Source organism: Anoplolepis gracilipes, chromosome 1, assembly GCF_047496725.1.
Source record: "Anoplolepis gracilipes chromosome 1, ASM4749672v1, whole genome shotgun sequence".
Classification (NCBI taxonomy): domain Eukaryota; kingdom Metazoa; phylum Arthropoda; class Insecta; order Hymenoptera; family Formicidae; genus Anoplolepis; species Anoplolepis gracilipes.
In genome coordinates this window covers 4755277-4827365 of record NC_132970.1, presented here as the reverse complement: position 1 = coordinate 4827365, position 72089 = coordinate 4755277, and the positions used below count along the sequence as shown (strand labels likewise).

General features: G+C 33.5%; 2 protein-coding genes across 2 annotated transcripts; both read left to right on the top strand.

The window, feature by feature from the left end:
* The first annotated feature begins 46371 nt into the window (after positions 1-46371).
* Positions 46372-49817, top strand: LOC140667681 (uncharacterized). The gene is made up of 3 exons (XM_072895830.1): positions 46372-47150; positions 48559-48840; positions 49311-49817. Exons 1-3 carry the CDS (start codon positions 46502-46504, stop codon positions 49751-49753), a joined length of 1374 nt encoding a protein of 457 aa, XP_072751931.1. The 5' UTR covers positions 46372-46501; the 3' UTR covers positions 49754-49817.
* A 5544-nt stretch (positions 49818-55361) lies between these two features.
* Positions 55362-63801, top strand: LOC140664637 (fatty acyl-CoA reductase 1). Its single transcript, XM_072889915.1, has 4 exons — positions 55362-55580; positions 57499-57972; positions 61178-61405; positions 63458-63801. Exons 1-4 carry the CDS (start codon positions 55396-55398, stop codon positions 63774-63776), a joined length of 1206 nt encoding a protein of 401 aa, XP_072746016.1. The 5' UTR covers positions 55362-55395; the 3' UTR covers positions 63777-63801.
* The last annotated feature ends 8288 nt before the right edge of the window (positions 63802-72089 follow it).

The following is a 72089-nucleotide window of genomic DNA, read 5'->3' as shown; positions in this document are numbered from 1 at the left end:
TAAAGTAATCTTTATTTTCTTTGCTGGAAATTTCTTTTTCTCTCGGGTTATTCTTGGAATACTAAATTTTCTGTATAAATAACGTGAGAGAAGATTATACGAATTGATACCTCGAAGTTTAGAAAGATATTATAACATATTTTATTTCAGGAATTCGCAAACAGTTTTGGTTGATTTACATGAACGTATGATTTATTTATCATTTATATCTTTCTCGCGTGCGGGCAAGCAGGTTAAATTTTATATCGTCTAAGTTTATGAATTCGAATTTCCGATCTTTTCCGAGTTTATTAAACCAAACAGTATATCGGTGACACTTTATTTGGAGAAATTTTCAAAACGCAATTTTTATGCTGGACTATTTTTCATTTTAGAGATAATTGAGAAAATTGTAGTATTTTGCGCCGCGCGTAGATACAATTTTCGATTCTTTATTCAGGTTTCTATCACCGATGTGAAGAGTCTTCTTCACTCTATGTTTATTATACATCTCATCTATAAATTTTATCTTTACATACCCTCGCAATTTCTTACAAATATTTATATATTTATGTACATATTAAGTATTTATCAGAGAAAATTTATTATAAGAAATATTTGTTATTAAAGATGTAATTTTTTATCGATGACAAATTATATACGATATTGCATAAAAAATTAGTTTTAAAATTACGATACTTTGATACAGTAAAGATTAATTACGTTCTCTAAATAAATAATTATGCGCGTCAGAATAAAATATCATCCTTCTCGTACCAGAAAAAGAAAAAGAGAGAGAGAGAGAGAGAGAGAAAAATTTTCTCCAATTTGAACAAGAATGAAACCGGTGTTCAATATCGGTTCTTCGTAACGGTGATCCGAGATTCAATGCGCCCGATTTTCGATGGATGCAGCCGTCGCAATACCGAGATTCGTAGCTCGTCTCTGACAATCGATCGATTTGCATCGCACTTTTCGAGTCGTTTTGCTCCGCTATCGAGCTGGGGCTCTCTTACGTTTGGCGATGCCGCTGTTAGGAATAGAGGTTTCAGAAGCAGCGGAACCGTTTTATACGCACATCGAAAACCGAATCACCATCCGCCCTCGCAATTCTGCTGCTCTCTTCGCTCTACTACGAGTATCAGTCGTCGGAACCAGCCGCGTCTAAGCTCTTGTACTGCTCTCTCGCCTAAGCCATTCTCTATCTACGTTTCTCCATACGAACGCGACCGTCATTCTAAAATGAAACTTCAACCCCGTGCAACGAACTTCCGTAATTCGCTCTCTTGCCGTATTCCTCTTGGGTACGTACCGTGTCAACGAGGAGTCGCTTGTCAGAAAGAGACGGAAAGTCACGAGTGCGATGCCGTCGGTATTCATGATTTAATTTCGACATACCGATGCCTGCGATACTCTCAAGACGAAAATACGATTGTGCGCATAAATGTACGTGAATTAATAAGAAGAAAACTTCTGTTTAAATTCAATTCTTCTCTCTCTTTCTATGTATAGATATAACGCTTTTAATCAAATTTATTTACTTTTTTACTTTCTTGTGCTGTACTTTCTTCTTTCTGCCTGACTAATATTTCCATGTTCGTTCGTAAAAGTCCAGTTTATTTTTTCACATCGCCTTCGTGTCTACAATACTGCTCTTGCTTTTTTGGTCGCGTTCTCACCGAGAGATAAGATTTCTGCCTTCGCGCGCAACAGAAGAGACGAGAAAGATGGCGAACTGAATCTGCAGAGAGTTCCGCGTTAGGTGAAAGAGGACCGAATACACGGGTATAACGTGAGAAAAAGGTGATGCCGAAGATACGGTGGTGGTAATATCGCCGGCGGTGGTTTAAGGGTGTGGTACTCGGCGGAGTAATAGAGGGGTCACGCGCGAGAGGAAAGCGCACCATTGCACCGACGGCGTTGCAACGACGAGGCCGCACAGGGACGCGGGTATAATGCATACTAGGTACATGGCGTAAAATTTAATTCAATGAATTAATTATAAACTATAGCGGAGACGCGTCTCGCGATCCAACCCTGGCAATTACCATGAATATAAAGCGCTCCTCCCGTGCTCTCGCGAGAGACAACGCGCGCCTCGCTCTCTTTCTCTCGGCGACCGATAACATCGGTAAATTCATTCGGACGGAGGGGATGACGTTGCGCATTCGTATAATTCGCGAAGGGATGCGAACGCAGCGCGGGTAGAAGTTTCGCGTACTTGTGGTTTGCGTTTCCGGCCTCCAAAGATCCTTGACACGCGAATAGATGTTGCACCGACTCGTCTGGCTGCGGAATTCGTTTGATGCAGTTCGAAATTTCAGGCAATACGAACTGACGCATTGATATGAATTCGAGTGGAATAATTGAGCGCTAAATAAATGGGTAATATAACTGTCTATTAAATTTTGGTGAAGAATACCATTCTACAAGTGATAATTGCTACTATATGCAATTCGTATAAATAATCTATAAATGTTCATCTAATTATTTTTGCTTTATAATCATCATGAAATTTAGAAAGTTTAAAAATCAGTTTTTACGACAGTTTATAAATTAGTTTTTAATCTTTATTATATATCGTTTTATAGTGCTATCACAGACGCAAATATATTCATATTCTGTGAGAAAAATATATCCGATACGGATCGTAAATCGTGGTGAGTTTTGACGTCGACGATTATTTACAGTTCAACCAAATGCATGCGCCGTCGTTGAATTATATTTGTTGTTGGCTGAACGATAAGTGCGGTGCATGCATTTCAAATGCACCGTTCCATTTTTCTCTAATTATCTTTCTGTGTTATCAAGTAATATCCAACTGCGCAAATTATATCACATTATATTATCTATATAATATGTATAATGAAATATAATAATAAAATCTTTTTAAATACTTGTGTTATTAAGATTATGTAATTTACAATTTACGTGTTTAAAAGTGTACATCCATTATATATTTACGTGTTTAAAAGTGTAGGTCCATTATTGAAATTATGGAACAAATATCGGACGGTAGATTGAGAAAACAGTTCTCTTGTATGTAAAATGGCTCGAGTGGTCGCATAATTGGAGATGAAGAGTCTCTATCTGGGAAAGTAAATCGCGAATGCACATGCGTGCGCGCAAGTCAACGCACGTATACGCGTTGAAATCCAGTTAGCGTATACCTATACAGGTGCGACAATATCTCCCGAGGATATCCTATATATATTTATGCATATAGCTATATGTATATATTTGCACGAATGCTTTGTATATTCAGCTCGTGCGTACATAGGTATGTAATATTCGTACATGAATATTACATATACTACGTATATACGTCACTGCACGCGTACATACGCATAAACTAGTTATATATCTAAAATATACGTATATTTGTATATATTTCTCGCGTGCATGCACAAAGTTTACATACAATCGGCGTGCGTCGGTATGCGCAGCGTTCACGCGAGTGCGCATCGTTTGCACACGCGAACACGTTTGTCGGAGTTGGTCACACGGTGGAGTTTCACAGGCGGATATCCACGTATAATTGCATCTTTCCAACGCTACGTGCATGCCACGTTCTGAAAACCGCGTAAATCCGGTCCGGCAATTCCAATGCGCGACATACGCTCGATGCTATCTTTAATTGAAGAGCTGCATTCTAACTGTAGCTACGTTGCAACTGTGTTGCTTCCAGCAAGTAATCTTTCCACCTGTATCTGTATTCTAATTTTTTGCGACGCTTATGTTTGGAAATCTAGGAATGATGATAGATTAATAAGAAGTAAACTTTTTTTTTATATAAATTAATAATAATTTAATTTAAGGTGTAATATAGAATTTATATAAGAGAAGATGAGTACCGTATCAATTCTGATAGAAGATGATTTGTTGTAAGTTATATAACGTATTAGAGGAATAGTTATTTATATAACTATTATAATATTTTTTCATAAGAATTAACACAAGAAAAAGGGGAGGAAGAGGAGGGAAAGAGAGAGAGAGAGAGAGAGAGAGAGAGAGAGAGAGAGAGAGAGAGAGAGAGAGAGAGAGAGAGAGAGAGAGAGAGAGAGAGAGAGTCTTGAAGTTTATTATGTAATATGTAAAGAGAAAAAGTCAAATATAATTTTATTCTAATTAAACTCTTGCATTTGGCTTTGTAAGTAACTTTTAATACTATTACGCAAGTTTAAATACGCGGCCAAAGTTCATTGATAATGTAATAGTGATTGCATTAATTTAAGAAAAAAGTACGGTTTACAGCGAGCGAGTATCGTGTGCGTAGCAAATTTTATGCTAGACATGACCAGCAATCAGCTTCAAAGAATCAACCGAGCTGTCATGTGGTTACGTGTCGTTCGTACCATCTTCCTCCTGTATAAACGTGCAATTTAAAGGAACGCTTGCGTTTATGCGACACTTTGAGAAAGAACCGTTGAACACAAGCTACCCTCATATACGTTAGACTTTGTACTTGTAAAGGAAGCAAATTTCAACATAAAATTGCCCTCAACATGTCCCGCTGCTCGTTACTAAAGTGCTTTGGGCTGTTCGCGTCGGGTACAGTAATTTTTCAGGAATTTAATTGGCGTAATCGTAGTTCATAAATCACAATTTTTACTACAAGAAAAAGCGAGAGAGAAATAGAAAGAGAGGGAGAGAGAAAGAGAGAAAGCTCGAACTTCTTTTAGCGAAACTGTTATCTAATTTTCATTGAACATCTCGTGTTAACAGAATGTTATTGCGCACAAGTTATATTATATCCATTTATTCTCTTTTTCTTCGTAAATCTGCCGTCCGCAGTTTAGAATACAATACGACCAAGTTATTACGAGTAAATTGTTACCGAGGTTTCGACCAGAAGAGAGTTGCAGTTATCACGCAATTAAATTCTCATTGCAGTTTGCAATTCGTGATAAATTATAATATCGAGCACAATGATCGTTAAAAGGCAATCATAAAAACGAGAAAACTATTACATAAATTTAGACTAGAAAGTGGAATGTTAAACGATTCTGAAGACTTCAAGTCAATTTCTCATATTTGTATTCATAATTGTTTGTAGAAAACATTAGAAATGAGATTGCATGAGAGATAATAAACTGTAAATATGTATATGTATACTTTATATATATGGAGTGTGTTTTGAAGAAACGTGCTTCAGGATCGACCGGTCTCATAAAAATCGCAATATATGTACATTTATTACATATCAGGACATATACATATATGTATACGTATACATGACAAATGATATTCTTGCATTATCGTTATTATCGCATAATATAGCTTAATGAAAAATCCACAATGCTTACACGTTCTGTACGTAGGACATAATAGATCAATAAATTTAAGATAAGATAAAAGAGTGTTATTTCTAGAAGATACTACAACGTATTGTTAAGAATTAACAGACTTAAAGTGCACAGTAGCATATTTAATGAGATCCCGCATTAGCTATCTCTGATTTTATCTCTGATTTTACTCTGATTTTCTCTCACATAGATTATCTTTGACCATCGTATCTTCTTTCAACGATGGTTATTATGGGAACAACGAAGAAAAACTGTATTTAAAAGAATGTCACTAGTTCATCGTTTTTGAATGGAAATCAAAATAAACCGCTGATGACGCGTTCACTTCCCTAGATTGCGATGCGATATAGATATTACCGATTCAATAATCACACATATGTACTGAATACACCCACAATCGTGTAAAAATATTTTTCTAAATTATCGATCTCGTACATTCCGAATGGTTAACTTTGGTTTTTTTCTTTTCAAAACTTATATCGCGCATTTCCTCAAACATGGCTTTTCTTAGCTAGCTACTTGTCCTAGCGACAAGTTAAATAAAAGTGTACTCGGTCGGAGGCAACGCGTATACCTGATGCCACAAACGACATCTGCGTCCCATCGTCTCCACTGTTGCCTTCGGCGATATTGGGGAATCACAGGGGATCCCGCAGCATTTCGTGATATTTATAATTTCCAACGCGCGGGTTAATTTTGCCTGGTCACGTAGGCAATGCCCATTGGCTGACGTTCCCAGATTAAATCTGGGCGTAGAACGCGGGAATATGGCATAATTGATAGTGGAGAAGTGTAATTCCGTATCTTCCAATTTGGTATGTTTCTAGAGGTATGCGCTTTTTATTTCAGGAACGATGAGTTGGCTAGAATATTATGCCGATTTCAAATTCGCCGTATTTGATAGTATCAGATGCGATTAGAAAATTAAATATACAGTAATTAATATTTTCTGTGCAAGATATTTACATTTACAAAGGAAAACATTTAATGCGAAGGGAAAGCAAGAGAGAGAGAGAGATGTTGTCATAGCAACCTAGGGATTGCATTGCGGAAATATTCAAAAGACCCTATTCAAATTTCTCTTTTGAACTTTTACGTTGTTTTGATAACGTATCGATTTGTTGCCTTCATAATTACATTAATCTATATCAAATTTACTTTGCTGCATTGCTCTATAAAGTTTTATTATTAGATATTTTAAAGTGAATAAGAATACACGCCTATTTAGATATCGAAATGTTAATAATTTACAATATTGATCTTATTAAAACATTTGTTGTACTATGTCGCTAAATTATATTGAATTATAAAATAGCCACATGCGATGCTCAGTATGCTTGGTGTTCAAACTAATTTTTATCCTATTTTTCCGTTATTCCACGTTGTTCCAATAATCTGATTATTATATCTTTATAATTGGTTTAACGATCGCGGGCTGATAGCGATGAGATCCACAACGCGGTCATGCAAATATAATTAATTATTGCACTTGCAGCACGAGAAATTGAAGTAAATTTTGTTAACAATATTGTTAATGGGGACACGGTTGTTGTACACTCTGATATTTTGCTACCATAATTATTATTAATATTACCATTATTGTTCGTAATTTTTCGCGCGACGAATTCGCGGGTACATTTCGTTGTCTGCGCGAACCGTGATATCGATCCTGTCGATTTAACGAGTCTTCATTAGTCGGATTTTCAGACAACAAAGCGGCCGTCTCGTGAGCGGCACGTGATCAGATTGACAAGCGCGCGGGTTGCCCGGAGCTATGGAATTTCTTGCAACGCGAAATTTCAGAGCATCCCGGTAACGAACTGCCATTATCAAAATTGTTTCTATCGAATCAGCCCGTGGACGATAATAGTAATTAAGTTGGTAGGCGCGTGCCGAAAATAGGATGTTGGTGAAGTTTGTGGCACGCGCGAGTGATCGACTCTAATACGTAAATTTCAGTGATGCTAATCAATACAGTAGCGACCATTAACTAATGATTAAAGAATGAGAGTTGTGACGAAAAAATAAATCGATTCTTTGGATATTTCACAACTTTGTAACATTAATGAGTATCTAATTGTCTGAATAAAATTCTTTAATATCTGAGTTAGATAATTTTCTTTTATATTGCAAAATTTAACCAATTTTTTATGTTCACAAATTAACTTACACGCAAGCGATACTGTTTGGTATAAATAATCCAGCTATAAAAAATCCTATTAACAAATATTTTTTATCGATAACTTCATCGAAAATATGCCATAACAGCCATCTTTATTTTCGTATTCTAGTGGATGCTGGTAAATAGACACTGCTCGCTCATATGGAAAATGCAAAACACGCATTTTCCATATCTGCGAAAATTTTTCATATAGTTTATATTATTTTGTGGATAGAACTAATCCGTTCCATGCGCGCGCCTCGGGTTATATTATATCATCGGACATTATACAGAGTCCCATCCGGATTGTTATGAGTCATCTGTTTGAAAATGCGAGCCTCCAAAATAAAGGGGAAAAATCGCGTATTTGCATCGTAAAAATGTTCAATAACGAGAAATCGGGGAATATTCTAATATTTTCTCCCGCATGCGAACTTTATCCTGAGTTTTTATCTTGAATATTGAGATAGAAAAATTATGAGAAAAAAGAACCCTTAGAAAAATAAGAAACTTATTCAGTTTTGTCAGCCCCGTGAATATAATACATTGGTAGATATAGTCTATCGACTCTCCGAGGATAATAGTTAGCTAACTTATATGTAAGCCATGATTCGCAATGTCGTTGTCAGTACATTTGCTGCATAACATTTCAGTTAACTAGAATGAGTACTGTGCAGATTTCTCTTCGCTTGGGAATATTCAAAAGTTTGCCGATATTACTGCTCATTGTTAGTTGTGACATATCTGCGCAAAATAACTAGATACATTAGTCAGTATTGATATTAATTATTCTGATAAATACAATTCATTAATCTTAGTTTAAGATATTAATTTTTTTTATAGATTTATTGATATTTTATAAATATAAATTTGGATGAACTATTTGCATTTAACAATTGAAGAGAGTTAAACTAATTATTTACACCTGCGCTAATTAATGGTTTTCATAAATGTAACGCGCAAATATTTAGAGAAAAAGCTGTCAAAACTAAAATAATTGTACATTGAAAATCCATAAACGTGAAACAAAGCATTTAATTTTTTGTTTGTGGACAATCTTTAAATCAGCGAGATATATTGACAGCAAATATATAAAATTTTGTTATAGATAAAAGTATGCGTGAAGGATAATAGATTTTCAAATCACAAAATATATTTTTTATACAGATCCTCTCAATAACACTATAGTTATTTTATGTAGATATTCGTATAAATAAGGGAGCTTGATATTATATAAAAAAGATTTACATTTTGCCAACATATTTTTTGTATTTTGCATTTCGACGCAGTAAAAATATTTATTGGTGTTTGTTTGAATATTTATCGGAATATTTACGTATCACGGAAAACGTACAATAGAGCTCAATTTTTCAGAAAAATTATAGATTCGAGAAACATCGAAAAACGTACAATAGTAGTCTACAAACCTCTGGCTATCTATCAAAAATAATTTCCTCCAAAATCTTCGAATTTGGAAGAATTAAAATATTTTATTAACGAATAGAACCTCTCTCTCTCTCTCTCTCTCTCTCTCTCGAAAAAGATTTTTCCCAAATATCGAATGGTACATTTCATGCAACATGCATCTCTGTTACTCACAAATATTTACATATTAAAGTAAAAAGACGTAACTTAAGAATGTAAAAATCCCTATTTTACAAAATAATGTTCTTATCCTGCTTCTTTCCATACTACTTCATGAAAAGTATAGTGAACGCAATTCGAGCTTTTCTCAAAAGCGAAGGATAAACATCACGACTCGCTTTATTCCCACGGGCGGAGACAGTATTTTTCTTGGCCGATTGCACGAATGTTGGCATGATTTCTCTTAGGAGTCTACTAAAAATTAAAGACTTTGTTTTGTGTATTCCTAGAAATAAATGTTTCGGCGATAGAGATAAAAAATCAAATCTTAAACAAATGTTACACTTGTAAAATATTAAATTCAAATTATTATAAAATCCCTATTATAATTTAATTTATTTAATAGGATGTATTGTATAATTTAATAAAATAATTTAATAGGATAATTAATAATAAACAAATTTTTTGGAGTAACAATATTTTTTAGATTTTATTAGATAAACTTTTTTCTAAATATATCGCGTTCATTTTCGATTTGAGAAGGGGTGTGGCTCTCGAGTGAAAAGATATTGTTTAATCGCGTTAAAGCGCAATGACATAATGCGTTATTTTGCAGAAATTTTGCAGCGCCGTGTAATTTCGAACTGATTAGCGATTGCGCGGCGCGTTATCGCCCATTATATATATATATGTGTATACAACAGTGACGCATAGTTGGAGGTTTTCACATTTTTCCAATAGTCCGACTAATGCGCTGTTTCTGCATTCGCGGATACCGTTGTACTGGTGCAAGTGCACACGGGGATGCTCGTGCAAGCTGAAGTGCCAGTGAACGCGCATTCGCAAATTTGCGGTTCTCGCACTCTGGAGTGCGGCAAATACGCGTCATCGAAAGCGTTTCCGCTACAGCGTTATACTCCCTAGTAATTACAGTCATCCATTGACATTGTTATTATTATTGTAATTATTTTTATCGTAAATTGAACGATATAATGATATCGACGTTTACGACACATCAGAATAAGTATCCAAATATTTATACGTACTGCTTATGATTAAATCACCTCTCAAAGTGTTAAGAGACCAATGTCGGATCCTAATAATTGCATTTAGCATTAACCGCAACAGCGTAATGCGCTTGATTATAATCACTATAGCTGCGATGGCCATCGACGATCGATCGCGTCGTTAAATGTTCAGTGGATCACGTCATTAGCGACTGATTTATTAACGGAAAATGCTTGCACGTAGCCACGATTTAACCGCCGTAACAATGGAAATCAGCGTCTAAAATCACGATTCAACACTCTTCTCATTCCCGTCATTGCGTAACAGAAAATTCATTATGCCAGCGAACTGGTAATCGCAAACATTATTTTTCATCCCTCGACGTCGTCGAGCCCGACCGTAAGATTAATGTTCTCTGACGACGGATTCGTCATTACCCAGGCACTGCTCGGCGACGGCCGTGTAATTGGCCGTGTCCGGTCGCCGTCTTCCTTTTGTTTTTTTTACATTTATTACGGCGCCCCTGACCTCCCACTTCTACGGAGAATGGATTAATGCTCTCCCGCCGGGAGAGTGAATCTAATTGAAGAAGATCTGGAAAATTGACATCGCACACCTTTCAACCCCGAGCCGCGCAGTTAACAATCCCGTAATTTCGACCTTTTTTTTCTCAATCAGAATCTTCGAATTCACCAGTCGCAAATTAATTTAAAAAAAAGTGCCGAAGCGTACTTGTCAAAAAAATAAAACTTTTTAAATAAATAAAATTACTTTAATACTTTAATTACTTTAAATAAAATTACTTATTATTTATTATTTTTTAAAATAAAAATTACTATTAAATTAATTTTACAAATAACTACATTTGTTACATGTTGTTTTATTGAAATATCTTTATGTCGCGTCGCATTATAGAATGTTGCTGGTTTACGTCGTAGACATAGTATTACGATCGATATAAAAGTAAGAGCGAGCTGTTCATCGCGGGTCTCCCGGCATGGCACGCTTGCACCGAACAACGCTTGCCACCTCACGAGCTATATTTTCGTTTGCATAATGACGCGCAAAAAAAGCTATTCATTTTCACGCGAATCCGCGTCGAGAATTAATCGTCCGAAGACGCGATCGACTGTTTCGAGAAACGTAATGCGGGAAAAGAGGAAGGGGATAGTTAACGAGCGAATTAATTGCCAAGAAAAATACTGCCGTGCGGTACGGTTCGCTTCGTAAATTAATGCGAAGTGTTATTAATGGTTTGTTCACGGAGCATGATCGCTCGTGCGGGAAAAATAACTGCATCATAATGAACGGAATAGAAATGCTCTTTCGGCGCAGCGCGTCAAACTACCGCAGGATATCGTATACATGTAACAAATTTTACAACTAATTGACAGCAAACCGTTAAGGCATCAAGTCTAATATGTAAATATATAGATAGTTTTGATCCAGATATATAACAAAATACAGAAATAAGAAGACATAAGGCAGTATTCAGACGAGAGTTGCTATACAAAAACATATCTAATAAACAGCTGATAAGAGTTTTAAAAAAATTCATTGATTTTATTAGACCTTCTAAAAAACTCTTATTAAACTATTGTTGGGTATAAATTGCTTTCCAACTGAGATTTATCATCAGCCCACGCGAGTGATGTTCCTGCATGAAAGGTAGTAACGAGGAGAGAAAGGCACTCTCTTCTCCTCGCTCTTACAAAAAAACAGAATATATCTCGTACTGCGTCCTTTTCTACTTCTATTTAAACCTGTTACCGTACGGCGTTTCGCTGATTTCATGTTCGCGCATCCACCAGTTTCAATTTAAAGGCTGAATAATTCCAGACACAAAATCGGAGGAGATTACAATCCTGAGTGAGAAGCTGTCAATACTCGTCAGGATGAATGTCGATTTAGATTTTTCTTATACGGTTTATAATAATGGAGAAACCCTAGCACGTTGAAGGAAGATCGATAGAGAAAAATATACTTTTCTGTCTCAGAGGTAGATTCGTAGGTAACTGTGCGATTTGATCTTATTTTATTTTATTTAAAAAATGAAAAAAATCTGAAAACAAAAAAACCGTCGACCTGACTGGCAAGGAATATTTATTTGAATATTAATAAAATATTACATTACGTTATTTTATTTTATTTCTTTATAAAAGTTTCTTTGATACATCTACTTAATTTTTTTGTAATTAAGCTATAATAATAATAGAACTGATATAATAATAATAATATGAAAAATATAATAATAAAACTAATAAATAAAATAAAAATGAGACATGTAGGAAAATAAAAAATCAGAAATAATTAATAATTAATTAATGGGGAACACATGTGACAAATCTATTCTATTGAATTAGATTAGCCTATTCTCTTCTTGTTCTTATCTGTTCTTAGAAAAATAACATAGAATTAGGATTCTATTGAAACAGAATATATCCATTTTTCTCTTGATAAATTCCCCTTTAAACTTATTTGTAATTGACATATAGGCAAGATCTTCTCAATATTATAAACTCTATGGTCCTTCTCTTCTTGTTATCACGTAAGATAGACTTTCATTTTTACTTTTGATTAACGAATTAAAGATAATGTATATACTATTCTTCAAAATTCACATTTTTTTAAACTATTTGTCAAAGGTTATGCGATATCAATCAAAGGTCAAAGCAATAAAGGTTAATAGAAAAAGTTGTATGCAGCAATTATTGCAACTTTATTCAAAGTCACAGTTTCATGGAATAAAAATTATGTCAAACATTTTGATCAGATTTTCATTGTATAAAACTTTAACTTCGTGAATATAATTTTGGCACACGATTAATGTGTATGTACAGGTTCTTATTGGCTTTTATTACTTTGATCATATTTTCTTCTTTAAAAATTATATCTGAATGTATTTGATATATAATGAAAGAGACAATGTTTCTTTGTGCTTTTAACTTGTTTGATGGATCTGTGTCCTCAATTTCATTCTAACGATTGTTTATTTTTACAACATAAAATAAACAATTATTTGAGACGAATGATGGATACCAATCGAGAGTTTTTCATGTGATAAAAAAATTTTTTAGTTGTTTATTTGTAGTTTTCAAAAAAATAACAAAAATATAGAACGAGGAAAATAATATTTTGTGTGTTTTTCTATATTGTTCGCGATGAATTCGTAACAAGATGCATTAAGATCTTTCTGTCTCCACCATCTCTTGAGAAAGTAGATATTATAGAAAATTGATCACGTCTGAGACTCCGAGCCGAAGTTTCCTTACTTAAAGTTTAAGTAGGGTCTAACGCGTAACTTAGTGTTGGATCGAAAACAACGATTGGTCGAATCCAAATTTAAGGCCAATTTTAAATTTAAAGTAACCACTTAAAATTTAAAATTGCATGTTGCTGCAGTTCTCTTTGGGGTTTAGGACACTTGTTCTGACGCATCTTTGATAATTATAATGGACAGTTAATTTGCTAGAAATCTTTTACCGAAACAAACTGATTGATGAATGTTAAACATTTAGATAATAAAATACTATTATAATTTTCTGTAGAATATATATTTACAATAATTATACGAGAATATATAATATATGTATCTTTTATCATTGCTAGATTATGTAGAAACTCTCAAATATACGAGAGGGTAGAGGGGAGGGAACACATACTCTTAACAACTCGATATCTCGAAAATGTCATCAATTTTAAAGATTTATATTATAAATTTATATTATAATTGTATTAGTCTAATGGACCTTTAAATTAAAATGAAACTTGGTTTTCAAGTTGAGTGAATAGAGAAGTCAAGAGAGGAGGGTTAACTTTAAAATTTTAAATAGAAACTTCTATATAAAATTACATTTTTGAATTATATGAAAAAAACTTAATTTTATTCAAAGCATTTTTTGTCAGATAAAAAAATATGACAAATGAAGTTTCGACTTATAACTACTTAAAACGCTCGGGAATCATATGAAATGAAAAACATAATACTTTATATACTCTGATTTATTCAATTTATTAAATATTAAAAAATTCACCATAAATATGGATAAATAAATGTTTACAAGTCCAAGAAGATTTTAGATGGGACATTTTAGAGATATTAATTATTTTGGACGATGCTACAATTTGGATTTATTTGTATGTTACAGATTAACATTACTGACTATCTTGGTACCGCAACATAATTGACGAGCCTGGCAGAGCAACTCTGGAGTGAGTATTATTTAATACTTTTTATTATTAGTTGTTATAATTGCGTAAGTGCATTAATTTGGTTTATTTATATGAACGATTTAACAAACAAAAATAAAAAAAAGGTATTTTATATAAATTTTGTAAAAGTTCCTATTCAATAAGAAATAGTTTTTTCAAAATTTATAAAATTAATCCTTACTGTTATGTAGATCGAATATAAAATTTAATACAATATAATAAATTTTAAATACTAATTATTTTTGGCGCTGTTATTTCTGTAATTGTAAACTTCAATATCATCATCTACATATATTATTGTGCATCGGTCGGTGAGTGATGCACAATAATATCCTTCATTTTATTTTGAGATATTCGGATATATTCGGTTAACGGATTCGTAGATATTGTAGATGTAGAGTGTAAATTGTATGTTATAGATAGATTCGTTATATATAATAGATAAGCTAGAAATAGATAGGCTAGAAAAATTAGACAAATTAGATTGAATAAAATTTAATAGATTCAATATATTAAATCAAATAACTTTTAATATTTTATTTCAATGTACATATATATTGTATAAAAGAGTAAATTAATTAAGAGACCTCAAATTCTAATATATACAAGTAAATTGATAAATTTTATCTAATTTATTTAATAACAAACATATGTTAGTTATTTTATTAATTGTACGAGTAATGAATTATTTTTATAATGCGTGTAGATTTTATCTTACAATTAGTTGTGTTTATATATGTGTGTGTATGTTTATAGCCTATCTATTTCTATATTTTGAGTTATAATTGTTTAGTGAAAGTTGTTCTTACTTTGTTATAACTGATACAAAAAAGCCAAATTGTCTTTTAATAAATTAGATATAAATAATAATAAATAACAAGAATATTTTATTAATTTTATGTTATTGTAAAATGTATATATATATACAGGGTGTCCGGTAATAATCGCCCCACCTCTCTAAGGCTGATAGAGCAAGTTAAACTGAATATAAAAGTCCTCTACCATTTTGCGATTTTCGCAATAATTATTAAAATATTAATTAAAAACGCTCAGCATATACTGAGTACTATATACGGCGCACGCTCATACGCTGAGCGTTTTTAATTAATATTGTAATAATTATTCCACAAATCGCAAAATGGTACAGGATTTTTATGTTCAGTTTGGCCTGCTCTATCTGCCCTAGAGAGGTGAGGTAGTAATTACCGGACACCCTGTATATACGTATTTTTTTTAATTCTAAATTATATTATATAAATACTTTTTAAAAATTTTTACTACTCAATTTTAATCAATAACTTCACTCTATATCAGTTAAAGCAAAAAATTATACTAATAAACGATCGGAGGTTATACTTGCGCATCTGTCAATGATGATATTTAGCTGGTACGGATAATTTAGCTAGTAAGGATAATTTGCCGACACAGAAGGAATTTTTTGCTCTTTGATCTCTAATAGAAGTCCAAGTGGCTAAATAGAGTGAGATGAACTTAAACTGGCTGCACACGGTACGATTTTTCCTACTAAATCGTATACGAGACATTTAATTAACTATCATACTAGTTATTTAACTTGAAATTATGTGTGTTACTATGCGTGCTACTATATGTCCTAGTATGCTAGTTTTGGTAATAGGTTTGGCGCTTTTTTTCACTACGTGATTTCTTGCTAGCTGTAAACGATAATAACTGTCAAAAACGCGAAAAATTAAAATAACCTACACTTTATATAAAGACAGAAGTTATATATCATCGTTCGACGAGTAGATTATTTCATTATTGTACAACGGAGTTTATCTCACATTACAATAATCTGAAGGATTTTTTAAATCTTGAAAAATATATTGAAGTATCTAGAAATTTTATAAAATAATATACCAAAGAAAATAAATTTCTTTATATTTGTGTAATATTTATGGTCTCAAACATTCGGGGCTTTAATGTCATAGAAAGAATTAAACGAGAAACTCTTGTTAGCTATTGAAGTTCTGAAATACTTTTCGTTGAGAAAACATACGGACATTTTAGATATACGTACATCCATGATTACGCAATAACTGACTTTCTTAAGAGCAAATATATCCACGTCAATGTCGGGGAAACGATCAAAAAGTTCCTACGATATTGAAGTAAAGTTTTTGACAAATATTGAAATTAAATATAATTAAATAACGTACTTACCAATAAAAATTTAGGAAATATTAAAGAAAAAAATTTAAATATTAAAAGTGAATATGTATGTATATGCTTAAATATAAGATTTAGATTAGTGTGTAGAATTTAATAAAATTGTCGTGTAAAATTTAATAAAATTTCTTAATAAATTAACAAGATTATGATTAGCAAAATTAAAAAAAAATAACATTAATACAGTAATGTAACAGTAAAGTAATAAAATTTTAACTTGTAAAAGTTATTGTCAACGAGAGACTTGTCAATATTCAATTAAAGTTTTATTAGCGCACAATATTTCGATCATAGTAGAATCTACTGTCGGAATACAGAAAATTTTATAAATAAATTTTTGATATTTTGCTTGTATAAAAAGTTTTAGCATCTAGAGAAAGCGTTTTATATACATGTATCTCCTAACGCTTTTCTCTTTAATTTCTGACTATGCGTGACGATAACATCAAGCCTGAACCAGCATCTGTCATTGGAAATCTTCTGTTCTGGTGAGCTTCGATTCCTACGAGACCGATATAACCACGTGGCGTGACTTAAATGTGAAAGAAAATACGCTGTGCTCGCACATGCTGAGATAGGTGAATCCGTGTTCCCCGTGGATTCTTGCATCACAGTTTCTCCGTCAATCCGTATTTATCGGACATACGGTCGAACACTTGTGTATCTCGGACATCAAACGGGGATTTCTGGTGACAATGACATTTGGTACACGAAGTTTATTCTGGTTCGCTTACAAATATCTTGTGTACTTCTTTAAAATTCGCCAACCATAGTTTAGAGATATATTAACTTACAAGCTTAAAGACTATATAATAATTCTGTCACATAAAATATACTGTACATTGAATCAGAATAGAATTTTTAATAAATAAAAAATATTTAATAATAAAACTAAATTAATAATTTATAAACTTTATTCTATACAACACAAATGTATGTAGAATTCGTGCGTAACCACTTCTGACAAAGTGATCGATAAAATTGACATGGCGATTTCTTTTTTTGTCTCGAATTTTCCGACAGAACCTCGAGAAACAGTTTTAAGAGCTAACTTATGGCAAAAGTTTGCGGCCATAGCCAAAGTACCTTTCACCGCTCTAGTCTATTTGTCGGTTCGAAGTACTGTTTCCGCGATCGATTCTATCCACATTACTGACAGCTGCAACCATGCCGATAGCATATAAAATGTCTGAATATGTGAATACATGAAAATCTTGTAAATATAAAAGGATTACAATATGAATAAATGAATTTATAAAGAATATCATAACTTGTAGTAAAAATATTTTTTTAACAAAATTATATAAAATAACCATATTTATTCGTTTATACAACTAAAAGTTCTCTTTATATGTATGTAAATGTGTTAATTTTTAAATAAATGTTAAATGAAGCAATAACGTAACATGTAAATACTTGACGTTCAAAGAGTCAATTGATGACAATAGAAACGTTTTATTATGTAGCAATTAAATTTATGTGTTTTGCGCAGATTTGTACAGGTAATTACAATTTGTAATTATTTCGAAGCTCAAATGACACTAAGAACACTCGAACTGGCCAATAGAATTTTGCCGTGAACAGCGAACTATGCCGTTTCATTGGAAGCCATTGTATCGTTTAACATTATTTTAATGTTAATGTTTAATAAATTTTTTAAATATAAATTGCTCGAAGCAAAAATTATTATTTATAATTATTTATAATATTATCTTTATTACTTTTGTGCAATGTGAGTAAATGTTGATCGGTACTGTTAACATCTCTTGAGCTCGATAATAATGTAATGGTATAGTTAATTAATTAACCCAATAACCTATTATACCAAATCACCTATTGTACCATGCAGACTATAAAGTCATCGTAGTTTAAAGTATAATAAATTTAATTATCACTTTAATTATCATATATATAATTTCGTAATCACGTTTGTTATCGCATAAAATCGAAATGATTGTTGAACGAAGCATTTGGCAAGTATCAAATTGTATTCGAAATTCAATTAAGTACACGTAACGTGTAGCGATTATTATGTAATCGAATTAATGTCTCCTGCGACCGCCAAATAAAATCGAAGTGAATAGAATTTTGTTTTTGAAACTAGCCAGTATTATATTGCCAATATATTTTCATTTAATAAAATTTTGTCAATGGCACATATATTTTTTTCAAAATATTGATGTGTAAAATTGATATTAAGTTATTGTGTAAATCACACAATAAAGGCCATTTAACGGGTTATTTTTTTTCTATTGTAAATTGGCTGCTATCCGTTTTATGTTGAAAAGGTATTTTTATGATTGCTCATGCAATAGCAGTACATAAATTTTATCGAATGTTTATATTCCATATATGCAGAAATTCTGTCAAATGTTTATATTCCATATATACAAAGCAAGATATGTAAAAAACTGTTTATTTTATTTGTTATTGCGTTGTTTTTAAGTAGCATAAATGATTTTTCAGCTGCTTGCAAAACAACATAAAAAAAAACAATTAAGTACTTATTATATAAATCTTTCAGTTTGACTCATATATCTGTGAAATTTAATGCGCATTATATATTTTGTGGAGAAATACTTTTGTGTTATAACAATAATTGTTCCATTAATAATTTTGTGCCGTGTCGTTTTTAGTTTAATTCTATATTTTTTTATCAAAAATTTTCGTGATTTTTAATTAATTTTTCTACACACCATACACAGACATTTGCACACATTCATATAAAGTATGTATTAATAAAAATTTGTAATTACATTTTTTGTTTACTTTTAATATCAATCTTAACAACAACATTTTAATGAACGTTTTTTCGGTTTTACATTTGCTGAAATTCGAATCTGAATGCAATCGAAAGTTAATTTTATGACGAAGTCATCTCTGTCGGACGCTTTTTGAATGATCCGCTATTGAAATTCACGACCTATCAAACATTTAGTATTTTGCTATACAAACGAATCGCAGAATTAGATAAACCGAGCAGTACATGACCAGCATAGTAACTCATTTAATTATTCGAAATGGTCAAATACCTGGATGTATTTCGCAACGATGTATCGCTCGAGGGGAGGTCAGTCCGGTTGCTAGATCGTGCTATTTCACGAGAGATAATTAATGGCTACTTCAGACTAATAGCAGAGTAACACGATCACGTGGCAAGGTTACAACGCAGATGGCCATTACTAGATTTAGGACTACGGATTAAGGTGGTTGCCGATACGGCTGCGTCTACTTTCAGGAAATGAGACAAATTATCTCGCATGCATCGCTCGATAATTCGTAATATCAAAGCTGTCTTCTCTACTCGGCGAATTTTGTCAATTTATTTTTTTAACCGCGAGATCTCTTTTTCGACATCAGATAAAAATTTCTCAAGTTCTTGACAATATTGGTTTTACGTAAATAAACAATTTGTTCGTTCTAGCTTTTATCAAGAATGTCGATAGCACTTGATTTTACAAGAAACGAAGATGTCGACGGAGAAGGCAGTAACGTTCTTGAGATTCTTGAAAAAAAATTGCCTTATAATCGACCGGCTGTTTCGTATTCACGCCCATAATTCAGAGCTTATCGCGTGAAAGTTGAAAAACAGATACCATTTTATATGTTAAGTGCCCGAGACGCGCTGCACCTCGGATATGCATCTTCGGGATAAGCTTCTTTCCGTGTACCGCGGAACATAACCTGGGGACATTGCCGCTCGGAACGTTTCAGAAATGGTCGAACATACCGGGCGACTTTTTTTCCCTTCTCGTTCATAAGACATTGCCGAAGAAGCTGACGCCGCGTGTCCGTAATCTCGGCAATTTCTCAAAATATATTAATCTGTCTCTCTGTCTCTCTCTTTCTCTCTTTCTCTCGTCTTCTTTCTAGCAACATCATTTAGTCATCTGTAAAAAACTCTTTTTTTAGTGTATAAAATATTGATCCGTCTCGTTAATACAAATGAATTTTTATACCGATTATTATAAATTTTTTTGAAACCAATCCTGAATATTTTCTTTAAAAGCATTATTTTATTCTTTCTTTTAAAATGGAAATAATGATCATTTTGCAATCAAATTTTTTTGAAGATTTTGCATATTTCTCTCTCTACTTTTCTCTATAGAGTGTCTCAAAAATTGTATTAATTTGACTACGATTAGCAATATATATTTAATGAATTTTTTTAAATTAAAATTTTATTCGTATTTAAAGATATAAATTTGCAGATAGTATTATACATCAGACGCTGTAAATTTCAAAGATATTTTAAAGGCCAAAGATTCTTCTAGGTTGAAATTCGAAGCACATTACAAGCTGCTACGCTGGATCATTCTCAACGTAACTGCGTATCTCGAACTTTTACATTTCCTTCTAATTTATGCACGAAATTATCTTTTCGTGAGTGCCCAGTTTCCTCTGACTTGTAGTTACACCGAGACGACCGCCAATCGCGAGAATAACTCTGGTTCACTCGAGGGTGAAATTAATTTTAATTGTTCGTTAATTAGTTCTTAGCGGAACTATGCGCTACATTTGAAAGCTCGCTGTGCCGCGATTTGGTCTCCTTGCCTTGGCAAACCGAAACATTAATTTACGTTTCGCGTTCGCTGCCTTCCATATACATGTATAACCACATTAAATGTTTGCGAAGCCACGTGACTGAGAAATAAGGTGACGCGTATGACAACTTGCTTGGTCTATTACGTAATACAATAATACAGAGAGATCTAATTATTGCACTTTCGCGTATGTGCGTGACATAAGCTTATATGCATCAAGTAAGTTTGATTTAACAATTTACTATCTGCCTCGAAATTATATATTGAATTCTTGCACTAAGGTTTCTCTAGACTATAATTTGTGATATAATTCAAAATAGAATTCTGTCTTTATTAAGAATTATAAGTTTTTTAAAGAATTATAAGTTTTTATTCTCTCAAGAATATTTTTTAAGACAAAAATAGGTAAAGAAGAAATCTTTAAAAAATAAATAAAAATAATGTATTAACATATTGTTAGCTTAATGTGTACGACGTTAAGCACAATTGGCACATTATTTAAATTTATTAAAATAGAAAAAAAAGAAATTTTCTAAAATGTTTAAGGACTTTTATTGCAGTTTTAGTAGCTTTAGAGTACAGCACGCCAAAAGTTAAGATCTCTATGTTGTTGTAGTCGATTATGTCATCTTCTGCATTCTCTAACGTGTCACAAGTTTCCTGCAGAAGTTTGTTGACGTAATTCGAGTCAATTTCGACCGAGATGTGACGCATCAAAGAGAGGCGTGGAAGGAAATCAAATTTCTTCTAGTTGAACTTTAGTGATGGTTTTTATCACGCAGCCAATTACTTTCGGACTTAAACCTGTTATACTAAATTTTAATAATAAATTATGACCAATTTATAATTCGACCTTTTCTTAATATTAAATATGTTGCAGATGCAATTTTGAATTATAAGTGATTAATGTTAAAAGTGTTTTCATAAATTAAACTTCAGAAAAGAAATTAGATAACAGTTTTAGATTTTGAGTTCTATTTTATAAAAGTTTTAAAATTTGTGAACGATTGTTCATTGAAATGAAGAAGTTGCAAATACGAGACATTTGTCATGGTTATGTTATGAGGACAAATGTTTGATGTCATTGATTAATTTTGTTGATTTCCGACTAATGATTGCAATGGGTACTTGCGATCGGTGATGAAATGTATGCGATGCAAGCAAGAGCAAGGTCTTAATTAGACTACTAGTGATCACATGTTGCCTGTGAAAAACAGTTATTTCTGGACTGTATTATTATAAACTGTTGCTGTATCGAAATTTTTTACATTGAGATAAAAACATGCAATAATACTGAAAAATTAAATGTTGCAAAAAATATGTATAATATTTTTAAAACCGTAGTTATTTTCTCCTGCTTTCTATAAAAACAATTGAACAAGTCAAAATAAATTATCGATTTTTTAATCTTTTTACTTATGTTTAGCCATTGTTTAATGTGAGTTTTACATATCAGAATTAGAATTTAGATACAGACTGGATTACGTTTCTCCGGGATAATTGTTTTTTGCAATTCGAGATGAAAGCAGAGAAACAGCAAAATAATTTGCGTTTTATTGAGACAGCAGCGTCGCGATTTTCGTTGCATTAATTGGTGGAACGAAATCTCCGGGATGTAACAGACGGTCGTTGCAGCAACTATTTAGTTATCGACTATATAGAGTGCTGTGTAAGCAGATCTCGATTCTCATCCCTATCTACATCTATTGCATTTCTCTATTCGTCCCTGTCCTCTCTGCTGTCGGTTTTCGCACACTGTTAACATTCGATTCGCCACTACCGGGAATTAAATATTCATGAGCTCTCTACACGCTCGGAACAGGCTGCGCGGAACGTTACATCGTCCTCGAAACCCTCAAGAGATTTGAAAAGTTTTATTGCGTTGGCCCGACCCGCGAAACACTTTCGAGCGTTACGCTTCGAACGAAATCTAGTGACGAATGCAGCGGCAGTCGTTATTGGACTTTGGTGCTTTCGTCGAGAAACTGGAACTTTCGCATTTTATTATGTATTCGGTGGTGCATTAGTACTTGCTCAGAGACCGCATTGCGTAATTGTCAACAAACTCTTGTACTTCTCATTTTTCGTGTTGCATCGAATCTCGCATTAATCTCATCCAATCAAGTCTCTTTCGCATCGAAAAAAATTTGTAAGGAAATTGACAATTTTTCCTCTTGTAAAAAATAATTGTATGATCAATATCTAGCCATATTTGCTGTGGTTACGGGCATAATGTACGAAGGAAGATTTTCAGTTTTTTATAATGTAGTTTTTGCATGTGTAAACTTTACCGAAAACTTCTGCCTGCAATTCTTTTCAGGAGAATTTCAAAATATGATATTATAGCTCGAAATCCAGAATCAGCAAGCTTATGTTTAAAACGCAGATAGGATTTTTAAACTTGCGTAGTTCCTGGAATTCTTTATTTTACTGCACTTTCCATAGCGCAATTTTATTCTTTTGCGTGGTTATTTTTTTCCGTTTGTCGTAATTTTATCGGCGGTATAACGAGTTGCTTTATCTCGGTTCTATATATTTTCTATTTATTATAGCCAACACCTTATACAGCCTTCTTGCACTTTGAGAATTCCCAATGAATTTTTTTATTTTAATTTGCAATATTTTACAATCAATTTAACATCACTTTCTACTAGGATAAATAGCACGATGATGTAACTATAAAAGGCCAAAATTTTTTTTAATATATTACAAAAACAAAATAAATATAGATACGTAATCAGCAATTTGCAAGTACCTATATATATGTATGTGTATATATATACATATATTTGTAATGTTTTGCAAAACTGCATCAATTAAATTCCGCTCGATAAATTTATCATGGAGTCAAAAGGTATTTAACTTTTTTACACTCGCAATTGTGTGAGCGGTAACTAATTTCCATACCTCTGTATGGTGTGCCTCATCGAAGAATTTAAATCTCAATAAGTAATGCGCATCGAATGACGGATCATCTGTCTCGCGGATCAAGCCGTCAATTCTCGTTTTACATATAAGCGATGAGCGTGTCGAGACATATACCATATTCGAATACCACCGAGAGTTATCGGGCATTTAAAACGGAAATAAAATCGAATCCGCTAACACGCTCGCACCATTTCACCGTGCGATTGTAACGAACGAAAATCACTGTGATATCGTGAAATTATATTCCAATCAGTATCCGATCGGGATTAATTTCATTGCGAAGTCGGCACGTAGACCGGCTCTCGTCGAGGAATGCAGGGTGAATGAGAAACAGAAGGAAGATAAAGGTGGCAGAGCACGGGCTTCGCCGAGGCTAGAAAGTGTGGAAATGCGGCGACGCGCAGCCAATATCGTGATGTATGTGTTTTAATTCTGCGGCCAAGCCGTCTTTTATTTATTGGCTTTGGTTGCAGGATATTGCGACAGACTTCGTCACACCGTGCCCCGACCTTTGTCATCGACACCCGCTCTTTCTCTCTCTCTCTCTCTCTCTCTCTCTCTCTCTCTTTCACTGCTTCTTCTCTATTCGCATCAGGTTTCGCTCTCCTGTATTAATTTTCTCTTTTTTGTTTTTATTTTATTTCTCTGTCCCTGTTTCTCTTTCTCGATACGCCACAAACATGTTCGTGAAATTTGTCGTCTATCCAATAAATTTGCAATATGCGTAATGGGTTGAGCGAGTGAAAGTCGATGGCTTACTTGATTGTGGCAAACATTGCTGCAATTTTTCTCTTTCGCAACTCTCTCGCTTCTCCGTTCAACGAAAGTATCGAATCATGCATAGATTTGCAAACTGGTTCGTGCACATTACGGTTGTATACGATGAACAACATATTGTGACCCTGTCGATGTGATGACCCTTGAAATCGGCCCAATTGTGGATTTATGAAACATGCCATAAGCGAAATTCTATAAATAAAAAGGAATAATCGATAAGTGGCATAAATTATTAATATTTATTATATTAAATGAGTATTTATTATCTTTAATGAGGATATAAATTATCTATAGTGATTATATCTACATATGAATACACATACAGGATGATTTATTATAATCTATAAATTATTTTTTCTCTGAAAGTTTAACAAATAAAAAAAGGTGTACATTTAGAGGTTAAATTTTTTCGAAATGGATATCAAATATTGCACGCTGTTTATTTTAAAAGTGTATGCGTTTTGGAGATTTTAAAGTTAACTTTATTTTTTTTTTATTAAACAAAATCATCTACTTGTTTTTTAAATAAATATAGGAGATGTTTCAATCTTTCGTAGTATACTTTTTAACATTTTTTTATAAAACTGAATTAATTGAAATCTTCATGAACACTATTTAAAAGATTATTATAAACACAACACAAACCAAAGTAAAAATATATTTATTTGGGCATTAATACATGTTTGAATCTAAATATTTAAATCTAAATATTTTCTAAATTACTCATTTTTCAAATATCTTACGCTCTAATATTTTTATATGCAATAATAAGATTAATTTATGTTAAAAAATAGATAATTCCTAAAGAATAAAAAGAAATAAAGTTGATCTTTAAATTTCCAAAACGTTTCCACCTTAAAACAAACTCATGTAGTATCCGATATCCTCTTCGAAAAAATTGAACTTACAATTAATGTTCCTCTCGAAACAATTTAACTTCCATGCCTCTTTTTCATTTGTTGTACTTTACAGAAAAAATTCATTAATAGATTATAATGATATATACCATATGTATATAAATAAGCATTTTCTAGTTATGTAATTAAGGAGATATAACTTTTTTACGAACAAGACTCACTTTGGAGTTTTATTTACATAAATCTCTGTCGCTTATTGACGAAAAACAATTCTCGCTGAATCCTAAAGTAATTACAGTTATTTCAGAGAAATGGCCGGGGATACTGCATGGTACACTACAAAATTTTCTTTTTTGCTTCTATCTTGTACAACCTGACGAGTTCTTTTCAGTAATACCACTCATTTGATATTGCACCTCATAGTAATGGAGATGCAGGGTAATATAGGATAAAATTGTCTTTTAACTATAGCTTATAATTAATAATGTCTTTGCTGATTTTGATTATTTTTTTTTATTCGACAGAACATTAAATTTGCTTTTTTCACTTTTTTAAAATTTCTTGATCAAGTTATAGATAGCCCAAAAATCTTAAAAAAAGAACATACTTTTTTTGCGACGACACACTATCTGAGCTATCAAAATTTATCATATTTACAGGAGTTATTACGATTACCATTAATTGTAAAACAAAAAAAATTTATTCAAATCGGTTATTCTGTTCAAGAGATTGTTCGATTTCGGTATTCCACAACATTCCATAATGTAATGACAATTATGTAATAACATTTTGCAACTGATTACAGAAACATAACGAAACATTTAACAATAAGGAAGTACCACGTAATAACTAACATAATATAAAATTCATTCTTACGACAATATATCACATTTAACAAATATTGCTCGCAAATGACTTTAACTTAATATTTTCTCAATTTCTTTCTGAAATGACAGGTTTCATAAAATTATCGCACATATATTCATCTTGAACGTGACAAAAAATAAAACTTTGTATTTTTCTTCGATGTGAACCAAATAAAAATACGAGCACGTATTTAATGGAAGAGATGCATAAATACGAGCGATCGTATTATTTGAACAACATCTGTTTGTGCATTTGTATAATTCATTTTTACCTATCTCTCTTCCTTAATAGATTTTGAAATACACGCAATTTCGCACGCAGTGATTTCATTGTCTCTCAAGTTTCTAGTAAACTTAGATGCCTAGGAATTAGACTCGAGGCCGCTTGCCTTGTTGTTATTGTATTGGCAGAGTCGTAGCGGCAATCCCTGGAGCCTCACTCGTAGCGGCCGACTGTTCCGGTTTCTGTAGTTCAAGCGTATCGGGGGATATCTGTATCGGTTCCAGAATAAAAAACTTATAAGAGAACAGAAAGAGAAAGGAAAAGAAAGCAAAAAAAGAGAGAAAAATGGAAGAGAAAGGGAGTGCATGAAGGAGAAGAAACGTGTAAGAGAGAGAAAATGGAAATCAGAATGAGAATGTATAGAAAGTAAATAAGAATGCAATAAGGGTAAATGCTTGTAGATGAAAAAAAAGGGAGAGAAGTGAGAAAAGAAAAAGGTAGAATCGGAAAAAAGAGCATAAAAGAGATGAACTTTCTTCATCATTTCTAAAAAAAATTTCGTATATACTAGATCTAAAAAGATAAAGCTATATAAGATTATTATGAAGATTGCTTTAGTTGATTTTAATAACAATTCCCAAAAATATTTGTGGATCCAATCAAAATTTTAGGCGTTAGAGGAAAAGTCATCTTAGCGCGATAGAATTTTGCAGGAAGAGAATGAAGGTCGATATTACGGCAAATATTACGGAGAAAAAAAGCAAAGTAAACTCTTCATTTACATTATTATGCCGCGACGGAGAAGATATTCATTTAAAAAATGATAGAAATTTTATTAACAAACAAACTGTCACGTTACAAGTAGTAATGGGCATTCAATTACATCTTTTGTAATTTTTCAATCAATTTAGTTATTGTTCTGTTTCAAATTAATTCGAATATTGTTCGAAGTTATATAATCTTGAAAGTCTTGATTGGTCTTGATAGACTTGTGAAGGTCTTGAAAAGTCTTGAATATTTTAATAAATTTTAGAAAGTAAAAAAATATTGGAATATTAATAAATAAATTTAACGTGTTAACATTAAATTTTATTTCAACAAAAATTATTTATCAATTATATAGAAACAATATGTTATTTACAATTATTTTCTATTTCTCTTTCTAAAATAATCTCTTTCTCTCTCTGAAACTGATGTTACAAAGAAATACTAAAGAAATAAAAAATTTTATTCAATTTGGAAAGAAATGGATATTTTGTTAGTTTTTTAATATTCTAAAGGATTTATATCTCTTAAGATATATGTCAATGAGATATACAAGTCTATCTCGTTTATGACATTTAAGGGTTTTTTATCAGAGAAATTTTCAGTACGTAGGTACCTATGTACAATTGTAAAAAGAAACCCAGAAAAAAAAATTATGACTTACATCATCGAAAACATTTTCGACCATATTTAATGTATTTGTATAGATTTTAATCAAAAATTTAATATTTCATGTTTTAATAGCATTTTTGCTGTTCTTGGCATTTTTCATTGTGTAAAAATCTCAACATCTTATATTTTCAAAAATACATCAATATAAAGCTTAAAACAAGCTTTCTTATAAAAGATGTTATAAATAATTATTTGTTTTAAATCTTTGTTATAGTAATACATCAATGGTTCGGATGTTTCGACTCTTACTTGAATCACTTCAGCTAACAATATAAATAAATAACTTACATCTAAAGTTGTTCAATGCGCTTATGTTTTAATAACTACGGTTCGCGTTCCTTTTCTTCCCTCACGGTCTTGTTCATTCTGTTATGTCTTCTCGTCTCGGATCTTCAATGTTATTCGTTACATTTAAATTACGTATTAACTGTTATTAGAGTGTTTTATGTATTTTTGTTAGATGATCACAATATTATTAATTACATCTATGTATATTACTAATTACATGTATTTTACTGTATATTGAAGACACGTAAATGCCTGTTCATATTACAAATTCAGCTATTATTTCCCATTCGGCTGTTATCAGAGAATCAATAAATGGAATGAAATATGATAATGCCGCTATTATGTGCTTCATTTCCGATCTAGTTTATTAAACATTTAATTGTAAATAGAGTTCCATCTAGTATCTACTTCTAAAATGAATTAATGTTTTCTTATATTATTGTATATACATTTTGCATCTCTAATACAATACCAATACCAATGTTTGAAGTATGAAATAAATATTAAAAGCCTTTGGAAGTTTTTCTTTCAGTATACATTTTTTTAGAATATATATGTTTAGTCATTTTTTTTCATTATCTTCTTATCCGAAATTTTATATTTTTAACTCATAAAATATAATAAGGTACGAAAACCCTTATCTTCTACAATACTTAATGGCTTTATGAGTTTAATTTTTAGGTAGCTTAAGTTCATTAGAGGCTAAACTTAAGAGACAATGGAATCGCTAGCTGTGTACTACAATAAATTGCGCGTATTTCAAGTGTTATTAGGGAAGGGATAAAAATGAATTGCATAAATGTACAAACACGTCGTTCAAATAACACAATTGCTCGTATCTATGCATCTTTCCCATCAAATATATGCCCGCATTTTTATTTGGTTTACATCGGAGAAAAATGCAAAGCTACGTTTTCTGTCATGTTCGAAATAAACATACGTGCAATAATTTTATGAAATCTGTCATTTCAGGAAGAAATTGAGAATTATTGTCATTACATCAAGTGATGTTGTAAAACATCGATATTGAACGATTTTAAAGCTAACAGTATTCGTAATAATATCTGTAAATATGATAAATTTAGATAGTGCACCACAGTAAAAAAAGTGTATTTTTTGAAGATTTTTGAGCTATAACTTGATCAAGAAGACAAATTTTGAAAAAGTAAAAAAAGTCATTCTCACAAATTTGATGTCTTTTTGAATAAAAAGAAATTAATCAATATCAGTAGAGAAGCATTATTGAGCTATAGCTAAAACGTTATTTTGCCCTATATCTCCTACAAGGTACAACGTCAAATAAGTGATATCGCTGAAAATAATTCGTCAAGTTGTACAAGATAAAAGCGAGAAAGAAAAGGTTTGCAGTTCACCGTGTTACTTCCTTTCTTCTTGAAGTGACTGTTAACGAATATCTCGCAAAAAATTTGGATAGTAATGAAAAGATAGTGAATTGATAACACGATGTCCAAATTATTAAACATATCTGCTACAAACTTCATCTTGGTACCAGAAACAGAAAAAACAAGGAAGACGACAAATGCGAAAAAGTTTGTCGTAGAAAGAAAGTATCTCTCGTTTCCGTTGTCGTGTCTCTAATCACCAACTTTTCATCTCGTTTTCCTCTTTTCTTCGTTCTCGAATAATTACACGTCTCCGAATAATTACACGCAAAGGAAACATACCTATCATGTAATATTTGCGATTCAAAGTTTTGCAGCAACTGTAGAAACAGTTAAACAGAAGTTACAACGAGAATACAAAAATTATTTTTAATAAGATTTAATTAAGGAAAATGGTTTTAATCAATTTGTAACATAAGCAAGCGCAATCAACTCACTAATAACACATTTTCAGCTGCTATCTATCAATAATGTATGACGTTTTAAGCTCGGGTAAGAATGTACTTGTGAAATCGAATGAACCGTGCACGCTAATTCGCGATCTAATTAAAGTTTTCGCGGACTTGACGCCATGGAGAACAGTAACTGGCAGACCGGCAGTGTTTACGCGATCGCGGCTGCCATAAAAGTTTCAGCGTTATGGATTAGCATAATAATATTCGTGTAGTATTGCGAGGGATAGAAAGTAGAAGGGACTCGAATCGCCCAAGGGTAGCGCATAGTATAATTCGCTTAACCACTTATATTTAAGTGCCCTCCGATGCATAATCCAATGAATTCTATTAGCTCGGGCACGAGTCACGAGAAAAGGGGTGGCGATATCACGGATATCATGAATGAAGTATTTCATTCGTTGTAGGAGAGCACGGTTCTTATTTCACACATTCATTCGGCATTCATAGTCGACACATTGCCGCACGACGCAGTTTCGTTTAATTACAGCGATAATAGCGCCCGTTCTCACGACGCGCTGTTATTAGTCTTGGAAATAATAAGATCTTTGAATAATATGGTAATTTAGTTCAAGAGTTTATTGCGCGATAAAATGCAGGAGTAACACTTTTATAAACGAAAAAATTAAAATAAGATTAGTTACTTGAGAAGGTTGGTCAGTTACTTCGAGAAAGCAGTAACATAACATTATATATATATATAGAGAGAGAGAGAGAGAGAGAGAGAGAGAAAGAGAGAGAGATTGTAAAAAAATGATGAAAATTGTTTTGTTGATTAAATAAAGATTTTTGTTTATCAGTCTTTTGTACTTTCCCGATATATATAATTATGTATTACATATTGTGTTAAAATCGGATAGATAAATGTTGATTTTGAAATAATGATTTTCACTTATCCGCGGACAATTTCTGACAATCAAATAATTTGTTAAAAGAATATATATATATATATATGAAAATTAATTTATATAACATATTGAATATCGATGCATCATTTTATTGATTTTGTAAAAAAGCAAATTTTTTTTCGCGGATAAAAGAAACAGTTTTTATTGTTAATTAAACGTTTTTTTTTATTTGATAAGAAAGAAACCTTTCCCTTAATGTTTTTCGAGTGGACATTTTAACCAATTAAAAATATTTTCAAGAAACCGGTTATAAATGTTTCAAAGAGACATTTGTAAAATGTTTCTGAAACGAAAACATGCTATCTGGAATTATACATAATTAGCATTTTGAAATATTGTACAAACGTTATTTAACAAAATCCACTTTGAACAATAATTTTCGTCTCATGAAATTTATTCAATCGTGCATTATTTAATCCTATCGAGCGTCAGAACAATATAGCGAATATATCATGCGCATATATTTGCGTAAATGTGCATATGTATTTAACGAAATACTGACATTAAAAGACAGATATATTGCAAAATATCGTCGCTATTAGATTACTCAATAATAAAATGCACATTATTTTGAGCGCAGAAGAGTCTATTAAAAAATATAGTGGTGACTGGACTAGGTTAACGGAAGGAAGTAAATCGGCTGAGATTAAAATATGGAATATTTGATCGAGAACGTCTATTTTCATTCCATTCGATATTGACGGTACTCTTTCGGTTTAATAGTTTTGTAATATAATTCCATTATGATCTTCCACACTACCGATTACATCAGAATTTCATTTTGTGCTCTTTTCTCTCAACGCTGCAGATTCGAGTTCATTCTAAAAACTATTGTTTCCCCGATTGTTTAATGAATTCGCTCTATATAAAAAAAAGAAAGGAAAAAATTGAAAAATACAAATTTATTTCAACGCTTATTGAACCAACTGGTTCGAGAATCAGAAATGCTATGATTGTTATATATTTCATATTTTATTCTGCATTTTATTTCTATATATAATTAATACAATTTTAAGCGGTAAATTTACTTTTTACATATATGTATGTATAAAAGTAATTTTAAAAACTAATTTTAAAAACTTTTCTATTTAATAACATACAAGATAAAAAGTTAAATTCAACATCGCGCAAATATCGATTTCGATTTTTTAGATATTCTCTTTATTTTCACTCATAATAGGAATTTTCATTTGCGTAGTGGACAGCTGCTAATTTCGTCAGTTTGATCCTTGGCATACATGTATAACGTAACCTGGCAAACTGAAACCACTTCTAAGCTCGAAACCGTAGTGCAGCCACAACCACATACAATACATGTACACACACACACACACCCACACACACATATGTATATATAGTAACCGTATAAATCACGTTCATGCACGAGATGAAGCTCTATGCCACGACTGACCGCCCCGTTTTCTGATTTACGATCCCCAACTTCGTCCCCCGGCCTCTTATCTCGGTAGATATTTTCGGGTGGGAAAAAGTGTGGACCTGTATAACTCTAAAATGCGATAGGATCGGAGAAAAATCTTACAGTGATCAATGTTCTAATAGCAATTCGTCGTCCGTAAGGGATTTCGTCGAGAAATCAGGTAATAACTTCTCAATTTATGTCTTCATGTGCTTTTTTTCTACGAGTTTTCGCGCATTAGGTACAATTTACTTATTTATTAGCTGTAGTACCTATATCATTTATTCTTATCAGAGAAATATTGATAGCGACGAAACTGACAAATTGTGGCGCCGGAATTTTATCTAACATTTTATCTAACAAGAATCAAAAGATACATTTATTTAGTTTATTATTTTATAGAACTTTACATATACTATGAATTAGGCTATATCTTGACAACAGCATTTTCTTTAAATAAGATTGCGTAGTTTTTTCACAAAATATTTTGCACATCATCTGACGTCGACATTTTTTTAGGTTTATATATATATATTAGTTTAATTAATATTTTTTTATGTTGCACAAATATTATGTCAAGTCTAAGTTGACGTTATGACGAAGTAATATGACGATACGGCTTGCGAGAGTTATGTACGGTATGAAAGATCGCGTTTGTTTGATGTCACTAGCATTGTATCAGGCTAATGCACGCGAGGCACGATATGTGTCATGCCGATGAATAACAAGATTAATGAAAATCTTAATCATAGGAACTTTGAAGTTAGGAATACAACGGCGCTCCTGTGCGCGAGTCTTTATTAAATATAGCCACGTAACAATGTATATATTGCCATGGAACGCAGGAAATTCAAGCGAGATAGTTAATACTCGTACCGTATCACGGTTACATTTTCGGCATTGATATAAATTACAAAGCGAGTCACGCTCGCTTACTGAATACATAATTGCAAAGATAATAGAATAAATACAATATTCTATGTATCATTGTCATATCTAGTAAGATTATTCGTTATTTTCTATAAAATAGATGGAAATAATAGACCAAAAGATAACACAAGTAAAAATTGCAGTAGATAATAATAGATATTAATGACAACGGAGGATACGTAAATGATTTTTATATTGTCCATAAAATGATTAAAGCTGTTCGATTGTTTACGCGAGCTACTGACTAGTTCTCATCATGGAAAAATTCTCGATAAACGCAACTTTAATTTCGGTTCTTGATCAATCGATCCGCGTGCATGCTGTCTCTCGGTTACATTACGATTCCCATTTAGCGGCAGGTATACCAAACAATATCTGCTCTGTCAACGCCATACGACACACTTGTCGGATAAGAAGACTAATGAAAATCTTAATCATCGAGACATGGAATCCAGCTGGGTATGCGAAACGGTCTCATGTGCACCTTCGCGTTCGCTCGCGCAACCTCTCGCTCTCTCTTTCTGCCTGCGCGGTTCTCTTCCGGTTCCATTACTCCGGAATCGCGCGATTACGCGCCGCTTCCACGCTTCCACGTTTTCCGGGACGACACCCGCACGGTGCAGGCGGCTTCGGCGACGGCAGAGGAGCTCGTACCAATTTGGCTGCTGTCGGTCCTTTTCCTCTCTTCGTGAGAAGTAAACGCGCGCGAGATTTCCGTCCTGCTTCCGTACGGTAATACTCTGGACAGAGCGGAATCGCGCTTGTCAGCCCGGTTACCGCGAATAATGGATGCGACGGTAACTCACGTTAATGAAGCGTGCCATTTACATCTTCTCCTCCGTCTACCTTTGTCACCTCGCCTTCCTTCTCCGTATTTCGTATCCGCTCCTTGGATAACACCTCGACTACCTCACCACGCTTCGTCCCCGTTCACTCATGTCACCCGTTCCAAGGATGGAACGTCTTCAAGGATGCCTGCCGCGTTCAATTTCATCAGCCAGCTCGTACGCGGCTTCCCTTTCTTCATCGACGACAGCAACGGCGGTTGCCAAGAGCTATGGCGAATTCGATTGGCGAGAAAGCCTATTCACGACAATCGGCTCCGCAGTTACACCCATTCGTGATGCTTGAGCGGAGAAGTCCGAGGCTGAGGATGCTGACAGCGTTTGATGAGAGAGGGTAGCGCACACTCCAAGGAATCACAAACGCCCGATGATCCTTGAATGCCGGCCCGCAAATTCGGACTGGTACGAGGATGTCCGCCGATTGATTGATAACACACTGGTGGATATCGCAGTGATGTTCGCGTCGAGAAACGGGAGGAGGAAACGTTCGAGAGGATGTCTGATCGACCGCGGATACGTTGGAAAATGCTTACCCTCTAGAATAACATCATTGTATCTCTGAGCTTCTAACGTTCTCTTTAATGCATTTGAAAGAGATTGCCAGAATATAAATTGCGCGCTAAGTTATTTAATTCTATCATGTGTTTATCTTAAATACATTTTTAACTTTTGTTTAACGCAATTTAGAATTAAATTAAACATAAGTTTCTATTCTATAAATATAAAACGCAGAAGCAGAGGGTTTTCTATCATTGTGTCAATTTTTTTATTATCGAATCTAGAAGAGTTGAACTTTTTTAAAAAATTGAATTATTCTGAGATCGTATCGAATAGAATTCTCGATTCTATGTCAACACGTAAAACATTCCGCCTGGAATTGTACCACGGTCTCGAGAAACTCAGCAGCAAGGAATGGGAGGACGCACATCGCGGGATGACCTCTTTAGTTCCCGAGAAACCCTGAAAAGAATAGAAGAGAAGGTCACATAAGGCAGCCCTTCTTCCTTTACTTCAACTACACCGATGGAGCGAGAAAACTTGCAGACTCGTTGGGTACTAATGGCGTCTCGGGTGTCGAAGTTTGATTCGAAGAAGGCAGTCCCTGGGGCGTAGGACACGACGCGACTGCGAAAATCCTTTCGGGCTGATAGCCGCGAAGAAGTTTGACTCGGACCAACGCGAAACGTTCGTGCCACACATAGAGACCGGAAGGCGCTTCAACTTTTCGCGATTTATTTCATTGCGATTGATGCCCTCGCTTAGAAAAGGAAAAACGCCGCGGAATTATTGGCGGTAGTCTCACGTCGCGATCTTCGATCAAGAGGAAAGAGCTTTCTTCGTTCGACCATCGCGAACTCGACCGGTTCGTTGCTTGCCGTTATTCGAGAATTTTGAGAACTCGCCAGTGGAGTTAAAAAAGAAATATCTCATCTCAAGCTACAGTTGACTTAAACTATATTTTTTTCCTTTTTAAATAACAAAATTTTTATGTGCATTTAACATATACTTTTATACGATATATTTTTTATTCTTATCGTAACATATAGTCTTTTTACAATACCTATATCGCATGTAGTTTCTCCAATGTAAACTTGTTTCAGGTTATAGTGATAAAGTATATCTCGAATAAAGTAGATAATTCAGTTTCTCTCGCCGGCGGATGCTCAATGGTTTAGAATTATTGAAATTTTGTCCTTGCGCGTTTAATTTCAGTAATAAATAGACAAATTTAACACGTACCGTTTCAAGTATAATTTACTTGCCTGAATATATAGAGGCAGTTTTGCAAAATTATTTGTCTCTTTTACTTAACACATAACGAATGAAGAGGAGTAGAAGGAATCTCTGTTGGTCCGATGAACGGTTTGGTAGATAGCATGGCAAATGCGGCCTTATACCTTCGATTTCCAACTATTCGTAGAAACCCTCCGTCAGCGTGTCGGCACCGCTCCCAGGGAATACTAATCAAGTTTTTCGACCGTTCGTAATAGGAGAGAAATTAATTCCCCAACTCCGATTAATATCCACGGAATATTGTACGCCTAACAATTTCAGGATCTTCTGATACGACAAACTGTATCTGTTGTTTGGATGACAATGATATTGTATTGATGGCGATTATTCGCACCTTTTGTCGCATTCCGCGAGCATGCTTATTAAACATTCCATATTAAATTTCCGAGGAAAACGAGTTTAATATCTATTTATTAAAATAATCTTTTGTTTGTCGACAAAAAATTAAAGAAACTTTTTTATATTTTATTATTACATTGGCTCGTTTTAATCTATTCAAAAATCGAGTCACATCCAAAATTAATATGCGCAGTAGTTCCTCTACGAAGTAGATCATTCAAAACATCACGAGCTAATAATTAATGTTGAGAATCCACTGTTGGAAATAGCGAGCAATTCGACATTAATGTGAGTGGTGAAATACATACATATCTTTTAATTAATATAACAGCTGAACATTTCTGCGAAATGAATAATGGTGAAAATGTAGGAATATTTATAATTTAGTTTTTTAAATTGATGTGATATGTAAAGATTGACGTTGATAACCGTGTGATTTAACAAGACTATAAAAAATTGCCAATGAAATCGAAATTTATGTAAATGATGTTTACGCATAATTGGTTACCATTGATATATCGTTGAAAAATTTATGAACATATTGACTTTTTTGCATAAATTGTGCTTACTTGCTTTTTTCATGTATGTATTCGACATGCAGTAATAGATTGTCGAGCTTTTACAAGCATATCGTAATTATTACGATATGTGCCACAGTTTGTATTAATGCTATTACCGTTAGCAGTGGAGGAGAAATTTCCGATAATTAAGTCGTCGTTTCTCTATTTACTTGCTGCATATTATCAACGATTCATTCATTTCTAATAATTTATTCCACATCTTTAATCGAATGTATATTCAACGTCTCTATCTAAATTAAAATTAAACTACTTAATAATTTATTCATTTAAAAAACTCAAGTAATATAAACAAATATAATTATAAACATAATGCTATGTTATAAACAGAAACAGAATAAATGATTAAAAATGCTTAACAAATGGACATTACTTAATATATGAAATTTTATCTCCCATTATCATAAATAATGACGTTCTTCAAATTGAAAATGATGTTAAAACTTTCTCAAGATCGAGAGAACTATACATCGTTAGTTAAGCGAATGTCACGGGCTAAGGTTCAGCAGCAACACTCATGATCGCGTCTCTAAATGCTGTTAGGCCGGCGAATACATTTGTCCGACTGATTGGCAGGTTGTAATTGCGGCTGAGGCCAATGAGCACACGTGGTATTGCAAACCAATCCGTCTATTGCACTTACAGGTGAGCGTTACACATATAGCGAAGCTAATAAAGCCTTGCAGCAGTCGAAGCTTAATCCTTTTTGCGCGCGGAACTCGCAACGTGCCCTGCATTAAGAGCTCATCGTACCATGTACGCGCTCATGCGAAAACTTCGTTACGTAATCGCAATGTCAAACGCGTAAACCTGTGATCTTTTTTAAGTGAATATCTCGCATTGCCATTTTGCCCGATGTTGCGGAACGCGTCGCGCTTTCAAAAATCGAGTCCCGTGGGAGAGATTGCCATGGGTAAAAATTGGAAATAGTCGAGCGTGAAGCTGTATGTGTGTCTTCTCTTCTGTTGGGTGTCACAGAACTATTACGAGAAATGTATAACGCTATTGCGGAACATGAAATAAAATAAACGTTTGACAAATATGCAAACTTTTTTATAATATTCCATTATATTTTTTAATACTTATGCAAATTTTTAATTTATTTTTCTGACGTATTCAAAGTTCTCATTGAACATTATATTTAATATTAAAATAAAAATCTTGAAAAAAGTATGAATGATCTATCGTAAAAGGGCCACTAATCATAGGCATCCTGTATAATCTGACTCTTCTCTTCAAAGCCTGAAGACGGTTGCTCGCGAAATGAGAGGCAGAGAAAAAGAGAGAGAAAAAGAGAAAAGGGATCCTGAGAGTCTTTCCCATTTTTTCGCGTGTCTTCCACGACCAGCTCATTTATCAAGTCGGCTTCCATTAATATCCGACAAAATAGCACGGCGACGCGACATCCCCATAGAAGTCATGCACGACTGTATCGAGGCGGGGATAAAGAATTCCACGCGCGGTCGCGCACGTGCGCGCAACCATTCTCGCGTAATCATGCGCGCATCACGTGCGAATTCGCGATATGCCCGATATTCGTAACGTGATTTCCATCGGAAGATTCGACTTGCCTTTGTTGCTCGTATTAATCGTATTTTATCGGGTTGATGCGATTAGTCTCGCGAGCGGTATGGCGAAAGCGGGTCAACAGTCATATTATGTTGTAGATACCTCTACAATCCTTTGAAAATGTATATTATTTGTTAATATATACGAGCGAAAATACTTTACTTTAATGTTGTATAATTACGCTTTGTGACAGAGAAGCAATTATACGTATAAACAAGCATATATATCCTGAGAGGGATTTTTATGTATTGTCGAAAATAAAATAAAATAATTAAAAATATAAAATATTTATAGATTTTGGCTGTAATATCTCTTGCTCGAAGAAATGTGTCGTAATTTTTTTTATTCGGTTCATTATCTAATTTTTGATTCATTATCTATCTATTCTTTTTTCTGATATTATAAAGTGAATTTGTGACAAAAGTATTATAGGAAATTGTTGGAGAAATAATTTACTTATTTTTTTTATTACTTGCAATTTAATTTACATTTGACATTATTATTGGATGATCGGATATTTTTTATATTTTATCTTGTAAATTGCAATATTAGATCTTTTTCTCAAATATCTCGGGATTCATCGGGAATAAAGATTATCTTACATGATTAAAATAAAAGCATTTTTCATGACGTAAAGCGGTTTAAAAATATTTTTTTGGACAGCGATAATTACATAGATTATCGCTGAGCCATCGTTAGCTCAACGCGACACCGTTAAACTGTTTTAAAAAGACATGAGGATGTGATGTTGGTACATAACGTCGAGATCCTGTTCGTAAAACGATAAGTGCAGCGCGAATGCATGGCCCGAGGATTGTTCGACGAGCGATAACTTTTCCCGATAATGGCTTCGATCGTCGTCGGCGTTCGGCCTCGTTCTACTTCTTCCTACCGTTCAATCGCGGCGATGCGCCCGGGCGGTAGTTTGCGGATATTCGATCACGCTAATGCTCGACTATCGCGAGTTTTCCTCACTTAGAGAAGAGAGTAAATAAGATCGCGCGCGAGAAGACAAGATGGAGCGAGAGAAAACGCGTCTAGCGATTGACTTTCAAATTAGACGATGTGCCGCACAACACTCATCGATATTCGAAAGCAATTAAACTTTCCGCAGATTCCACTTTTTTTACTTAATCGTTTGCCCTTGTCCCTCTTTCTTGAACCGTGTTTTAAGTTCCTCTCTCCTTCTCCGCAAGTCCGAAAGAACGTCAGCCATGCTTTGAGAGGAGGATCTCGTTTAAAAGCCAGCATCCCTTCAGGTACTTAATTCGAACCACTTTCGCGCGAAGGTAGATGAGCATAGCCGATAAGCTAGGTTTCACATAATCGCTCCATTCTTCCTCACGGATTTTTAGAGCTAGAGAGAGAGATCTTCGAGACGTTCATACACCAGCATCGTCTCGAATGGCTTTTATGAATTTGTCGAGTATCCTCTTGCATAACGAAATCCGATATCATTACCTCTTAGTAATCCTCTTCGGGTAATTTGATAGTTCCATTATCGTCATTATTACTATTATCGCAGTAATTATTAATATCGGAAATATCTCTCATATAAAAGAACACGGTACATTATTATAGCAATTTAAAAAAAAAAAAATTTTATTATAAAGATGAAAAATACTTTGGAAAAAGTATTCGATTCTCATTGTTGTACAACAGCGAGCAAATAGCAGGCATCGAAGATATACGATAACGATAAGATACGTTCAGCTTCATTAAGCGGTCGGATAGGTAAACGAGAAGTTAATTAACGTTGTATTATCTAACAAAGTTTAGGAAGCTCGCGGCTTCCCTCTCCAGTATCTACATAAAGTCTACAAACTCCCGCGTGGGTGGTTACGGGAAGAAATTACAAGTAGCAATAAGCGAGACAAGTACAGCATTTAGCGTCAAATGATTGTACTGTTAATCAATGTATCCGGCATTGATAGTCGACTGTACTGAGGAATTGCGACGTGTTGTATTTACTTACGCCATTGTAGAGAGCGGAAGAGAGAGAGAGAGAGTACGTCATCCGATATTGCTCGAGAAAGGTGGTTGTGTCGAGAGCATGTTATATACGCGGTTCTATAGAACGCGGCATCTTGTGCATAATTGCGTACATATGGAAGTCGTACGCTTTCTCTCGATAGGAAATGTCGGAGTTCAAATCATGAAAAATTTATCTCGATATGGTCGACAGTCTCCGCATTTTAAGCGAAGATCAAAATAAAAAATCAGAAAATTTTAAACTTGCAAGTAAATAAAAATTATTTAATTATTTTGAAACTAAATTTTATTATAGCAAAGTTATTGATATACAACATGAGAGAGTATATATATTCATGTTCGATATGATATGTTTGCTATATCACATTTCAATATTTCACATTGGTTTCCTCGCCCAATTATTTGAATGTTTGAAAAGTTTCGATGTATGTTGACAATATAGATTTAAAGCAAATTCGATCAGAAAATTATAATTTTAAAAACGTCTAAGTTTTTTGACGAATTTTAAATATCACGAGCAAAAAACACGTGTATAGTTAGTTATATAATGCGACGTATATACCAGTGAATATCTCTCATTTCCTTAATGAAAATTCCTTCTAACTTTGTGTTCCTAAGTTTATACAAGGTTCACACGAAAACTGTTTTAAAATTTTTCAACATGCTTGTGCAGAAAAATGTAAAAAAGTTTGCAAGAGCGAAGTTACGTGAAAGTCTCATTAAAATAATAATATGTCTTGAAATTACTTGTAATGACTACAGAAAAGCAAACTGTAATTAAATTTTTAATGTACAAAATGTAAATTCTAAAATTTTCAATTTTTTATTAAAAATTAATTTTTATTTTATATGATATATACATACATACATACACACATATATTTAATATATATATATATATAATGCTTGACAAAAATCTGAGCATATTCTGTATTAAAAAATTCGACTATTTTCAGATCCCTGCAACTCGGCGAAAAACATCAAAAAATTAAAAAAGTATTTTAAAGCTTGAAAAGGTTTAATTTTAATGCTCTATCAATAATTTTTAAACATTTTCTTATCTTTTCAATTTTGTGTCTTAAAAAATATACTATTTTTTCTTTAAAGCAGTATATTTAAATATTCTATAGATCAATAAAAAAATTTTTAAATAATTTTGAAAGTATATAAACGGCTCCTCGTATTTACAAACACGATAATAATATATTCGGCAATGAGAGCCCATGCGCAAGATGTTGTGGCGAAAATTTTCTTTACTTAGTGCACACGGCACATATTAGATTTTCATTTTTAATAATTCTAAACCCCTCTTTACCTCCCTTTGAGAGATGTAGACGAGAATATTTACAAACACGATAATAATATATTCAACAATGAGAGCCCATGCGCAAGATGTGGCGAAAATTTTCTTTACTTAGTGCACACGGCACATATTAGATTCTCATTTTTGAGAATTCTAAACCCCTCTTTACCCCCCTTTGAGAGAAATCTCGTCTACATCTCTTAAAAGAGGAGGGGGGGGGGGTAAAGAGCGGTTTAGAATTCTCAAAAATATGAGAATCTACTATGTGCCGTGTGCACTAAAACAATTTTTCTCGAAAAATTTAATTAAGGAGAATTTCATGAACTACTATCATTTTACTACTATATCATTTTACCTACAAAACGCTTTTAAAAAAATTTTTTTACGATTTTTTTGACCGAGTTACACGATTTTAAAACTATATTTTTTAGAAATGACGTTGGTACTCAAAATCATTGTAGACAAAAAATTACAAAAACATTTTGAATCTTGTTTTCATTTTAACATAGTATCAATAGTTTTTAAAAATTGTTTTATTTTTTTATTTATAAAAGAGCTCAATATTTTTTAAATACAGGATATGTTCAAATTTTTGTCAAGCACTATATATTGCGTTTAATATTTTTTTAGAAATTAAAATAGCTGCTACAAGAGAGAAGCAGGAAATTAAAAAATAATATTATGTCTTTCGCACATTTAAACCGATATAGTTACAATATTTGATTTTTCTACGCTTATATTACAAATACTTTTGTCTTATTATCATTTTAACTCCCTGTAAATTTATTTTAAAAGATGAATGTAGGACAAAAGAAAAAGATTCACGCAGTAGAGTTAAGAGCTTCCGCTGGTCTAAATAAAAAACGAGTCTCTATTATATATCTGTAGAAATGTATAAAAATCTTTGGAGTATTCCAGAGCAAAGCATGGATATTCTGAATACGTAATCTCGAGCGTATATGCGACAAGCGAGTTTCTCCATTATGGTTTATCGTTTTGCGAATCGAAATGGATCAACGGTACAGCACAGTTTCCCAATCGGTCGTCTTCTCAATCGAATTGATACCGCGGGTTGGAATCGCAAACGGCAGCGTGTATTTTTCTACTTGTGCCGAACAAATGTTGACTCGCGCTTATTTTGAGCTACGTTTCTTCAGCATCGCCTTGTGCGCGTTTACAATCGCGAGCAGAGTTTTAATATTACTTAAACGAAAAAAAAAATAATACAATTGTTGCTTAGTTACTCATGCTTTGCAATACGTGTCTTCTATTCTGCCAACGTTCTTCATATCAATTAATTTCTGTATTCAAGTCGTAATCTAATGACTTAAAAATAAAATATAAAAATGTAACATTAAATAATAAAAGAGAATAAGGACAGATTAGGAAAAAAAAGATTAAGAAAATCAACAAAGATAAGCATTAAATAAAGAATAAGGAAAAGTAATGAGGAAATAAAAAGTTGAGATGTTAAATTAATAAAAAAAAATTATAAATGTTGCTCGTAAAGCTATATATAATAAATGAAGCAAAACGTGACTAAAAAAAAGCAAGTCATCAGATTCGTCGAAGCTGAGGAAGCAGCGGAAGAGAGAAATAGCGCGAAGCACGACATGCTTTGGTCATCACATTCCTCTTCATTTAATTAACTAATATAAACTTAAACAGATCGCGAGACAACGCTCGATACCGAAAATCCATATCTATACTTATATCATACGATTAAGTTTTGTGCAACGTATAGAATAAATTCTCTTTTATCACAAAAGCAATGACAATTGTTTTATTCAGTACCTGAATTCCAATCCTCTAGGCGCATAAAATGCCAAAAGCCCTCTTTTAATACTCGGGCACAACCAGACGAGAGTACATCCAAAGAGATTAATTCGATTAATCGATCAATGGATATTCAGTACATTTTGATCACGATATTTATATTGGCCAGCGAGATTTCCCATAAAAATATTGCGTTCTTGCAATAATCTGTTTGATAAAATTGTGGCAGAGATAAAGAAAAGAAGAATTTTTGTAAAAAGTCGCAGTCAATGTTTCTTTAAGCTTTTAAGATAGAGTCCCCGATTTTCAATAAATCCGTCTTTTCAGATTGTATTTTCAATTGCGCACAGCGGCTTTCGGTCGGATGAAATCACACACATCGCTCTATTATGGTTTATCATTTCAGTATATTGATGAAATTGCAGGAGCTTCGGTACGATATTGGTGGTCGCGCCATATCGGCCAATGGCACTCACCATTGTTACGCCAAGCTATACATGTTGGATTTTACCGTTTCCCCGAACCGCCACGCAGATATGATCCACTTGTATTTTTTCCAGCTTCGCTATTTGTACATATACCAGCGTTTGTTCTCTGCGAAATATACGCGCGAGTAGAAACTTGCAATGGATTTTGCAAGCGTTTTTTCAAAAGTACTCTTCACAGAACAATGACATGCATTAACGAAAATGCGTTGTCACGCATATGCCAAGCATATACGTTGGCTTTCACTCTAATATATAATCTCACAGCAAGAAAACAGATCATTTAATATGAAATTAAATTTTCAAACTAATGCCTGTCGCGATAAAATAAGCTGCGGGATGATGCGAGAAATGATGCGTCGTAAAATTAATTTTTTTACACTTGTCCTCGTTACAAGAAGACTTTTTCTCACGAATCCGCAAAGTTTTTCCTTCAATTTTCACGCCGTGATAATAATCGGGGCGCAAACGGATCGAGAATATGAAGCCAATCGTTCCGTAATTCGCCAACTAGTTCCGCAGTCAATTCCGCCAAGGAATTAATAAGCACCATCGCGAAGCACCCCTCCGAACCTTTTTGCTCTCCATTATCCAAGATAAACGGCAACCCTTCGGCACGATGGGGCATTCGGTGAATAGAGTGAGGCAAAACTTTCGAATCGCTCTTGCATCAAATGAAATTCTGCGGGGGCAGACGTTTCTTACCCGCCGGTCGGGGTCTCTGTGCGCGTATTTCGCCGTTTTCTCAGATCACCGAGCAAATGTTGACCTAGTTTCGCCGTCTGATTGAACGTTACTCTGTCTTTCGAAAGTGCTGACTGGAATACACGATGAGCGAGAAGTTAGGGGCTGCGCCAGCCCGCAGTCTCTTTTTCTTCCACGCGGAATCTCCCAGGATCGCTGGACGCCAGGTACGAAATTCGATGAGAGTTACTCGCCCGCGGCTGTTCGCGCGCGAATTTACGCTTATATTTACGAGCAGTAAGTTTCGTTGGAAGATAAGCTCAATACCTGTACCATTGATACCTTCTGTCTAGGGAGCGTAGATATTTGCTTGAATTAAATAAATAAATATATAATATATTTAAAACTTTAATTTTTATCAGTCAAAATACTAATACTGTTGAATATATAAAATATTTTTATTTTTATATATGATATAATTGAAAATTGAAATGTGAAAAATAATCAAACTAATCTTTTCTCTTTTGACAGCATTGCATATAATCCGCTACAGGAAAATATGTAAATTCTAAGGCAATAACTTTATTTAGAGGATTTTTATCAGTACATCTATATGCTATAAAACACACTTCACGAAGTATAAAGTCAATAGCACTTTTAAAGGGTTAAAGTAGTCGCGCTTGAGGGAGCCGGCTAAGTTGATTCACCTCGTTTCGCGAAGGTGCCTCTTATTACGCGTTGCTATACCAAGTCTTTACGAAGTTTCCGTAAGCCCGCGCTAAGACACTGAGGGGAGGTCGCAGAGTCACCCGGCCGAATAAAGCCGCGGCTGAATGAAATATAACAGGGTACTTACCCACACTGGCGAGAACCTGCAGGTAAACCGTAAGTCGGTGGACGATGCCGGGAGATGAGTAACGCCAGAGCATAGTGGATACGGCTTAATATAACTTTTTCCGTGTACTTTCGTTCTTTTTTCTGCGCTTCCCTTTTCTCCTTATTTTACCTTTTCAGCGTCATAAGCAAAGAGACGGATATGCGACAGTGCCTTCCTCGCCATTCAAGTAATTTGAACGCGCATCTGCTCGTCAGATAATAGGATGCATCGTGTTTCTTATGTCACTCGACCGATATATTCCGTGTAACGCGACGAGAAAAGAAAATGTCAGTTCAGTCGAGATATAGTTATTCGGAAAAAATATATATACTTATTATAAATACGACGTGAGAGACATTTTTTTTTTTTAAGATTTATACAATTGACAAAATCTCGCGAAGAATCCCGTTTATAAGAAAAATGTAGGATAATTCTGACCATATGGTATAATATTATGACCATACGGGAGAAATGGCCAACGAAAAAATTGTAAGGAATTATTCACAAGATGACGATACTTCTTTATGTTTTTATTATCAGAAGTTTAATCTCTTTGTTTTGTTAATTATAAAAAGAAACATTAAAGTTTATGTTCAAATTAATTTTATGATTTTAATCATAATGATTTTTAATTGAGAGTGTTAGGAAAAAACTATGATTATCATACCTGGACTTATAAATACACCTTGTAAGTAGAATATAAGTTAAAAAAAGCTATAAAGAGAAATTTTATACGTGAAACCTTATCTTTATGATAAAACAAAAGCTTTTTATGAAAAATAAAAGTTCAAGATGGAGTTCGACAAATACATGCTTCATCTCATTTATATTTCTCTCCTCGTTTTTCATATACCGCTTACAACAACTACCACCACGCCGTCGCCACCCACAATTAAATCTACCACGGAGTCCACTATCGTCGATTCTGGCACGACAACGGAGGACATAGACAAGGTAGAAATGCCAAAAGTACCTCTGACCGAGCAGGTTATGGATCATAATATACGAGTGAGTGATGTGCCCGACGTGGATCCGGAGTTGACAGACGTGCCAGATTCCAGCTTAGACAAGAACCGAGTGATTCGCGACGTGGCTTATTTTATTCGCGCCCACAAGTTTCACGATTACGATCGCCGGTATTACAAGAGTGTGGAAGAGGCCACGAGCAGGCTTTACGAGGAGTTCCCGAGACCAGGTCTGAGATCCCTGCACTGGGAGGTGCGTAAACACTGCGACGCAAGTTTTGTCGAGTGCCTGAAATATCTCGAAAGGATCATTAAACTCACGGCCCTCAGGCGCGAGGATGACACCGTCACGATCATCAGAGAACAGAAATGGAATTTGGCAAACAATACCGAGCAAATTCTGGCCGCTCAAAGGGACTGCCAGATCGCCCAAAGGCGAGACAATCTTACTATGATTCCATTTCAGGGTCCAATCGGCAAGTGCATCGATTTACTGTGAGCATTTCTAATCACATCGGATCATTAAGCTTGATTTACATATGCCAACGTCTAAATTGTTTTCTGGTCGAATAATCGAACTATGTAGCAGACTTGATCGTATTATTTACTCGCTTGAAATGGAACCCAGCTGTTAATGTATATAAGATCTTTAGCGTTAGGCCGGGAGAGCGTATGTTTCACGTTGATTTGATACGTAACGAGTTTATATAATCAATTCAGCACTAATTACTTTTTGTTATTCGCGTGAAATTTTGATATACTCATTTCATTGCGTGGGGTATGTTAGTACTCTAAATAAAAAAAGTTTATACCGTGTAAATAAACAAAGAAAAATTTATGCCAATCAAATATCAATTTTTTTAATAATTGCTTTTCTACATTTTAACATGTAATCTTAACTTATTTTCTTAGATCAATTTAAAATATTGAAAAAGTTAAATCAAGTAAGTTCGCTAGTTTTCGTGTTTTTTATTAAAAATTTTTATTATTATTAATTCTTTTAACAATTGTAATTTTTAAACTCTTATTAAGCTTTAAAATCTTATTATAAAATTGGAATTATAAAGAAATTAAACAAAAAAAAGTTTACTTTATAAAACTTTTATTAGATTACAAAAATGATAACAGTACTCACGCAACTTTGACTGTTATAAGGAATTTTGCGATAGCGGAGAGGTACTATGTATCCGATTTGATTGGTCAACGAAAAATATATGAAATGATGTTACAAAAAAATTATTCTGTTTATAATAAGTATTAGAACCTGCTTGGGTACTATGATACACCATGTGATTAACGAAGGGATAAGAGATTTTGCTATAATTCGAGAAAAAATAAGTATAATATGGTCAAATGTAAACATACATAATTAGAAAAAAGATCTGATAACATAATTTTATATGATCATATATAATATTCGAAATGTGACGCAATATGATTCTTTATTATATTTGACTAAATCTGTTTTGTAATCAGATAGACATAAGATAAGATTATTTAATAATATAATAATATTATTATATACATAGCCAGATCATATTGCGTCAAATTTTAGGTAATTATATACGGTCAGATCATATTATAAATGGCCGTTTTCAATTTCCAATTTAATTATATATGATAACATATATAGTTATATTATATAGCATATAATAAATCTATTTGTTCTCGGGAAATATTATAATTGCGATATATAAACGTTTCTACATTTTCGTTTGACATATGTCACAAATACATGTCTCAATTATAAATATTATGCAAAAAAATATACGCTCAATGTGAAGCATTAGAAAAATAGTCGTTCAATATAAAATGATTAATGACGAGTTAATAAAAATAATACCTAACTACGCACGCGAAAAGATAATTGAATACTATTTTCAGAACGCTTCCAATGGCGTACTACTGTTAGCTATTATATGTGCTGGTACACGATGTTGGGCATTCCGGACTTAGCTAACCTTGGCGAGCCCTGTGACAATCACGCCAACTGCCTGGATGAATACGGCGTTCATAACAAGGACCCACGGGCGGATGACACGAAACCGTACGCCTGCGCCCTGTACAGTTTCTGCCCAGACCATTGTTGCCCCATGAAGCACATCCGGTACATGAAAGACTGTTTCCAGTCACAACGCAATCCTTGCTATGCTGAGAATCAACCAGGTGCGTAGATATGGATATCTGTCACGCCCAAACGTCTTGTTCATATATTTTATTACGATATTATATTGATAAAAACACTGTCATGTAAAATTCTTATTACATTTTTATTAAGCTTTAGTCTCTCAGTATACAGTTGATTAAAAACAAATTATAATTTTCCAATCTTGTTCTAATTTTATAACATTGTCGACGCATTAGATGATCTTATCGTACAACCATATGTAATTTATATTATAATTTGTCTTGATAAATCTGAAACGTATTACATCGTGAAATATGCGTTGAAAGCATGTAACTCCACAGGCGAAATTCTCGCTTTGTCTACGACAAACACAACAAACTGGCAACTGGCGCTTTAAGCTTCACCACACGCCAAGCTTTACATGCTCGTTTGCATTCCGTGCGCTACGCACGCAATTATCCGCTCTTGGAATCTTTCCCCCTTCAGAGATGCCGCATTTTGTTTGCAGCGCATCGAAAGTGCAGGTTAAACCGAAAGGAGAATCGAGACTTCCACGCACTCACAGCGAATCAGATAAATGTGAGCTGCGAATGTCATCGGCCTGGACACGAGTGGTCCTCTAGATTTGGACTGTGTGTCGATGTGAATGAATGCATTCGCGGCATACACAATTGTACGTTGAACAAAGAGAGTTGCCTGAATCTGCCCGGTCATTACGCTTGCGTCTGCCGACTTGGTTACGTCTATAATCCGGAAATGGAACAATGCATTTACAGTCCGGACATTGACAGAGTGCTGAAGGCTGCCACTCCCGAACCAAAGAAGAAAGCAAAAACGAGAAGTTGGTTTGCCAAAATTGTTCAAATTATTACCAGATCTGGCGGAAATAGCTTTGTATGTGATTACAGAATCAACTTTTTATTAATTTTTACTGTTTATAGTGTCATGTAAACTCTCATAAAATATTTTCTATTTATTTTAATTCAATCTTTTAATTCAATTTATGTTTTTTTGTTCTCGAACGTTATTCTCAAAAAAAAAAACACTTTAAAAAATCTTTCTTGTGTTCTTTAATAATATATAATAATATATATAATATATTGTTATAACTCAGGTTATATCAATTAAATTATTGTTCAAGAATTAAAGTCATCAATATACTATTCTTACACATTGCAACGTTTTTTACAATGCATAAAAAATAATTTAATTCCAATCAAGCTTATATTTATAGCTACAAATAAGTTATATTCATTATAATATTAATCTCAAAAAATATAACTACATATTGTATATAACCGATAATTATGAATAAATAATATATTTTGATACATAATAAAATATTTTTAGATATACATATATGTATAACAGGAGTACATACATACATTTATAACTATATAAATGTAAAATACATGTAAATCTAAGTTACCTAGTATTTGCAGCAAATATTCATCTCGCTTCTTGGTAATTTCTGAAAAACACATCAACTTTAATAAAAAATTAGTTATTTATTTAATTAATTATTTTCAAGTAGCTATTACTGTATAAACTGGATACAACGGTATATACTGGATACAAGCTTCATTTAATCAAATTCATTGAATTTTGTGTAGTAATATACAGAATTTTCGCGCTAGTTAAATACTTTCTACAAAATTAATATAACGCTATCATATCGGTAATTCAGACGATAATGTATTTTGGTTAGTACAAACAATTTGCAATATTGTGATCGTTGTCTTATTTAATAAAATTAGTGCATAATTTATGAGAGAAAAGCTCAACTATGTTATTGTAGTTTCTATTACCGAATTAACGTGGACGCTACGAACAGTCGTTTAATAACAATGTGCATGATAATCTATATCAAGCATTATGAACTGCGGATATTACTTTTTACCTAGAAATATCCGACTACTTAGGATGCGCCACAACGTAGAAATTTGTATCTGTAACAACTCAAATTTTAATCTTGCCCACGTAATAGCGCGTTTCCGTGTGTTTCGTACGCTATCACAAACGGCTCCTCTTAACGGTTATTTGCCCGGCTAAGGGAAAAACAATGCTCTCAAGTACGCCATACCCCGTGCTTAGCATAACAGTGAAGTAAACTCGGACGAGGCTGAACACTCGGAAGAAACATTTGGGAAAGAGAACGAGAGAGAGCGAGAGAGAGAGAGAGAGAGAGACGAGAATTCTTAAAGATGTTAAAACTCGTGGAACAGCAATTATCCTTTGCATTAACACTTCTGGTACGAATAATGCGCCATCTTCGCTAATTCTGCAAAGGAAAGTTATTTATAAAATTTATTTACTTATTATTTCTAGTTATTCATGGTTTCACATGAAACAATAAAAAATATTATATTAGTCAAATTATCGAACACGTGCATATGCAAATATACCATAAATTTTTAAAATTCTGTCAGAACCAAACAGTAAACAGATGTTTGTCATGACATAAATGTTAATGTTACGTAGTTTTATTTTATCACGTTTTCTGTTGTACGTAGTTTTATTTTATCACGTTTTCTGTTGTACGTGGACGTTGTGTCATTTGCCAATTTCAACGAAAATAAATCCATTGGTTTATCAGACAACCTCGTGAATTAATTTATGTCGCGTTAATTAATCAACAGTTAAGCAACATATCCCTGGAGTCAGCGTGTTCTCCATGCTGTCCTATCGTATGTGCGTGTGTGACATGTACAATCCAATTTTTGCGGTATATGCAACCAGAACGAGATGAGTGACACGTGTTACGTGCTACCTACTTCATCGTTTCCGCTACTGTAAAATCCTATAATGTAAAAAAATATCGTTGGCGCAAAAGAAATCTTTATGTGTAAGAAACATGTGCGTGCAACGCGTCCAAGTCGAACGATAAAAAATATAGGCGGATTGAATGAAAAAAAGGTCTGGCAATACTGTTTTATTCATCGACGCGTTCGAATGGCAGGGCCGTCGCCACGTCTTTTCGCCAAAGGAACTTCCCCGCGCGATCTAATACATAAATGCATAAAGCACGATGCGATTTTTCTTACTTTTTTCGAATTTATAATATCACTCGTCAAAGTATGATTGTCAAGGTATAATCGTCAATTTCGATATATTGAACGAGGAAAATCGAATGGCTGCGCATTTTGAAAAAGCGATTGCCTTTATGTATGCGGATTGCACAATAATAAACAAGAAATTGAGACGTTTGGAGCGGAACATGTGTAGCGGAGAAAATGCAATTGCGTGGTCGAAACGAAAGCGAGTAGGTAACGTAGTGCTCGATCGTATTTTTTCTGCTTCTCACAAGACAAAATGTGTGCTGGCGCGGGGGATTAGGAGAAATAAATTGCCGCAGGTTTACATAACTCGGCCCGGCCAATCCCAAGAATCGCAATATCACGAGCACTTTCATTCCTATCTCTGTTATACAACGGCACGCTAAACCGGTTCTATCCTCGTGCACTCACACGAGTCGACTGTTATGGTTGTGGTTACCTCTTTTCGGTCAACATACTTGGCACCTAAACCCGCGTATAGTTTCTAATTTACGCGTAATAATAATCTAAGTCTGAGTCATGCACAGACTTTTAAAAAATTATCAAAGAACTTATTACTCTTCACTCAAAAAAATGATCTTGCAACTTCAACAAAAATTTTCTAGGTGTAAAAAATTAACTGAAACAGATAAATTATTAGCAAATACTGTATATATTTTGCAATTTAAATGACAGAGACAGAATTTATATCTGTACTATTAGTGTAATTTAGACAGAAAATTTGTCTGTGATGCCTATCTTCAAGGCCTATTGTCAAGGACAATTATATTTGTGATTAATATTTGGCAATGAGATCTAAATTTTCTAAAGGTATTGCTAGAATATTGCTGCTATAAATTCTATACGTGACAAACAATATTCCAACAGATATCAAAAGTAGCAATAAATTTTAATTGAAACATCTAGAAATCTACATTAGAGCAAAATATTTTTTTGAATGTCGCGTTCTATAATTATTATTATTAAAATCTGACATACATCATTTCATATAGTATTGAAAGATAAAAAAAAAGTTATTAAAACTGTCTAGAAATAAATTATATAATCTATATAATAATAAATATATATTATACGTGGAAATATTAAAAAAACAACCTTGATTTTTTTATCACAAAGTCGATCGATTATGTCAAGATGTAGTATATCTTGAAACGTAATTTATTTTACAATATATATATTGTTATATATCTTATATATATATATCAATATATATGTTGTTGTATATCTTGACGTATATACATATTTTTTTCTGATTATTAACATGTATTACTGCTATTATATTAATAAATGTGTGTGACAGATATAATAGGACTTTATTACAGATAATACCGAACTAACTGCACAGCTCATCAGAAAAAGTAATTAACGCAAGAGCCTGTTTATGCTTTGCACGCAAACGGTATCATTATGTATAATATACATATTACGTAACGTTATTGACCAGTTTTATGATGTTCGGCGGCATTATCGCTGAAAAACTCACATCTCACGGGTTTTCATATATGTGTAAAATTACGGTTTGCTTTAAAATTAACTTGATTTTTCATTCGTAAACAGCTTATGCCGAGCAGCGCGATTCGTCGAGTTCGGCATTGAAAACAACGGCGCGCGCAGACATGTATGTGTAAAACGAAACATGCGCCGGGACAAAAAAAAATGCACATATTCATACATGGAAATAGTGCAGCGATAAAAGGGAGGGAGAGGGAGAGAAAAATGAGGCCGGTGCAACGCAGCGTTACAGAGAAATCATGCGTCGAAAACCCGAATATTTCCCACGTCGCAGCTATTTGCGTCAATTGCCCATCGTAACATCAATTACGAATTGCGTTAGTAGAGCATTCATTTCATCGCCGAATGTCATGAATGTCTTTATCCATAAATAGATATTTTCACAAAACAAACGTATTCAACATTTGAAATAAAATATTATTTGAAAGATTAATCAATCTTTTTTTGAAATAAGAATATCGTAATAGATGAATATGTAATGCGTCCCTTCTGAAAATATTTCCTTAAGAAAGAATTGGATGGAAATTATGTCAAAAGTTAATAAAAATATATTTTGAGATTTATTTTGAAATTGTGCTTTTAGCCTTTTTTAAAATATTAAATTAATAATTAATTTATGAGTACTAAAGTAAAGATTTGCTCTGCAGAATATAATTTAACTTCAAAATTGTTTTACTTTAAAAATATTATTTTATATCAAGCTAACTTTTTTATAGTGACTATATTCATGAAAAATTCATGAAAAGAAGAATTTTAATTTTACAAGGCAAATTGTCATTTTAATTCACAAATTAATTATTAATTCGACCTTTTAAAAGGTTAAGAGTGTTTTGCACATTGTCAATATTGATGACTTTCGAAAATTATTAAATGTATTAATTTTTGATATAATTTCTCCTTAAATCGTCTTTTCGTCTTTCCAATAAAAATGTCTGGTTTTTATAATTGATTTTATTTATTACGAATCGAAACATGACAAACAGACATGTTGAAATAGATTTTGTATTAAATAGGCTTTTTATTATTTGTTTATAAAACAAAAATAAGAGAATTTATAGCATATCTTTTTTTATTTCTCATGCAACAAACGACCATAATCAAAGCTACGGATTCTATGCTAATTTAAGATTCACCGTAACTGGCAATCCTGTAAATGTAGCTACGATAAACGTCTCATTTACATCGGGATACTAGCGATGTCGATGAACCATTCGTACTGCCTTGCCAATTCGATCCCTTTGTGCCGATTCATCAAACCACTTGCAACAATGAAGACACATTTCATCAAATCTAATTGCTAATCTAGCTTTATACATTAATATTTCAGATATATTGAAGATTGATGTTTATATGTAAATGTGATTCATAAATATTAATTTTTCAATTAATTAAAATAATTTTTTTAAACTGGCAGAAAATGATTTAACTATTTGAGAAAGTCATGAATTACAATAAGACATATGACTTTGGATGTTTTCGCCACAAAAGAATGTGCGCAGACAGTTTAACGAAGAATGTGTATGATTATGTTAATAAAAAATGCTTACTAAGAAATTTTTCGGTAAAAAAGCCAACTTGGAAGCATTTAAAATATACGTTCAATATATATCACAAACTTTAGTTTAATTTGCAAATATATGCAAAAAAACCGAACACTTTCGTCACAATGTCTAAAAAAAAGAAAAGCTTAAGACATTCTAAATTTTTATAAATGCCTAAAACATTTGTCTTTGACATCTGTTAGGAATCTTTTATATTTATATGTTTAGCATTTTATATTATCCGACGTAGCAGAGAGCTACTTTATTGCGCAATGTTGTGTCGAATATTTCGACCATTATAATCATTATTCGTCGTTTGATTCAAGGTCCTTGGAAATAATGTGTCTGGTTGAATGCCGGCGCAAATTTCTATCCTCTCTCTTTCACGATACTATTACCTGCTGGAATATTACCCGCGAGAGTGGCACGCGCTCACCGCGGTGAAGGAACGGCTTCTTTTTCCAACGAGCCCCAGTCATCCACAATGTCTCTGTGCGAGTGGTACGCGAATCGCATGGTGCTCCTTACGGGAGTCACCAGCGAATTGGGACGTGTTCTGCTGGAGAAGATCCTGCGATGCTTGCCAAACGTCACGGTGTGCGTCGTTCTCAGATCCCAGAACGGTCTCAGCATCGAGGACCGATTGAAGAAGATATTCGCGTCGCCCGGGTAACGAACGGGTTATACCTCTCGCGTTCACCTCGTGCCTGTAAATCGCGTCGGTCGCTCGATATCGTCTTTGTGAGCATTAAATTGTGACCCGCGATTCCGGTCGAGGGCGTGAGCCGAATTTATTCTCGAGGACGTCGAACCGAAAAAGGCACTTCTCTTTCTTTCTTCTCTCTCTCTTTCTTTGCACCCGGTGGCTTTCCGCGGGAATTCAGAGAACGTGGTGTGCCTTATGTCAGGAATCGATTGTGGAATTAGATTTTCGTGAATGTGTGCTCATGTGGCCGCGACCAATAGAATAGCACACTCTGAAAATTTTTTCGAAAAATTGTTATTACTTTTATTTATGTAACCATAAAAATTACGATGTTGCACACATAAAATTGAAATTTTTAAAAATTTATTTATAAAAAAATATATTTTTTTCCAAATGTTATTTTATCATTCAACGTAAATTTAATTCTACGTCAGTATTATTTGTTTCCAAGTGAGTCGTTGTATAATGTATCGAAAATGTGCCAGTCTCGTAGTATCTCTCCGCTAAAATATAATTAAATATGAATTAAAAATTAATATCGAAAATACAAACAAGATAAAGTGAAATTGACATCTGCAATTTACGCTGAAAATTTTCTTTAAAAAACTTTTTACTTTATAAGAGTTCGTGAACGATATTGTTCGGTTGGAAGAAGCGTTGATTGAATCCGATACATCTACGATCGTATTACGATCGTTTGGCTGAAATTGCAACAGCAATAATAATGCTATCAAGACGAGAGAGGGAGGAAAATATGCGTAACCTTTGCCTGGTTACGTGCTCGTCCATCGTAACGCTCGTCCGGATGCATCGCAAGATTCACGCGAAGGCGAAACTCTGCGCTTGGTTGCATCGTGCGGCGACTCCCTCGAGGCAGAGTACGGCTAAAGCAGAGAGAGATTTATTTTCATTAGCACACGCCTCCACGCTCCCTTTAGAAAGATTATGAAGTATACGCGGCGCGGCGCTCTTTTCTCCTTTTTCTATCTTTTTTCCTCTTTCTCGCCCTCGCAAAATCCGCGACCGCGCGGAAAATTCGTCCGCCGCGTTTTGAATTTCGCGAAATTAAAATCCACGCGAAAGGATTGTCTTCCCCTGGGAAATCGTAGTTACCATTGGATCGTTGCGTTTCTCTCCGCTTGAAAAAGAGGATCGCCGGGCGCGTAAATGAGAAAATGCAAATGGACGAGCAGCTCGAATGTTCAAGGTGCAACTACTTCGACGCTATTACGTTTGGCTGAAATCGCTCTCAGCTGCGGCTGTTTGCCGGATTTTCCACGTCTTATTTGCGACTCCTTCTACAACTCCGTTTAAAATAGTTACGCTGCATAAATCTGATTGCATAAATCTCTCTGTAGCGTATTTCAGAGCGTCAAGATATTATGCTGTGTTTGCGTTTTTGTCCATCTAGCAAGAATCGGAGAATATTTTAGAAATCCGCATATTCTCCTTTATTTTTCAATAGACGTCAAACTTAAAAAAAAAAAGAAAAACAAGCATTAATTAATGATATCAATATGATTTCGTATTCAAATGGAATATATAGAGTGTTACGTAGGAATATTTGTTTTTTTTTCACGGTGATTAATATTAATTACTACCATCATCATCCATAATTCATTTTTCTCGAGATTGCATTTTAATTTCTCTCTCGTTAATTTTATTTACTTAATTCGTTAAGTGTATTTAATACGTTCTCGAGATAAACTCAAGGATACAGCTTCGCTTCGCGTAATTCGAAACTGCGTATCACTACTACATTTTTAACGCCGTCCATTCCGTGCGCTCTTTTCACGCCGCTGCGCATATCCATTTGATAGCGCGGCCTGGCAGTAAATTTTAAAGCCGATTTACGTCACCAGTGTTATTATCGTCCGGCAGGTACGAGCGACTGAAGCAGGAGATGCCGAACGCGATCTCGCGCGTGAAAACGTTCGAGGGCAATCTGCTTTACGACAATCTCGGCCTAAGCGATAAGGACAAAGCCTCGTTGAAGGAGGTTTCCGTGGCCTTTCATGCCGGCGGACCTCACGACACCGTTTTGGAATATTGTCAGGAATTACCGAAGCTCAAGAGCATCGCTCTAGCGTCCAGCATTTTCAGGCATCGCGGCCTGATAATGGAAAACCTGCAAAACGAAAAGATTCCTGAATTACCCGTTGCCCTAGTGCGATTTTCCTTTGTCGGACCGGCTCACAAAGAACCTAAGCCTGGCTTTGTCGAGATTCTTAAAGGACCTACTGCACTTATGGTTGGTGCAGGTTTTGCTTACGGCAATTCGTCGTTTCAGGCTGAAATTATTCCGATGGACATAGCGGTGAACACGATGATCGCGGCCGCGTGGGAAGTCGGCATGTACGTAAAAAAAGAGAAATTTACATAATTTCTATTTTTCTCTCTTTTGTGTGATTATACTTGAATATTAAAAGTTTTAATTGTTAAAAATAATAACATCTTTTTATTAAAAATAATAACATTTATTTTATTAAAAATAATAACATCTATTTATGAAAAATAATAACATCTAAAAACTTTTAAAGAGGGAGAATTAATTTAGCAATCAAAATTAAGATAGTTTTAATTGTTATTGTTGTATACTTCCTCTTTTTTATCCTAGCATTAATCAAAATTTACTTGCCATTATTCATTTTATAGTAGTAAATTAATTTCTGCACTGGAAATGCATTAAAATATTCATTTACGTAAGAGCTATCAAGACGCGCTTAAATATTACGTTCGTTTAATGTTTAATTAAGAAGAGAAAGTCAATCGTTTACTAACGGTGCGCACGTGTACGGTGTTATGCAACCTTACGGAACAGCAACAATCAACATCGTCTAATTACGAGACATGAAACAGAATATAGCGATATCGTTCTATTCTCTTACAATTGCGCAACCTGTGTACTTTCTTTCACTCTAAAAGCATGTAAAGGTTTTACTCGAAAAAATAATTATTTGCGTTTTTCTTAAAAAGATCTTGTTGCTGAAAGAGAAGATTTTATTATCATATTTTTGTTTTCGATTTTATAGGAAAGTATTAGTAAAGCGGTATTAAATACAAATGAAAAATTATTACATAAAAAGATACTATTGCTATATATAATTAATGTCAACACAGTTTTACTTGTCCATTTTTATCAGAAGCAGAAAATGCAAAATCAATAGAAATTAAAGAGAGTGATTTGATACGAAAATCCGCCTGATATAAAATCATATACTATCGATTAATATTCGATTTATAGAGATCCCCGTAAAAAGCAGTTAGTTTTATCAAAAAAATAAAATTGTTAATAAAAAAAGAGATAAAACCTTTTTCGCAATTCGTTGCAGTTGTTAACATATCGCAATCAAAATTTGTTGTAGACACAGCTTATCTAGTTTTCCAATGCGAAATATTGGATACGAACAAACACGTTTTACATGTGCGCACTGTTGTCGCGGTTATTACTGTTTTGCTCAAATCCGACGCTTCCGCTTCAATTGTCTAAAACAGAATTCGTTTCTTTTAGCTTTTGTTCGAGATTCAGCCCACAATTTGCTAAAAGCATAGTTACTTGATACTATATTATAAGTTTTTCATGTAAAAAACTGAATTTCTTTGAGTTCTGAGAAACAGTACGTCATACATATATAATACGATAATAATCAGTTAATAGTTGAATAGTATTATTCCGTATTTAATAATTTTTATCTCGAAACAAAAAACAATCAGTTCTTTTAAACAATTTACATTATATAATCCATAATTAATCAAAACATGTTTTATTGCATTAAAGATATAAAATATATTATTTTTTTCAATTTTTTTTTATTTTATTTATTATTTCAACTTGAAACCGTAAAACAAATCTGTATTATACAAAAATTTTGTAATTATTCGCTTTTCATTTTCTTTGATGGCTTTTAACTAATTCATTTTAGCTAACATTAATTTTACACGTATGCTACTACAGTGTATTAAAATACTGCGATAGGCAGCATTTTATTTAAATCAATGATTGAACAAAAAACATTTGAATTTATTGCTCAGTAAATGCTGATTAAGAGGTTTAGAATTTTTGCGTATGTTTACTTTTAAATTTGTGAATCTTCTCAGCATTGCATTTTCGGATTTTGTAAAAAATTGTAGAAAGATGGTTTTTTATCCGAAGAAATCGGTTAAAAGAGATTGTATGTGTAAAAACAGGTAATCGATAGTTACATTGCTTGGAAAAAGAATAATTAACATGATAAGATATACTAGGCAATGAGAGCCCATGCGCGGATGTTGATGCGTAAAGAAACTGCGTAAAGAAACTGCGTAAAGAAATTAATTCTTTTCACGAAAGAATTTTTAATTAGTGCACAGAGCACATATTTAGATTCTCATTTTTGAGAACTCTAAAAACCCTTCTATACCCCCCTAAAGAGATGTAGACGAGAAAAAATATCTGGGCGATGTCACTGAATCGGGAAAAGAATAATTAAATTACATTAAGTCGGTTAATCGAACTAAAAATATAAGCAGATTTGTAAGTACGATATATACATATACACATATCAATGAGAAAACAGATTCAGCATAAAATGAATATTAAAAGTAATGTCGCGACGATAATGTTAGCTCACGAGAGAAAGTATTTCGATTATGATCGAAAGCCTTTCTCGCGCGCGATGCATCTTGTCAATAAAACTTACTTTTATTTTACTTGCTTTATACGAGGTTTTAATTAAACAGCACGCACAATAAGATCCAAGATAAGCTTCTTAAAATTGCAAGTTTTATTTCAATCAATCGATAATAAATCAATTGAATAAAACTCATAGTTATGTTTTTACAGGCTTTTTCCAGAAGTCTTACATTTGATAGTAGTTTCAATTAGGAGCAACTTTTTTACTTTGTTTTGAGATACTTCCAAACAACTAAACTGCGAATAAGTTGATTGCATTCGCTTTGCAAAAGTAAAGCACGCTACATCTGCCTTTCATGTTTTTTTTCCTTTTACCTTTAGCCTATTCGTATTTGAAAGCAATTGCACTAGTCAAAAATGTGATTAATTACATATAATTGTTGAAAAGAATCTTGCATAAGAAAAATGAAAATCTTATAAAGTTATAGTCTAAAATTATAGTAAATTATAGTCTTGCTATTCGTAAAATAAATTTTCATTAAATCGTTTAAAAAACCTAAAATTCATTAGCGATATACATATGGACAAAATCCAAGGCTCTAAGCGAATTTTGCAATATAATGCATTTTTTCATTGCGTCATATTTATCAGATTGCTTACGTTAGCGGTATTCTATACACTGTATTCGTACTTATTGGAAAATATACATTATAGCACTTTATAAAGATACAACAGTGTCTAAACACTGGATAAACTTGTAAAGTTAATAATGCAAATGCGAATATATATTTATACTGAACTTACATTATCACTATAACTCTCATTAAAAAAAAATATTCTCTACACTTGGTTGTAAATAAAGCGGTAAATTATTACACGATGTTAACTGATAATGAAAATGCTGCCGACATTGTGCGCTCTCTCATGTACCTTATCGTCTTTGTCCAGATCCAACGGTAGGAAGCCGATGACCTATAACGCGGTGTCATTAGGCTGCACGTGGGAGGATCTGATTAAGAATAATCGACGGGCCAGCTGGACTTTTCCCTACCCAACTTTCGGAATTCGCGGAATGACATCTATCGGGCCGTTGCACTGGATTTTGGTGCTGCTCCTCGAATGGCTACCATCCGTACTCTGCGACATAGTGCTCGGTCTGTGCGGCAGAAAACAGAGGTACGAGCGCGAAATTTATCGCGAAATTTCACGAGTCACGAATTTATCGTCATAGTTTCGTCAACGTCGCTGTTGCTGTGTAGTCTCGCGGAACATTTAACACAACCTTATATTATTTTGACTATTGTCATTAATTTTGCTATAAAATTGTAAAAAATGTCGCAAAGGTTTTTCTTCTCGTTTTTTTTTTAATCGCTGCTTTGCAATTTATCATTATTTTTATAAAATGAGATAATTTGCTAGCTATATTAGTTTAAGTAAATTTTACTATTAATCTTGTATTACGTGCTTCTTATATTACTTGATCGCAGAAGGGCCACGAATAAGCTACTCTTGTACGAAGTATTGTCTAAGTTTAAAGTTGGCTTCGAGTAGCGCTTCTGCAACAGCTGGTAATATTAAATTTGCTCGCGATATTAACTTGTGCGGAGAATGCAACACTATTAAAGGCATTAAGTCATATTCTAAGAGAGCATAACGAGCGATATTACTTGGTATTACGGCTCAATTTATAAGTTATAGATAGCTTATACATCACATTAAAATATGCAGCTTTAAATAGAAATTGTACGCTATTCTCGTAACCATTTGATGAGAACCGTTAACTTGATATGACTCTGTCCGTTCTATTTATAGGAAATATTAGAATATTATTTATAACAACGTTCATGCGGTTTCTGCTTGAAGTTGAATATACCTTCTACATTCGGCGCTTAATATTCGGGACGCCTATAAATTCGAGAGATCATGGAATGATCGCAGCCAGTGTTAAACCTCGATGCGTCTCGGAGATAATCTTCCGCGAACATTAAGCAATAGTTAAAGCCGCTCATACATGAAATTTCAAAGTTGGCTGATAACTACTTTCACGATCGCGAGTAAGTTTCGATGAGAAGACCTGCGCGAAAGTTTGATCGCGATCGCGAATGCTTATATTCGGTCTCTTTAACTTTGTGCGTTTGCGTTATAGTTCACACATTCGCTTAACGCGCCGCAAATCGTAAAAGTAAAAGTTATTTGGAACTAAAATTTTAAGCGCAAGTGACATAAACAAGTTCACCGACTCTTGTTCGCGCGCAAGTGAATGCCGAGAAAAGGAAAATCGCGTCTCGAATGGAAAAACTCGTTTCTCCGGGCGCGAAAGTTGCGTTACTCGATGCCTGATTGCTTTGAGAAATGAGGTTTGATGTCGTAGTCGCGAAGAGAAAACTTTCGGGAAATCTTGACAGAATGTTTCATCGAAATAGTTTTAAACGTGTTCTTGGAACGTATTCGAGCGCATCGACTTCTATTTACTTTGTGCATTCTTGTAATTATTTTCGACGGACTTCTCAATAACAAATGGTGACCACCTTCTTAATGTACTTTTTTCGAGAGAATTTTTTCACCGATAAAATCTCAAGTAAATAATTTTGTACTATTTACTTATAATTTTTTTTTTAATGTGCATAATAAAAAGGAGAGGGAAAGAAAAAAAATACAGCCATTATAGAAATCGTTATAGAATTCGTTTCGCGGATTGATTTGCAAATGAAAATATTTTCGCTTTCTGCATTCAATCTGCCAAATACTCTTTTCATTTTTTTATTTGCTCTCCCAGATACGTACAGAGTAAATCTTGCGCGCTAACTTGGTTCGGACTTTCTTCCTTCTGAAAGGCAACTCTCCCATCAAGTTTGCCACGATTCTTTCGTAATAAGTTGGATTGGAAATTATATAGTTTGCGACGGACGAAGAAAGTTTTTTATCATCCCGCTCGCGCTTAATGGTACTTTATGATCTTTTTTCTCAATTGAGATTGAATTGCCATTCAAAAATCAATCTTGAGTACATCTCATTCATTCTACTGTATGTACCGAGTCTATATACATTCGAAAAAAAATACGACTTTATCTAAACAGTAGAGGAAAAAATTATACTATGGGGAGGAAATGAAGAAAAAGACGCGAATAGTCGAGAGTTTGAGAGGATCAGGCGAGACAAGCATTAACGGTAGGAAGAAGAAAAAAACGATTGGTCCTCTCTGGAGATAAAACCTTTACTGCTTTCCAGGATTCACGCGGAGTACAAGAGAGTTCGTAATGCACTTCAAGCCTTGAAGCCAATTTCATCGAGATCGTGGTCAGTGGAGAGAAATCGCGTGTACCTGCTACAGCAACGTCTCACGGCGGCAGATCAAGATGTATTTCCGGTCACCGCGGAAATCGACATCGAGGCTTATCTTCTCTGCGCTGCAGCCGCCACCCAGAAGTCTTGCGTGAACGAGGACAATCTTAAAATCATTAGGATTATTAATCTGTTCTTGTTATACGCGCCTGTAGTATTCGTCGTTGCATACATTGCATCACGTACATTGCTGTCACACGAATAAAACTGAAATATATTTACATAAATAATTAAGATTTATATATATATATATATATACAGAATATGTGGCAGATTTTTAGTTTGCAATAATTTTTAATAAGAAGGATGTAATGTGTGCAATGTCTTAATAATTTGAATACATATATTTATAATAGATTATTAACTATATGTTTGCACAATTACCTATATATATATACTGCACAGTTTAAAATGAAATTATATTAAATTTACATTCTTGATTTTTATAATTTTATTTTCTGTATTTGTATTACATATAGCTTCATTCAATTTATTTAACAGTATACGTGAAACACAATATTAATATTACGATATCTATTCATAATAAATATTCGAGATCTTTTCCGATATATATAAGAAAATCAATAGTATCTCGACCAATCATGAAGTACATAGATTCTAAAAGTATACCTGGTCAAAATCATACGTAACGTTTTGCAAATATTCGTGAGAGTCGTGCAAAGCATACATGAGAAAATACCATTTGGGTGAAAGTTTCCAAGCGCCAACAAACATCTACTCGCCTTCGCGCGTATAACAGTATCAACGAAGGCATATTTCCGCGCACGTTCTCTCTTATGTAATACCCCCGCGCTGACTTGCACTCATTCCATGGAAAAAGATACAAGGGAAACAGGGAATATTATTTGCAGATTTTGTATATTTTCTCTCGAGAACGCAGGAAAGAAACGTGGAATTCTCTCGAAGACTTTTCGATACTCGATATAAGGATCGTTTTGTTTCGAAGCCTCGTGCGCGAAAATGCAGCGTGATGATAATATTTTGATATTCATTTCTAAAGCAACGATAAGAAAAAGGGAGAACATAACGTAAAAATTTTTACTAATTTCGTAATTTTAATAATTTCTACTATTTACGTAAATAATTATTTTGTAACAACTACAGTTATTTGGATAAAAGGATAATCATCTTATATGTAATAAATTGCTATTAGGCAAATGTAAATGTGAAAATAATGAAATTGTGTATATTATACATATAATTTTATTTATGTACAAAAGATTTTTGCTTTGAAACTATATTTTTTGCTTTTATTATATATTCTATCTGCTTGATTCATATTAATAAATGTGCGAAATTTATATATTAATGCACTGAATAAAATCTCGTATAATTTAAATTTTATTATTTTTAAATTCATGCAAATTACCGTATAAATTTTTTTATCTTTCTGTAATAATAACATAGTATGATCGTCCATCGTAGAATATTCCCATCACTACATAATGTACGTCATCCGATTTTTTCCGCTTTGCGTTGTCAGCAAAAATTTCGTTCGCGTGACTAGCTGGTGGGAGCTTGAGCCGAGTTATGCTTTCAAAATCCTATTACGAGTTGCGAGCGCGAAATTTAGCAAAGAAAGTTGCGGATTAGTTTCGCGGGATATAATTGGACGTGGTGGGTGGAACTGTGCCTTCATAATAATAATTGGGTATGTCTATTCCGCGAAACGAAGTTTTTCGCTGTCGGTGAGAAGCTGAACTGTGGATTAAAGAGCTAAAAAAAAGTTAAAAAGGAGACGATTAGATAAAAAAAGGAAAGTAATGGGAGAAATAGTAGAGAAGAGAGAGAGAGAGAGAGAGAGAGAGAGAGAGAGAGAGAGATGTTAAGATAAAAAACGTGGCAGGTATACATTCAATTTAACTCTAATAGATATGAATAAGATGTACATATCTAGGTAAATATGTACATGATTGTTTCTCTGTAAAAGTTTTCTGACTTATGCTAGCGTACATAGAACGATAAAATAGTACATTTGAAGGAAAGAGCATCAAAGCGGTCTTTGTAAATCCGTTCAACGTTTCTCATTTCTATAGAATCGCTTCGCAAAAATTTACAACGTGCTAAGAAATATAGATGGAAAAACAATTTTTATTTATTTTATAATAACTATAGATAAAAATAATTTTTTGCGACAATGTTGATATAGAAATGAGAAAAACATCATGCTAACTGTATTGACTGTATATTGATATGTACATCCATGAACCTATTTTTTATTTTATTTTATTTGCATTTTTATTTAAAAATATAGAATTAAAGCAGTATGTTCTAACTATATCATTTATTTTATATTTTATTAGACAATATCTATATCTAAATATTTTATAGACTTAAAAAAATTTGTATTTTCTAATCACTTTACAAATATTATACTTGATCAATGAATGATATATAAAATTTATTAATGTTCCTAAAATTTCTAGGAATTATCTGTTATTATCTCTAGTCTTATTCGTGCGATCAAGCGAACTGCAAGAATTATCATAATTTGACAGTCTTGAAAAACGAGAGATTTTCTCTCTCTCTCTCTCTCTCTCACACACATTTCGAGATTATTTACCCCAAAGATCTGTAAAGTTTTCTAACAGCTGTTGCTGGGGGAGAGCAACCGCCTTTCCCCTTTTCCGATCTTATTTCGCCTTCACCTGCTGCACGAGCTTGAACAGATATCTTTCTTGCTTGCTGAAGTAGTTGAAACTCTCAAGCGGCAGTTATCCGATGTATTTCTGCACCGTCCGCGCGCTCGAATTCTGCCAGAAATTTCGCCTAAAACTGAAAAGCCGTATTTCTTACGCGTGCACACGTAATGAAGCGAGACTGGAATAAACGGAAGTTCTGGGGCCACAATGGTTCTATTCTTCTTCGCAATGATATACGACCGTACTAATAGTAAAATAATTTTTTACGCGTAATATAATATGATATTATAACTTTTCATCTTTTTTGCATATTTACGTACACTCGCAATATTTCTTTCAATAGATATAATTACTTCTACGTAGAAGAATATATATATAAAATTTTGACAGACGCAAATGCTATTTGTGTTTTGTGTTAACATTTTATATAAAATGTTTATGTTGCATATAGTTATATCACTGACAACGATTCTTTCTTTCTAGCGACTAAATAAATTTAGACCAGAAAACAAGCGACAATTTATTACAAACAAACTATAGAAATGCATAATAACGTTATATGACGGATACATTACATGTTAGACGTGCGCTTGAGCTGCAAACGTCATCAACGCGAGAGATATTGCAGTAATAAACGTAAAGCGCATCTTCTTGGTCCGATTGTACCACACGAGATTAATTGCAGCCATTCTATTTCCTTGGTAACGTCGAGGCTCGCAAGCTCGACCACGATGGTGGATACAATAGTTGTGCATGGTTCCAGGATCAAGTGGAATAAGGAAAACGTAGGTCCGGCGTAGATCCGTCGCATTATTCTCTCCCTCTCGTCCAATTAATGGTGTTATTTGTAGCTCGCACCACAACGCGACTTAACCGTCCGCGATAAAATAAAATTCTCGAATGGATGGAAAAGACTTGTCGCGGAATCGCAGTGACGGCGGAAACCGCGTACCATCGAGACTTGTTCCTCTACGATCCAGTCTCCTCGGCCCTTGGCACATCTCCTTCACTACAAAGCTACCTCTACGGCTATTGTACTTCTTAAAGAGTACAATAACGACGACTATCCGGTGGCTCTTCGAGGAGTTTTATATTGCGGAAGCGTATAATGCGCACCCAGAACGACCGTCCATAACGAATGCCACATACGTTTTGTTGCTACCGCAGACACACAGTGATCCAAAGTCGTGGATCTTCTGGTAACACTCCACGACAATCTGACCATTTTTACAGCATAGAACATAAAAATGGAGAAAGATTTTCTTGGTTCGCATTCGCTTCGATATCATGAGAAAAGAATCTTCTTTTCAGTGTAAACATCTATATTTTTTTATTTATTTTGCTTGGCTTGGTATTTTGAAATTTTTATATAATTAATATTCAAGAGTTAAATTCTTTTGGTTAGAAAAAAAGTAAAAATTATAATATTTTAAAAATTTTATTAATTATAAAATAAATTAATAAAGTAATAATTATAAAGATTTTGAATCTTTCTCGCGAAATAACTTGATAGAAATTTATTATTAATTATTTTGTGATTATAAAATACTACAAAGGATGCATTCAACAATTCAAGAAGAAATAACATTTTCCAGTTGCTAGAAAACTATCTGGATATCTTCTTTGTTCACAGCGGAAGAACATTGTTAGAAGGTTGTAGAATTTATGTGGCGGTTAATTGGAATAAGGATACGAACAGGTTGCGATACAATCCACCGTTGTTGTTGCACGGCTTTTCCTTTACAAGCGTACTCCAACCATCCTTAGTATCTTCCAATCTAACAGATTAAAGGGCATAGATATAATCCGGAGCGCAGTAATTTTGTTACCGTTTTCAGCGTACGATTCTCTCCCTTCGCTCTTTGAACAATCTCTTGTGCTTTAATAGCTCGAAATTTGATAGAGTATCATATATTTTTCTTGATTTTATTTCATCCATTTGTAACTTAGCTTAAATATGATTCATACATAAAACTTATTGTTAGTGCGATCGGCGACGAATCAAAAGAATATCGAAGAAAATGCGCGTCGAAAATGCGAACATAGAACGACAAAGCACATACGCGAGTGAGAGAGAAAAATGTGAAGGTATAGCCGACTGTACGGGGTATTCAGTGAAAAAAACACGGGAGGAAATGGGGTTTTACTTTCTCTCTCTCTCTCGTAACAACAACGGAAAAGAAGAACGGAGAAATGATTTACGTACAAGCAACAACTACCGTTCATATACTTAAGCATGAATGAACAGCAAAAAAAAGAACAAAAAATTATGAACGACAAGAGCATCTTCTTGTATAAAATCATTTCTGCTGTACAGTTCTACAGTTTTGAGAATAAAAGAGAGAGAATCCGATATTATTAGGGTTCGCTATAAAAATCGATGGCTTCAATGCGTCAAAATATTCACACACACGCGCGCGCGCGACACGCAGCACGCGCGCGCACACACACACACACATATTCATTTTATAAATTATTATTACGGTATATATTACTTGTATAATTACAAAAGAAAGATGAAAATCGTGTTATTCGTATTAACATTAACAAACGATTGGTCAAATCAGAGTTATTGCTTTCATAATTATTATTATGATGGATAATATATTTATTAAACACTGGTCATATATGAAACTATTTATATTAATATATAATTTATAATATAATTTAATACATAATATAATAATAATATATAAATTATGATATATAATTTATAATAATGAATATAATTTATATTAATGACGACCAAATATATTCTAGAATTAAAATAATATTACATTTTATTCAAATAAATTCCGTGAATGTTTCCTTAAGTGAAGGTGCTTATCTCAAATGAACGTTTCGTGATAGCATATTACTCTTCATCGACAATGTTAAGCTAAGCTTTTTTTTCTTCTTTCGCAATCCTTCGACAGTTTCATCTGCCGACAGTCAAACAACTTAGGACTTAATCATCAAGTATTAATTGAAAATCCTTTCTCGTGACATTGAAGAAAAAAAATGTATTTTTATTATACGTGAATATATTTTCTATCTGACGGGTTTTTAGTAAGATTTACGGAACCAATATTTCTCAACCACCGTATTTCTCAGGCAAAGTGAAAACTGATCTATCAAAGTTTCTAAGTAAACTATGATCACTGAGTATACTATGATCACTGAGATAAGAACTTCCAAGACACTCGATTTGCGTGACTTTCTCACACGCGGCGATACCACCTACGGATATCCGTGTCGGTAGATGGATACACGATCTTAGCAGAGTAAACGCAGGGCGCAAGTTTGCCGCTACTTTCTAAGTAGCAGCTGATATACTGTGTACATACGTCGAATAATCTGAGATTCACTGACATTTAGCCGGACCGGAACATTTTCCAACAATCCAAAGCACATAGACGAAATTATCAGCTAGAAACGACCCCTTCGCCTGCCATTTACGAGATGAAATTTAAACATTGCACACGAGAAACATGTTAATCAAATAACCAAATTGTCTTTTTGCCAACGAGAAATAGATTTTAATTTGACATATAGTTTTATCACTAAAGAGAAGCGTTATTTATATTAGTATACATAAAATATATAAAATAAAGTAAAATATACACGTGTATATATGATTTGTGTATGTGTATATATTATTAATATTATTAATATTATTAATGAGTTCTTGTTAATGACATAAATTAAAATCTCGTTTTAAAAGAGCAGCCATAATATTTGTAATATTAGCATAGAAACTTGCAATATTCGCAAATATCTAAAGAATATTTGTAGACCTTTTCGATGTAGAAAGTATCATCTATAAGTGAAAGTCCCGCGGATTACGACAAGATTATCGCGTAAGTGACACGTGCAGCTAAATGCCTCGGTGATCTACCGATAAGGAATGTAGTTCTTGTTTGAGAACGATGTAAAAAATAGTAAGTAATGATGCAACTATACGAAACAAAATAGGTATGTGATTTCCTCTATCGCAATGTTCTATTATAAAAATATTTAAGATTACATTACTTAGCTGCACGCAGATAATAATATTTTCTATGCATTTAATTTTAATATCTTAAAAATTATCAAAGTTATTAAAGAAATATTATGTGCGCAATATAAATTCCAAACACATTCTATGAATCAAGAGAATAATGAAATGTTATTAAAAATTTTAGTAAATAATGATACGATAATGGCGTATACACCGTTAATGCACTTTTTATTTTCTGCGCAAATATTTACAAAAAAAAAAAAATAAATAAATAAATAAATTATAGAGTCACTTAATTGGTGTAGATATAATACTATTTAATTAACAGTCGAATATCTTAAATTGCAAATTACTCGGCTTTTCAGCATTGTTTCGGCGAGTATTTAATGTTACTGGTTCGCGTAATTCCTGTACCACATTTGACGAGAATTAATTTATTTCTGTCCCACATTTCTCGCCCGCGGCTCAGGACGACCTTATGTAAGCGCGTTATGAGGCAAGTTTCCTCAACCCACTCGCGAACTTCGTGCGTGCGGCGAATGTCGCGGCAGTCGTGAGTTACGTCTGGCAATTACCGGCACTCCGAGCCATATAATTGCCATTATTGTATCCTGTATTATCCTTACAGAGCCTGCCAAGAGATGTAGAAACCGCAAAACGACGCCTAACAGCGACGTGAGCCGTGAGTGGTTTTAGGATGGCGAGAACTTCATCGTTGATGCATTAATAATAAGAATCTTAACAAACAAATTGCAAAACTATTATAGTAATCGCAAGAATTCAAAGTTTGAAATTAAAATAAATAAACTCATTTTATAGCTTAAAAGTAGATAATTTTATTTTCTTAATTTATATTTAAACATTAATTGAATACTAATTTCTTTTTATTCAATTATACACTCTATCATTAATCGTGTTTAACACAATTCTGCTAAATTCTTTTTTTTTTTTTTTTTTACTTTGAGAAATATTCTTTTAATATAAATTCTTTCCGCGTTTTGCCTATAATTCTGGAATATTTTATATTATTATTACAAATTTTATAGCGAAAGTTGAATTGAGCAAATAATCAAGAAAATATAATAACGGAATTTGCGAAACATCTTTGTAAGAAAAGTAACACAAGATAGAAACACATGTTAGTGATTTTCCTGTAAGGAAGTAGCGATCGAGTACCGTTGCAAAGTAGTACAATAGAAGAACTATCGGCAGAGCGAAGTATGTGATTCGATCTCTCTGTGACATTTCCCAATATCCGCTTTATCTTAGAAGCGACCTCGCTGTCATACGGTAAACGAGAAAGACAGTTGGAAACTGATTTAGGCAATATCGTAGGAATTGTCATTTATACTCGAGGAGAATTCACACATAGCGAATGAAAAACTTTGAAATCATCATCGCGCACAACTCACAATGAATTTCATCAATATTAATTTGTTAACATTGGAAATCAAGAATTTAAAATTCATACGTAACGTAAGATGTTAAATTCTTTATTAATGTATGCAGCATTTTACTGTATAATATTTTCATCTAGATTTTGAAAAATATGCGTTCTTTTATATTTTGTCACTTCATAGAATGTCAAATGTAACGGTTTTTTTTGCAATCGTAACGACTACCGAAAGCCAATACGATTTTAAGCATTAAAGTCACCACTGCTTTTGTTTTTCACACTATTGCTTTTCGTTTGTTCTCTGCTTCATGACGACGAGAAATATAAAAACGTCAGCTGATAGCATACATATCTTGTTTTATATATAAAAATAAAACGTACATATTTATATTTATGCGCATACTACTATCTCATCGATACCATATTTCCATGATATCAACGCATCGCCGAGATTTGACATGAATAAATGAAAAAACGTAA

What these genes read in the sequence shown, in the direction of transcription:
- LOC140664637 (XM_072889915.1), top strand. Translation starts at nt 55,396, where the DNA reads ATGTCTCTGTGCGAGTGGTACGCGAATCGCATGGTGCTCCTTACGGGA. An exon ending in AAGATATTCGCGTCGCCCGG is followed by an intron (nt 55,581 to 57,498) that starts GTAACGAACGGG and finishes ATCGTCCGGCAG; the next exon opens with GTACGAGCGACTGAAGCAGG. An exon ending in GCCGCGTGGGAAGTCGGCAT is followed by an intron (nt 57,973 to 61,177) that starts GTACGTAAAAAA and finishes GTCTTTGTCCAG; the next exon opens with ATCCAACGGTAGGAAGCCGA.
- LOC140667681 (XM_072895830.1), top strand. Translation starts at nt 46,502, where the DNA reads ATGGAGTTCGACAAATACATGCTTCATCTCATTTATATTTCTCTCCTC. An exon ending in TCCATTTCAGGGTCCAATCG is followed by an intron (nt 47,151 to 48,558) that starts GCAAGTGCATCG and finishes TACTATTTTCAG; the next exon opens with AACGCTTCCAATGGCGTACT. An exon ending in CTATGCTGAGAATCAACCAG is followed by an intron (nt 48,841 to 49,310) that starts GTGCGTAGATAT and finishes TTTTGTTTGCAG; the next exon opens with CGCATCGAAAGTGCAGGTTA.